Source organism: Canis lupus, chromosome 31 (genome assembly GCF_048164855.1).
Source record: "Canis lupus baileyi chromosome 31, mCanLup2.hap1, whole genome shotgun sequence".
In the NCBI taxonomy this organism is placed as follows: Eukaryota; Metazoa; Chordata; class Mammalia; order Carnivora; family Canidae; genus Canis; species Canis lupus.
In genome coordinates this window covers 42,074,130-42,144,793 of record NC_132868.1, presented here as the reverse complement: position 1 = coordinate 42,144,793, position 70,664 = coordinate 42,074,130, and the positions used below count along the sequence as shown (strand labels likewise).

At 48.0% G+C, this 70,664-nt stretch overlaps 2 long non-coding RNA genes and 1 pseudogene across 3 annotated transcripts; 1 reads left to right on the top strand and 2 right to left on the bottom strand.

Moving 5' to 3' along the window:
* Positions 1-17,766: 17,766 nt before the first annotated feature.
* Positions 17,767-18,028, top strand: LOC140622472 (dynein light chain 1, cytoplasmic-like; annotated as a pseudogene).
* Positions 18,029-22,418: 4,390 nt separating this feature from the next.
* LOC140622469 (uncharacterized) lies at positions 22,419-25,409 on the bottom strand. Of its 2 annotated transcripts, none has more exons than XR_012022234.1 (3): positions 25,345-25,409; positions 25,110-25,246; positions 22,419-22,843 (listed from the first exon to the last, which is right to left on the bottom strand). It is a non-coding gene; the product is annotated as an uncharacterized lncRNA (long non-coding RNA). The 2 variants fall into 2 exon arrangements; XR_012022235.1 differs by lacking the exon at positions 22,419-22,843 and adding an exon at positions 24,328-25,021.
* Positions 25,410-31,580: 6,171 nt separating this feature from the next.
* LOC140622468 (uncharacterized) lies at positions 31,581-36,924 on the bottom strand. The gene is made up of 2 exons (XR_012022233.1): positions 36,741-36,924; positions 31,581-33,304 (listed from the first exon to the last, which is right to left on the bottom strand). It is a non-coding gene; the product is annotated as an uncharacterized lncRNA (long non-coding RNA).
* Positions 36,925-70,664: the final 33,740 nt, after the last annotated feature.

Here is a 70,664-nt window from a genome sequence, read left to right as displayed (position 1 = left end):
ACGGTGACTATACCGTCGAGGATGCGGCCGGGCCGGGCCTCACGGACACGGAGGCCTTTGACGTGGGTGCGAGCAGGACGCGCGTGTCTGGCAGGGAGAACCGGGCGGCGGGGATGAAGCCGCGTGGGGCAGCGTGAGCACGGGCGCCCTGGTGCCGGGTAGCAACAAACGAGCCATTTTCGAGGCAAATGTCCCTCGATTTCTGAATATAATGAAGTGTGGGAAGTCCCGCAGACGGGTGGAAATGAGAGGCTGACGTGTTGGTGCAGACTTCATGCTAGCAGGCCCACGTGGAATCAGGGAGGGAAGGACTGAGATAGGCCGAGGAATTAGGCTCTTACTTTTTTTTTTCTCTTAACTGCAGGTGAGGAAGTAGATTTATAGCTCAAAAAAAAAAAAAAAATGGTGTTTTCCCCTCTGGGGTTGATGGAAGGAGGAGGATGTTGGCTGAAGTACACTCCGCCTTTGGAGGCCCCAAGCTGAATGCAGTGTTGGCTCCTCCCAGCACCTTCGGGCACGGACACCAGGACGGCTGTGGGGCCGCCAGCAAGGGTCCCTAAGTGGGAAGGACGGCGCTGGGTCTAGCTCGTAAGTGGAGAGGTGGAGGCGGGTGACTTTGCAGACCGTGGGTCCCCACTGAGCGGGCGGTTGTGGGGGGCTGCTGCGGGCCCCCGGGTCAGGACGGGAGCCCCTCGGGGCACAGAAGCCGGCGTGGGCACGGAGCTTAATTCGAGCATCTCTTCCCGAATTCAGAATGTGGTTCTGCCTCCTTTGTTCCTTCATTTAACTCCAAAACAGAGCGGGGACTTAATAAGCTGTCTCTCAAGGAGCAGCTGGGGCGCCCCGACAGCCCTGGGAGCCCCGGGAGGCAGTGGCCGACGCTTAGGCCGCCTCGTCTCCGGGGCTTGGTCCCTCGGAAACGCGAGATGGGAACGGGGACCCGGGGCCCGTCTCGGTCACGCAGGCTCGGCTCTATCGGTGCCAGCACGTCACTCTCATCCCTATGGTTATTTATTTATTTATTTATTTATTTATTTATTTATTTATTTATTATTTAAAAGAGAGAGAGAGAAGCGGCTTCCCAGTGAGCAGGGGGCCCGACATGGGCTCGACCCCACCACCCTGAGATCCTGACCCGAGCTGAAATCAAGAGCCACGTGCTTAACCCACGGAGCCCCGGGCGCCCCTCACCCTCCGATTTTAGGGTGTCGCCGGCTCCGGTCACCCACCCGTATTCCAGGCAGCAGGACGCAGGCTTGGAGGAAGACGAACCTCCTCCCTTTCGGGAACACCCCCGGAAGTCCTACCCAGTGTTTCTAGGGTGTAGTGGCCACAATTTGGTTACAGGGTCACCCTTAGCAGCAGGGAAGGCTGAGAAAAAGGAATCTTTTATTTTGGGTCGTAACGTGCCCACCTAAAACTTGGGTTGTTTGGGGAGGAAGAGCAGAACGGCCGTTGGGTTCACACCCGGGTCCTCTGGGGGCTTCCTCATGAGCCAAGTGCAAGACTGTAGTGCGCAGAGCTGGCTCTAGTTTCCTGTGTCCTCAGTGACTTTGGCTGACGGTGAGATGACTCGTGTGTGACTCTCACTGAATCCGGGAATGTAGTGTGGCTTCTCCTGGGATTTCTGCATGGCTGCGGTAGCTGGCAAGCCATACCTGGTAGGCAGCCTCTACACTTCCTATGAAAATATCACAAATAACCACAAAAAAAAAAAAAAAAAAAGATGGCACCAAGGCTGTAAACTGAGGCGAAAACAGAAATAGTTGAGTCCGGCTAGACGGTTATTCCTGCAACACGGTTGGGATTCAATTCGGAAAAGCGTTCTATGGCTTCCCGTCCTGCATCCACCCCCTGATCCAGAAGATCACAGGAGGAGAAAGCTCTGATGAAGGCCACTGATTGCCCTTGACTCTGAGCTCTGAGTCCTCCCAGTCAGTGAGTCTGGGAGTTGTTTCCACTTGCGTAGGAATCGTCTTCTGAACAAGAAACGTCTGTGCCCTGTGCCCCAAGCCCCTACACTTCCCCCCAGGACTCCTCTTTTCTGGTATCCGTCAACAGGTCCGTCTGCAGACGGCAGCTTCCAGAATTCTGGAATACAGCTGGCTGGAGGCCGCACAGGATGGGGCAGGGGGACTATATCCTCATTCAGAGAGCAGTAAACAAAATCCCCCTAAACCCAATCCGAGAGAGAGATTCAAGAGATCTTTACCAAACTGACATCAAGTATTTATTTTTTTAAAGGGCCCAGGCAAAGCGAAGGCTTCGGGAGTGTCTGAAGGCCGCCGAAGGGTCTGTCCACGCGGCTGCTGTCCCACGGGCTCGCCTTCAGGCTGCGTGAGGAGAACCGATGAGGTTCTGGAAGCCACTGGAAGACTTTCAATCACCAAACATCCAATTATGTTCCCTGTGTCCTATTTGCTGGAGCGGAGCGGCGGACATTAAGAAAAAAAACGGTTCGCCGTAGTAGGACTTGGCTTCGGTTGCACAGACACTGTCCTCTCCCGGTGCCTTGTTTGCTAGTGTGACTTCGCTGCCCGCGAGCAAGCGGCACCTCCAGGCCGTGTACCAGGGGAAAACATCGACCGTTTGCTTTGGGGTCACCTGGAAGCAGGTAACATAAAGTGAAAAAAAATCCTTCAACCACTCCGCTGTCTCACTCATGGCCTGCGACTCTTCCGTCCGCCCGTCACTCATCCACCCCCTCGTGGTCACTGTCCACTACCCTGAACGTGCCCAGGGGGGACCAGGTGCTGGAGCATTTCCTGCGGTATCGTTCACGTCTCGTGTGACTTTTGCACACCGTGTCAGGGGCCGCGCGTTGGCGACCCCCCCCTCAGCTTCTCACGTTGGTGCCCTCATCCCCAAGGTGACGGTACTTGGAGGGGGGCCTTTATGACGCAGTGAGGGTCAGAGTCGGTCAGGACGGTGGTGCCTCCTGATGGGGTTAGTGGCCTTATTAGAAGAGGGACAGAGGCAGATGTCTCTGTGTCTGCCAGGTGAGGGCACAGCCAGAAGGCGGCCACCTGAGAGCGGGGGAGACAGCGCTCACCCGACGCGGAATCGGCCAATGCCCAGCCCTTGGGTTCTCCAGTCTCCGGATCTGTGGGCAACCCCATTTCCGTGGTTAAACCACCCTGTTTAGAGTATGTCGTATGCAGCCTGACCTAATGCAGATTTCTATGTAGCAACGGGGATAAGGGAGGTGATGACGACGACAGGTAACATCTGGATTTGCCCCATTTGTTGGGCGTTGTCTTAGACGGTCTTCGTGCTTAAGGGCCTTTAATTCACTGCACACCCGGACTTACGTAGTATTAGTGGGTCCCATCTGGTAGATGAATGGAGTTCGAAGTTCGAAGCCTGCACCGAGGCCCGATAGTCAGGAAGTAGGGGACCCGGGACCTGAACCTGAACCTGAGACTGTGACTCCGAAGACTGTGTATAGAACCTCAGCTCTGAAAATGGTCCCTTGATCACCGTAGCTACCGAGCCCGTCCTGCTTTGTTGGGTGACGTGCGTATCTGTTTGCATCTGCTTCTCCCGACGCCCCCAGGAGTGCGTATTATCCACCTTGGCCCCACACAGGTGTCCTTGGGGCAACGTCTAGTGCTCTTTCCACCGTGCCTAATTTGCCGCTCCGCTTTTTTTATTTTAATTTCTAATTCCACATATGAGTGAAACCACGTGGTTTTTGACTTTCTCCGACTGACTTATCTCACGTAGCATAACACTCGCCCGCTCCGAGCATCATCGCAAACGGCAACATTTCATCCCTTTGACGGCTGAGTGATATTCCAGGGTAGAGATACAGCACCTCTCCTCTATCTGCTCATCAGTCAGAGGACATTTGGGTTCTCTCCATGGTTTGGCTATTGAGGGTAATGCTGTTACTTGCCTGTGTCCCTCTGAATCTGCCTTTTTGTGTCGTTTGTGTCTGGATCAAAGGGCAGCTCTATTTTCATCTTTCTGAGGGTCCCCCACGCGTCTCCACGGTGGCTGCCCCCGCCTGCATCCCCACCCACAGGCGAGAGGGCTCCCCTTCCCCACCCCCTCCCAGCACCCGTTGATCCTTGTGGTGTTGACTGTAGCCATTCTGACAGGGGCGCGGTGGGATCTCATCGTGGTTCTGGTTGGTATTTCCCTGATGGTGGGTGACGTTGAACCTCTTTTCATGTGTCTATTGGCCATCTGAATGTCTTCTTTGGAAAAGTGTTTATTCATGTCTTCTGCCCATTTTTAATTGACTCTTTTTTTTGCTTTATGAGCGTTGAGTTTGATAAGATCTTGGATACTAGCCCTTTGCCAGATACGTTATTTGCAAATGTCCTCTCCCATTCTGCAGGCTGTCCGTTAGTTTTGCTGATTGTTTCCTTGGCCGTGCAGGAGAGTTTTATCTTCATGAAGTCCCAATAGTTCACTTTTGCTTTTGTTTCTCTTGCTTCCAGTGATGTGTCTCGTAAGAAGTTGCCACGGCTGGGGGCAGAGAGGTTACTGCATGTGCTCTCCTCTAGGATTTTGATGGTTTCCCGTCTCACATTCAGGTCTTCCATCCATTTTGAATGTACTTTTGTGGATGGTGTAGGCAAGTGGTCCAGGTTCACTCTTCTGCACGTGGCTGTCCAGGTTTCCCAACACCATCTGTTGAAGAGACTTGCCTTTTTTCCATGGGATATTCTTTCCTGCTTTGTCAAAATTAGTGGATCATATACTTGTAGGTGCATTTCTGGGTTTTCTATTCCATTCCATTGATCTTTGTGTCTGCTTCTGTGCCAGAACCATACTGTCTTGATGTCTTGATGGTCGCAGCCTGTGATACAGCTTGAAGTCCAGAACTGTGAAACCTCCAGTTTTGTTTTTCTTTCTCCGAATTACTTTGGCTATTTGGGGTCTTTTGTGGTTCCACACACCTTTTAGGACTGTGTGTTCTAGCTCTGTGACAAATGCTGGTGCTATTTTAATAGAGATTACATTAGATGTATAGATTACTTTGGGAAGTGTAGACATTTTAACAATGTTCTTCCAGTCCATGAGGATGGAATGCGTTTCCATTTCTTTGTGTCCTCTTCAGTTTCTTTCATAAGTTTTCTACCATTTTCAGAGTACAGATCTTCTACCTCTTTAGTTAGGTTTATTCCTAGGTATCTTGTTTTTGGTGCAATTGCAAATGGGATCGATTCCTTGATTTCCTTTTCTGCTTTTCTTTTCATTATTGGTGTATGGAAATGCAACAGGATTCTGTAAGTTGATTTTATATCCTGCAGCTTTGTCGAGTTCATGTGTCAGTTCCAGCAATTTTTTTTTTGTGGCATCTTTCAGGTTTTCTACATAGAGTACCATGTTCTCTGCAAATAGTTAAAATTTGCTTTCTTCCTTACCAATTTGGATGCTTTTATTTTTTGTTGTTGTCTGATTGCTGAGACTAAGACTTCCCAGTGCTGTGTTGAATAGTAATGGTGAGAGTGGACATCCCTGTCTTGTTCCTGACCAGAGGGGAAAGGCTCTCAGCTTTTCCCCACGATGATGACGTTAGCTGTGGGTCCTTCCTACACAGCCTTTATGATGCTGAGGTAGGTTCCTTCTATCCCTACTTTGTTGAGGGTTTTTATCGAGAATGGATGCTGTATTTTGTCAAGTGCTTTTTCTGCACGTATTGATGGATCATATGGTCCTTATAATTTCTTTTATTGAGGTGGTGTACACTGTTGATTGATTTATGAATATTGAACCAACCCTGCAGCCCAGGAATAAATCCCACTTGATCCTGGTGAATAATTCTTTTAACGTACCATTGAACTCAACTTGCCACTATTTTGTTGAGAATTTTTGCATCCATGTTCATCAGGGATATTGGCCTGTAATTCTCCTTTGAGTGGGGTTTTTGTCTGGTTTTGGAATCAAGGTAATGCTGGCTTTGTAGGTTGAGTTTGGAAGTTTTCCTTCCATTTCCATGTTTTTTTTGTTTTTTGTTTTTGTTTTTTTTGGAACAGTTTGAGAAGAATAGGTATTAACTCTTCCCTAAATGTCTGGTAGAGTTGCCCTGGGAAGCATCTGGGCCAGGGCTTTTGTTTGTTGGGAGGTTTTTGTGTGCCGATTCAATTTCTTTGCTGGCTATGGGTCTGTTCAGATTTTCTATTCCTGTTTCAGTTTTGGTAGTTTGTAAGTTTCTAGAAATTTGTCTATTTCTTTCAGATTGTCCAGTTTTTTGCATATAATTTTTCATAGTATTCTTTGTAATTGTTTATATTTCTGTGTGTTGGTTGTGATCGCTCCTCTTTCATTTGTGATTTTTATCTATTTAGGTCCTTTCTCTTTTCTTTTTGATAATTCTGGCTAGAGGTTTATCGGTTTTATTAATTCTTTTGAAGAATTGGCCCTTAGTTTTATTGATCTGTTTTTCTAGGTTTTTATTTGTTTGTTTGTTTCTACATCATTTATTTCTGCTTTAATCTTTATTATTTCCCTTCTGCTGGCTTTAGGCTTTATTTGCTGTTCCTTTTCTAGCTCCTTTACATGTCAGGCTAGGTTGTGTATTTGAGACTTTTCTTGCTTATTGTATTGCAATATACTTTCCTTTTAGGATCATCTTTGCTGCATCCCAAAGATTTTGGACTGTTTCATTTTCATTTTCATCCATGTATTTTTTAAAATTTCTTAATTTCCTGGTTAACTCATTCATTCTTTAGTAGGATGTTCTTTAACCTCCATATATTTGAGGTCTTTACAGATTTTTTCTTGCAGTTTACTTCAACTTTCATAGTGTTGTGGTCTGAAAATATGCATGATATGATCTTGATCTTTTTATACTTGTTGAGGGCTGGTTTGTGACCCAGTATGTGATTTATTCTGGAGAATGTTCCATGTGCACTTGAGAAGAATGTATTTTCTGCTGCATTAGGATGGAATGTTCTGAATATATCTGTTAAGTCCATCTGGTTTGGGAGGTTTCAAAGCCATTGTTTCCTTATTGATTTTCTACTTAGATAATTTGTCCATTGCTGTAAGTAGGGTGTTAAAGTCCCCCACTATTTTTGTATTATTATCAATAAGTTTCTTTATGTTTAGTATTAACTGATTTTTATATTTGGGTGCTCCCAAATTGGGGACATAAATATTTACAACTGTTAGGTCATCTTAATAGCATGATAGATGTTTCTCCATAACTCACTTTCTTTTCTTTTCTTTTTTTATAAAGATTTTATTTACTTATTTGAGAGAGAGCATGAGTGAGGGGAGCGGCAGAAGAGAAGGAGAAGCAGACTCCCACCGAGTGTGGGGCTTGATGCAGGGCTCCATCCCGGGACCCTGAGATCATGACTTGAGCCAACGTCAGATGCTTAACGACTCTGCCACCTGGGAGTCCCTTCATCCCCCCACTGTCTATCTTTAGGCATATTTAGGTCTAGAATAAGTCTCTTGTAGGCAGCATATAGATGGATCTTGGTTTTTTATCCATTCTGATACCCTATGTCTTTTGATTGGAGCATTTATTCCATTTACACTCAGAGTGATTATTGAACGATATGAATTCAGTGCCATTGTGTTACCTGTAGAGTTGGTGTTTATGGTGATATTCTCTGGTCCTTTCTAGTCTTTGTTGCTCTGCATCTTTTTTTTCTCCACTCAAAAAGTCCCCCTTAAAATGTCTTGCAGGGCTGGTTTAGTTTTTGTTTCTCTGGGAAGCTCATTATCTCCCCTTCTACTTGGCTGCATATTTTTCCCATTCAGCACGTTGAATATATCCTGCCACTCTCTCCTGGCCTGTCATGTTTCTGTGGACAAATCTGCTGCGATTCTGATCTGTCTTCTCTTGTAGGTTTGAGGCCTTTTTTCCCCTTGCCACTTTCAGGATTCTTTCCTTGTCTGTGTGTTTTGTGAATTTGACTATGATAAGCCTTGATTATGGTCGGCTTTTGTGGAATTTAATGGGAGTTCTCTGTGCTTGGATTTTTGATACCTCTGTCCTTCCTCAGATTAGGGAAGTTTCCAGCTATAATTTGTTTGAATAAACCTCTGCCCCCTTTTCTCTCTCATCATCTTCTGGGACTCCTATAATATGATGAATGTTATTACATTTTAATAATTTGCTGAGTTCCCTAAGTCTACCTTCATGATCCATTACCTATCTACCCCTCTTCCTGTCTTAAATAGCTACATTATTTTCCATAATTATATCTTCTCTATCACTGATTTGTTCCTTTACTTTGTCCATCTTCATTTTTATTGTGTCCATTTGGGTTTGCATCTTGGTTATAGCATCTTAAATTTTGGCCTGACTAGATTTGAGTTCTTTTAGCTCTGTAGTAAGGGATTTGTTAGGGTCTTCTATGCTTCTTTCAGCTAGTATACTTATAATCAGTGTTTTAAATTCTAGTTTAGACATCTTATTTATATCTGTAATGATTATATCCCTAGCCATGAGTTCTACTTCCTGTTCTTTCTTTTGGGTGAATTTCTCTGTCTCATTATTTTGTCCATAAAAGAAAAGAAAGGTAACAACAACAAAACAAAACAAAACAAAACAAAACAAAAAACCAAAAATCCCTCTAGATCCTGGGTGTGTCTTGGTCTACTTGTTAAAAGAATCTTCCAGAAGGTGATCACTTCTAGACTTACCCTTCTTGTTCTCTCAGACCTCTGATTGATTTCTTGGGTGTTCAGAATGATTTGATAAGTATCTAGCTGTGTTTGAGGGATGAGACAAGCTTAGGGTCCCCCTACTCCTCTGTCATCTTAACTCCTCCCACAGAAAACTTTTTATTCTACCTTTTTTAATTATTTGGCTGGTCTAATAATCAAATTAACATTGGACAGATTAATAAGGGAAAAACAAATTTAATTCTCCACAAAGACAATGAGACTCCAAGGATAAACTGGGCAATTGAGGCTTATATGCCATCCCAACCTAAGGAATGAGACAGGGGCCTGGGGCTTCAATGGTGAGGTGGGTAATTCACAGGACCATAAGAAGAGCAGATGTTCAGTAATTAGATGTTTTTCTTGCCATACAGATAGGTTATTCGGGGGAAAAAAAAGTTATCTATTGGTAATAGATCTCTTCCTGGGTCAGGTCCCTTCTCTAAATTCTTTTAGGTAGTTTAAGGGAAAGGTAAAAGTTTTTCTTGAATCTGCTGAATCTTGATTGCCTCAAAATAGTCCACATGCCAAAGTAGCACATTCTGGGAAAACTCGTTCTGAACCCCTTCACCCATGTGATTCTATTATGTAATCAAGGTTAAAAATCAATGTACTATTGGAAATTGGCAAAGAAGCCCCTGGAGCATCACAAAATCTTTCCAGTGTCCTTCTAATACTCTCTTTTTCCCTCCCTCTCTCCCTTTCTCTCTCCCTCCCTCTGCCCCTCCCTCCTTCCTAGATGTCTCCAAATCTAATCTGAGTTAGTATTTATTCCTTACTACTAGAAGAATCACAATTATTATAGATTGAAGAGGAGAAGAATATACCATACGAAATATGCCTCTTTGGCATCAGGATTATTTTAAGCTGATTTAAAAATATATATTTTATTTATTTATTCATGAGAGACACAGAGGGAGAGAGAGAGAGAGAGAGAGGCAGAGACACAGGCAGAGGGAGAAGCAGGCTCCATGCAGGGATCCCGATGTGGGACTTAATCCCGGGACTCCAGGATCACACCCTGGGTCAAAGGCAGGTGCCCAACCACTGAGCCACCCAGGGACCCCCAAGGCTGATTATTTTTTAAGAAATGACACAGTAAAAGTTACCCTTTTGTAAGACACATTTACATGTATAAGGGAAATCTCCATTTCTAAGGTGTCTCCTTCTATACCTGGAAGAGGAAGTAGGCCAAGTCTCTAGAAACACTTAGCAATGGAGAAGGCACTGAGGAATGTGTGTAACAGCCATATCCTTGTTTACTCTGATCTCCGGGTATCCTCCCATAAGTGGTTCCCTAACCCCCAATATTTTCTTTTGTTTTCACCTGGAGACTTTTTATAAGATGCTGGCCTGGGTCATTTCAGAGAGTTATTCAGTTTTCCTGGTTATCTCTTGCATGTATATAGGAGACACACTTGTTATTATACTTGTTGTTAAGCTTGTTTGGTTTTCTTCTGTTAAGCTGTCTTCTTATAACAGTGGTGTCTCAGCCAAGAATCTAGAAGGGTAGAGGAAAAATTATTTTTCCTCCACAACAAGATGATATCTATGTCAAGATTATCATCTTTGGAATTTTTTTGTTCATAGAAATATATGAGTTAGCCACATAACCTCCCATTTTGCTATTATGGATCTAGTTTTTTTTTTTAAAGATTTATTTGTAAGAGAGAGAGCACGCACGTGTATGAGTAAGTGGAAGGAGGAGTAGACGGAGAGAATCTTCAAGCAGACTCCTCACTGAGCACAGAATCCAATGATGGGCTCGAACCCTGATCCATGAGATCATGACCAGGTGCTTCATGGATCTTGGCTTTTAAAAAATTGCTATTTTGTGTTTTCCAGTATTTCCTAGCACTCCCTGCAGATTCCCCTTAGGACATAGATTTTTTTTAAGGTTTCCAAGCACTAATTCTATTGCCTTATTTTAGCTTCCTATTTTTATGTCTGCATAATTCTTAATTTGCATTGGATGAATTGGAATTTAAATATCTTCTCTTCACTCCCAGTAGCCCCAGTGTGTGTATGTGTTTGTGCATCTATGTGTGCCCACGTGTGCGTGTGTATTTTAGTATAAGTGCAATGCCACTCCTCACACCTTAGTGTATTTTAAAATATCTCATTTACCTTTCTTTTTCTGGCTGTTCTTCATTTTATTTGCTCCACATGATTCCAAAAAGATGAGAAACTTAATATGAGCATTTGTGTTGCTTACTGTCAGTCTGAAAAATAATTGCCAATGGACTCTATCAATTTGTATCATCAAACATACATAGATTCACACACACACACACACAAACACACACACACACAATCAAATTTTAGTGTAACCAAATTGCCAGCTATGTCTTTGGCATGGCTGCCTTGTCAGTGACCAGCTGAGACTTCTGATACAGGACGCAGTATGTATATGCTCCCCAGCTGGACTGACCAGCTGGCAGATGGCGCCGTGCTGGCACGGCGGCACTGTTAGCCCCACCAGCATGCCATTCCACCCAGAAATAGAACGAGAGGGTTGATTTCTCCCTCTGCACTGTCAGCAGAAATGTCCTTTCAAAATCACTTAGGATAGTTTTGAAAGTATGAGGGAAATCCATTTATTAGCTAAACTTATCTATTAGCCTTCTCGCCTTATTTAAGGTGGGGAGTACCCAGATTTTTAATTGAAAATATTGGTTGTGAACAGCTATGAGACTTAATAATGTTATTTCTGTCTCGAAATTCCATTACCCAGGACTGAGCCAAAGTGCTTTTGTGAGTCACTTGGATTCATCTCCTGGCCAGCTGCACATTTGATTTTGAATTACTGTGCTGCCTTGGATCCAAGGAAATGCCCATTGTTCTTCTCTCCTCTACACGTGACATCCTTTCTAGTTTCTGTTTTAAAGTGAGGGATGATAAACTGGGCTGGGAATCAAGAGATAATCAAAAGATAAATACAATCAAGAGATAAATATTTGGATTACATTTCTACCACAAGGGGTTGCTTGACATCTGATTTAAGTAGGTTGAGATTTGATGGTAATTCACTGAAAAATTGCTGTACCATTCATCACCGAGACACCCAAAGATATCCAGCCTTCAGGAGTTATCATTCCTTTAACACAAACAAATCAAATATGCCCACAGCCCATCTGACATGTACTTGGGAATCCTCGTATCTCTGTGGAGTAGGGGCAGGGGGTCTAAACTTCCTAGCAGGTCTTCCTTTGGTTTCCTGCTAGGCTAGATTCCTATTTGTTGCCCTGCATCTGATTTCTGGGCCTGTGTCTTCCCTTCTGTTTTTCTCATCAATTATAGAAGACAATTTTGCCTTTAATTTGCTACCAATTTTCTCTTATCCAAGATGGTCTATCTAATCAACTTCTGAAAATTTGGAGGTAAAGAGTGTGTGAGGGGGTGTGTATTATGGGCTGAACTGTTCTCCTCTTCCCATTCATATATTGAGGTTTTAACCTCCATTACCTTAGAAAGTGACTGTATTGGAAGGTAGGGTTTTTGAAGAGTAATTAAATTTTAATGACCTCACTGGTGTGGGCCCTAATCCAATATGACTAATATTCTCATAAGAAGAGATTAGGATACAGGCCTGAATGGGACAAATGACCACATGAAGACACAGAGAGGAAGATGGCCATCTACCAGCCAGGAAGGAGGCCTCAGGGGAAATCAACCCTGTTGACACCCTCATTTCACACTTCTAGCTTCAAAAACTATGAGAAAGTAAACTTCTGTTGTTTAAGCCACCAGTCCTAGGTAGTTTCTTACGGCAGCCCTGGAACACCGACACAGGTGTTCAGAACAGAGCGCGGCGTCAGAAACCAGTCGCAACGGAACAGCAGGTGTCTTTACTTTAAAGAGGTCTTGGCTTCCCTCACCACTGCAGATTTCTTTTTTTTGTTTTTAATTTTTATTTATTTATGATAGTCACACACACACACACAGAGAGAGAGAGAGAGAGAGAGAGAGTCAGAGACACAGGCAGAGGGAGAAACAGGCTCCATGCACCGGGAGCCCGACGTGGGATTCGATCCCGGGTCTCCAGGATCGCGCCCTGGGCCAAAGGCAGGCGCCAAACCGCTGCGCCACCCAGGGATCCCAACCACTGCAGATTTCTCATGGCCAACGTTTCTTCTTACCGTCTTATCTTTTTCTTCATATTGCCAGTGCCTCCCTTTCTCTTTAGACCTCTTTATCTCTCCCCGGTTCCACCTGAGAGGAGGAGGAATTCTCATTCTCCTCATTGTCCTCATTCTCCTCGATGACAGTGTGAATTGTTAGGGAAGCACAAGGCTGTGTGGGTCCTTGGGGCCTGGACACCAGGCTGCTCCAGCACGTCCCAGCTGTGGGCTTGGCTTACTGAGAAGCCTCCATTCAACAGGGTCCTTATCTGTAAATTGGGGACGGTGATGGTACTTCTCTTCCCAGAGTTGTTGTGGTGATCCAATGAAAGAGTGCGTGTAGAGCACTTGGCAGGGTCCCGAGCTCAGCAAACACAGGCCATCATGATGTCGCCGTCCCACCCAGTGGTACATTCGTAGGTGGAGAAAAAGGGTTGATAAGTTGATGCAGGTGCCCAAGCAGCCTGTGTGCAAACACTAAGCAAGCTCACGTTTCCTTTGGTATCCGCGCCTGCCACGCCGAACCTTGTCTTGCATTCGTACATCTCTTGTTTTATGAGCTCGGCGTCCTTAGTCCTCAGGGCTCCTGTTCAGGTTCTTTGAAGGGCTGATAGCGCTAAGGTGGCTGGTGCACAGGAGCCGCTGAACAGGTGTCTTGCTCGTGTGTGGTGTAGACCTCAAGGTGTCCTTCCAGCTCCTGAAGGTCCAGGAGGAGAGCAGGGAGGAGTTTGGGGCAGGAATCGTGGTTAGGGAATGATGTATGCGTGCCTAGTGTGCATGGCTCTCGGGGACGTGGTGGGTCGCTGAATAGCAGGACCCAGGACCCAGAGACCTGACCCTTGCCCCTTTCCTAGGACCAGTAGGGTGGGTGGTGGTGTTACTGAGGCACGGGTAGAAACAGCCCGTGCAAACGCAGTGCCGGCATCGGCTCCCAGGACGGGCCAGCCCAGCTCAGTGCTGCTCCCCGGGCCGGAGAGCCCAGCAGCCACAGGGCCCCACGGAGGGGACGCTCGGCACCCAGTGTGCAAGGTGTCCGGGGCACCGGGCTGTGGCCGCAGGGGTCCCCGCCCGGAGGTGCCCACCGGGCATCCAAACTGGGCCTGCTCTCCCTTGAGCGCCTTCCCTCTCGGCATCATTGTGAGGCTCCGAGGACCTGCCCCGGGCGCCCTTGGCCTGGCATCGGATCCTCGCAGCCGGTCCGCGAGCCCCGGGAGGATCACTGGGGTGCGGCGGGCGGGGGGGGGGGGGGCGCGCATCCCGGCCCGGCCTGGGCCTCCGTGGGCCCCGAGGTCAGCCGCCCGCTGTGGGGCTCCTCCAGCCTGCTGGGCTGCGCGTTCTGGGGCCTCTGCCTTCCTGGGCCTCCGCCCTCCGAGGCCTCCGCTTTCAGGGCCTCCGGGTTCCAGGGCCTCCGCGTTCTGGGGCCTCCGCACTCCGGGGCCTCCCCGCTGCGCAGCCTCTGCATTCTGGGGCCTCCGCAATCCAGGGCCTCTAGGTTCCGGGGCCTCCGGGCTCTGAGGCCTCCCCACTTGGCGGCCTCCACATTTCAGGGCCTCTGCATTCTGGGGCCTTCCTGCTCCAGGGCCTCCGGGTTCCGGGGCCTTCGCACTTCGCGGCCTCCATGCTCTGGGACCTCTGCATTTCAGGGCCTCCCGTTCTGGGGCCTCCACGCTCCAAGGCCTCCACGCTTCACGGCCTCCACGCTCTGCGGCCTCCGCACTCCGGGGCCTCCTATTTCAGGGCCTCCAGGTTCTGGGGCCTCCACGCTCCGCGGCCTCCGCATTTCAGGGCCTCTGCGTTCAGGGGCCTCCATGCTCCAGGGCCTCCATGCTTCGCGGCCTCCATGCTCTGCGGCCTCCACGCTCTGGGGCCTCCACGCTCTGGGGCCTCCGCGTTCTGAGGCCTCCGCGTTCTGGGGCCTCCACGCTCCGGGGCCTCCAGGTTCCAGGGCCTCCACGTTCTGGGAGTCCCCGCTCTGCGGCCTCCGCGCTCTGGCCGCCGTCCCCCTCGGCCGGCCCCGCCGGGTCCCGAGGTGAGCTCAGTTTGGGGCGCTCTCCTCCGGCTGAAGACGCCCTCCGCCTGAGGTCGGGGAGCTGCCCGCTCTGCGTGCAGGGGATGCGGTCCCGAGCTCCGAGCCCGCCCGGTGTAGACGCGGAGGCGCAGCCGGCACTGGGGAGGGCGGCCTCCGGGCTTCGGAGGCCAAGCACCGCACTCGCTGCCGTTACAGGGACTTGTGATTTTTTTTGTTTTTAGATTTGGTTTATTAACCAGACAGAGAGAGAGAGAGAGAGAGAGAGGCAGAGACCCAGGCAGGGGGAGGAGCAGGCTCCCTGCGGGGGGCCCGATGCGGGACTGGAACCCAGGACCCGGGGTCATGCCCTGGGCCCAATGCAGAGGCTCCACCGCTCAGCCGCCCAGGGGCCCTGGGCTTGTGTTCTGATCCGATTTCCTACCTGGTTTTTGCTCTCGGAGCAGGGTCCGCTGAGGCCGAGGGTGGGTTGTGGCCCCTCCTGGTGAGGTCATTGTGCGGGTGACTGAGTCACTCTGCTGCCCTGGGTCGGCCACAGCATCCTGGCCCCTGGCGCCCTCGTTGGCAGCACCATGACCGGCTCTGCTCCTACTTCCTCGGACACAGGAACCAGCTCCTGACCCACGTTTGCTTATTTCCACTTGGGCATTTAGTCCCATCTTCTGAATCAGCCCCGTTCTCCCAGGTGGGGCTCGGACCTACCCTTCGGGTGGCCTCACTCCTCCTGCCCAGGTCGCTCCCCTGCTCGCCCGCTACCGTTTCTTGCCCTGTCCTCTAACATTTACTTCTACGCCCTTTTTCTCCCGCTGAGGGTTCTGGAAGGCAAGAACTTGCGTCTCCCTGTGGCAGTCTTGTCAGGTCTACACCACGAAGAGTCTGCATAGGAAGAGGTCAGCACCTCCTTGAATCGTGAATAAAAACATCTGCAAGTTGTTTTGTGTATTCAGCGGGTGATGGCAGTGGAGATGGGTTAAAACAGACAGAATGAAGAAGTTGGGAAAACCCTTTGAACTCATCCAGTCCATCTTTCATTTAGCAGGGAGGGAAACTGAGGCCCAGAGAAGCCACAGGCACCTGTGCTCAGTTTTAACCGAACTGTGTCCCTGTTGCCTGGACTGTGAGCATACAGCAGTTTTATGTCATAATAAACCTAAACATGCAGCACGTCTGTGGAAGCATGTTGGATCCTTCGTGCGTGGACTGCCAGAAAATGTCCCCTTCAAAAAAATATTGCAAGGATTTTTCTTCTTTTTTAAACCAGGAACAATTCCGCACACTGACGTGTACGTTCCCAGACCAGGCTCCCATACACCCGTGTGCTCGTTAGAGGGGCAACTCTCAGCTGCCTGCGCCGCCTCTCTTCTCCGTTCTAATAATCCTGGATTTTTGTGCAAGCCCACCTTCCCCCTTCCTGCGGCCCGTGAGATTCAGAAGCAGCTGACTCTGTTTGGCTCCAGGGAAGGATCATGATGGATCTAAGACTTTAAACCCATCACATTAATCTTGGAGCCAGTCAGTTTGAGAATGGATATGTTTTCGTATTTCAGCCAATGAGCCAAGAGAAATGGTTTTTCGGGGTTTATGGGAAAATCCTTCTCCACCTCCTGGGATCCTTCTGGGAACATTCTCTCTCTCCCACTGAATGTGAATAACATGGGATGCGGCCCAGGTTCCTGGCAGCATCGTAGGGCCATAAAGGGAACGAGCCTTGAAACAGGGTGGGCGGCAGGCGCCAGCAGGAGAAGAGCCCGGGCGCGTCACGATGTCGTCCAGCTGTGAGTCAGCAACAGCCCTCCTGGTGGACCCCACGAGACCCGAGACGATAGGGTTCCTTAATGTCGAAGTCTGATTTCACGAGTGTCCTGTTGCTTGGCTAACACTCCCACACAAGTGCTCGTGGGTGGACATTTTCCTGTAAGTACGAAATGGTTCCCTGGCAGGTAACGAAATCCTGTATCAGCTGTAATACGAATTAAAACACTTAGGAAACGCTCCAGAGGGTTCTGAACTATTTAAGTGGTTCAGAGCATGGTCAGAGGTTTCCAGAAGAGTGACTTCTTAAATATCACGTGGAAACTCCTAGCAGCCCTAAGGGTCTGTGACTCTGAACGCTAAAGCTAAATGGACACCAGCGTGGACCCAGCTCTTGGTGGAAGTGGAGAATTTTGTAGGGTCTGGTATGGATCGGGGTTGATAACAAGGATGATGGAGAAAGAAGAGCTCTCGACGTGCACAATGCAGATCAGACTCCTTAACGCCTTTATTAAATTTCTGAAAACTCTCTCGTTTGAGTGAAATGATTTAGTGATTATGCCATCATCTTGATGATCATACACTTTGTAAGTGCTGCATACACATTTGCCCCTTTAATGGTTCTAACTACCGTGTTGGTGTCATCCCTATTTAATAGATTGGCAAACTGAGGCTCACAGATTCAGAAATATGACAAAAATCCAACAGAGAGAAGGTAGAAAGGGAACCACAGTGTCAACTTATGAGCGTTTGTCTTTAAAACCTCGGCTATTAGCGAGCATGCTGCACTGCCTTAAAACAACATTATCATTTTGCTCATTTATTCGTCGTAAGCAATGAGTACTCGTCAAGTACCGGGCACTGTTCTAGGCCCCGTAGATTATGAGCGAATAAAATAGTGCGGGCTCTGGTGGAGATCACATTCTAGGAGGGAGGGATGGACCAGAAAATCAAGGGCACAAACACACGTACCTCTGTGGATGTGATGTGTGCACCGTGTAGAATGGGATGCCGGGAGCCAGAGCTCTTTGTGCGGTCCCTTTACAGAAGTGTCAACGCCCGGGGAGTCAAGGCGTCCACCTAACAAGCCAACACCCGGTGCGTCTCCGAGATGGGCCGTGGCTTTGGGAGGCACAGCTACTCCTGCCGGTCTGAGCGTGGCCAGCCCCTCCCCCAGGAGACCCTCGCTGTGCCCCCAACACCACCCCCACACCCGGCCCCAAGTTGACCATGTGCCACCGAAAAGCTGTGGTCAAAAATGCTCATATGCCTGAGAAAATGCAATGGGACTCGGTGGAGCGTACGACCCAGGTGTTGGAGAAAAATATAATAGAGAGAAGGCCGTTAGGGCCCGCATTAAGGCGGTTTTCTTATAAGAAATACATCCCGTCTGTCCCTGCTTTGCACGGAGGAACTTCCTGTGACATATGAACCCCAGCGCTTCATCTACTTTTACCGGGACCAGGTGGCTCTTCTGTTCAAACCCGGTTAAAGGCAAGGACTGTGCCACACACCCAGGGATCTGTTCAGAAAAACCAAAGGTCTAACCCTAAATTTCCGTGATCAGAGACTGATGGCTTCGGCCTGGTCTAAGGAAACACCTGGATCTGCGAACCTTTGTTGTGGTGGCTTGTACAGGGCATGCTCCGTGCACCTCGTGTCTGTAAAGACCTGAGCAAAGCAGCTGGCATCGATACTTATTTTCTATTTCTATTCCGTAGCTCTCCGCCTCCTGTTCTTTTCTTCCCCCAATCCACTGCTTTCAAAGAAGTAAAATCTTTTGGAAAAGCACAAGGAAAACACAAGAGCAGACACGGCTGCCCGTGGGCTCTGGGGGACGACGCTCGGAGGCTGGACCGGAGAGACAAGCCAGCGGCTCCGGGGCACGCGTTGCAGTCTCTGGCGCTTGCAGTAGGTGGCATTCACGCCTTGTGAACGTGAGCCTGACCGCGCACAGGTTACAGCCAGACTTCAGCTCTTTGATTTTATAATGCGGCGCTTCCCAGGCTCCCTAATTATCTCTCTCCAACGGGTTGAGTATATGAAAGACTTAATCAGTACAATTTGAAGCCCAGGTAATGTGGCTGTGTCACTCTCAGTGACAATTTACACAACTTTTATTTTAAGGCGGTCCTGCAAGGGTAGCACATTTTGGGGGAGCCTATGGATTATATTCATATTCATGATGAACAATCGACTGCATGATGAAAACAGGCTTATGGAAGTGCAGCATTCTGTTAAATTATATGGTCAGGATGCACTTAGAGCCGAGATTCTAATAAAGGTTTTCACAGAGGAAAGTGCGATTGAAAAATAAAACCCGTGCCTAGAAATTGATATGCCTTTTCATCAAGCTTGAAAGTTGTCCTGGTCATTTGCACGGAATCTTTGCTTCCTTACAGGGAGGAAACGTTACACTATGCTGTGTTTAGAAAGAAAAGATGTGCACATTTTGGGTTGTGTTTTAAGACCTATTCCTATCCCTACGATGATCCTTGTCTTTCTTTTTTTTTTTTTTTAAGATTTTATTTATTTATTCATGAGAGACACAAAGAGAGAGAGGCAGGGACACAGGCAGAGGGAAAAGCAGGCTCCATGCAGGGAGCCTGATGTGGGACTCAATCCCAGGACTCCAGGGTCATGCCCTGGGTTGAAGGCAGATGCTCAACCCTCGGAGCCACCAGGCATCCCAAACTTTGTCATTTTTTAATTCAACTTACATGGAGGGCTTAAACTGTGTTGGTGCAGGGGCAGCAGAGAGACCCAGTGCTAGATGGAAGGTGCCCCATAGCTGGGGCCATCACAATGCCAGATTTCAGGTTGTCCTACAAAGCTGTGACCATCAAGACAGTGTGGTCCTGGCACAAAAACAGACACATAGATCAGTGGAACAGAATAGAGAACCCAGAAGTGGACCCTGAACTTTATGGTCAACTAATATTTGATAAAGGAGGAAAGACTATTCACTAGAAGAAAGAATTAATAATAACTCAATAAATGGTGCTGGGAAAATTGGACATCCACATGCAGAAGAATGAAACTAGACCACTCTCTTGCACCAGACACAAAGATAAACTCAAAATGGACGAAAGATCTAAATGTGAGACAAGATTCCATCAAAATCCTAGAGAAGAACACAGGCAACACCCTTTTGAATTCAGCCACAGCAACTTCTTGCAAGATACATCCATGAAGCAAAAGAAACAAAAGCAAAAATGAACTATTGGGACTTCATCAAGATAAGAAGCTTTTGCACAGCAAAGGATACAGTCAACAAAACTCAAAGACAACCTACAGAATGGGAGAAGATATTTGCAAATGACGTATCAGATAAAGGGCTAGTTTCCAAGATCTATAAAGAACTTATTAAACTCAACACCAAAGAAACAAACAATCCAATCATGAAATGGGCAAAAGACATGAACAGAAATCTCACAGAGGAAGACATAGACATGGCCAACATGCACATGAGGAAATGCTCTGCATCACTTGCCATCAGGGAAATACAAATGAAAACCACAATGAGATCCCACCTCACACCAGTGAGAATGGGGAAAATTAACAAGGCAGGAAACAACAAATGTGGGAGAGGATGCAGAGAAAGGGGAACCCTCTTACACTGTTGGTGGGAATGTGAACTGGTGCAGCCACTCTGGAAAACTGTGTGGAGGTTCCTCAAAGAGTTAAAAATAGACCTGCCCTACGACCCAGCAATTGCACTTGGGGATTTACCCCAAAGATACAGATGCAGGGAAATGCCGGGCCCCCTGCACCCCGATGTTTATAGCAGCAAGGTCCACAATAGACTAACTGTGGAAGGAGCCTCGGTGTCCATCGAAAGACGAATGGATAAAGAAGATGTGGTCTATGTACACAGTGGAATATTCCTCAGCCATTAGAAACGGCAAATACCCACCATTTGCTTCAACGTGGATGGACCTGGAGGGTATTATGCTGAGTGAAGTAAGTCAATCGGAGAAGGACAAACAGTGTATGTTCTCATTCATTTGGGGAATATAAATAATAGTGAAAGGGAATATAAGGGAAGGGAGAAGAAATGAGTGGGAAATATCAGAAAGGGAGACAGAACATGAAGACTCCTAACTCTGGGAAATGAACTAGGGATGGTGGAAGGGGAGGGGGAGGGTGGGGGTGACTGGGTGACGGGCACTGAGGGGGGCACTTGATGGGATGAGCACTGGGTGTTATTCTGTATGTTGGCAAATAGAACACCAATAAAAAATTAATTTATAAAAAAAAAAGAAAAAAAGGAAGGTGGGCGGATCCTGGAGGACTGCCCCGCCCCAACCTGCCTCCACCCCGCCCCTCCCCACTCAGTCCCGCCCCACCCCTGTCGTGCCCCGCCCTCACCCCTCCCCAGCCTCTCCGGCCCCAACCAGACCCTGGCCCCGTCCCTCAACCCCCCACCCACGCCCCCGCATCGCCCTTGCCCAGCCCCGCCCCATCTCGGCCCCGCCCCTCGCCCAGGCCCCGCCCCCACCCGCCTGGCCCCGCCCCCGCCTGGCCCCGCCCCGCCCCCCGCCACAGGCCCCGCCCCTCGCCCAGGCCCCGCCCCTACCCCGCCTTGCCCCGCCCCCGCCCCCGCCTGGCCCCGCCCCGCCCCCCGCCCCAGGCCCCGCCCCTCGCCCAGGCTCCGCCCTGCCCTCTGCCCCAGGCCCCGCCCCTCGCCCAGGCCCCGCCCCCACCCCGCCTTGCCCCGCCCCGCCCCCGCCCCCGCCCCCGCCTGGCCCCGCCCCGCCCCCACCCCAGGCCCCGCCCCTCGCCCAGGCTCCGCCCCGCCCTCTGCCCCAGGCCCCGCCCCCTGGCCCAGGCCCCGCCCCTCGCCCAGGCCCCGCCCCCACCCCGCCTTGACCCCGCCTGGCCCCGCCCCGCCCCCCGCCCCAGGCCCCGCCCCTCGCCCAGGCTCCGCCCCGCCCTCTGCCCCAGGCCCCGCCCCTCGCCCAGGCCCCGCCCCTCGCCCAGGCCCCGCCCCGCCGCTGCACCTGCTGCCTGCGCGGTTCCCGACACGTTCGGCTCCGCCAGGGCCGCCGAGCGGGGCCGCATCTCCTGGGGCCGCCGGGCCTTGGCGCGTCGTTGGAAGCCGCGGGTGGGTCCGGCCTCGCAGACAGCGCGTCCCGGCGGCGCGGCGGCTCCTTCCGCGGAGCCCGGGGCACAGGGCGCCTGGGGGAGTGCGACGGCCGTGGCGGGGCCGCGGAGCCGGGCGCGACCTGCGGGGCAGAGTTAAACCCAATTCAAAAATGCAGAAACTGGGGCACCTGGGGGCTCGGTCGGTGACGTCGGCCTCCGGCTCCAGGTGACCTCAGGGTGCCGGGGCCCCTCTCCGCAGCCCCCTCCCCGGCTGTGCTCTCTCTCTCTCTCTCTCAAATAAATAAATAAATAAATAAGTAAAACCTTTTTAAAAATGCAGAAACCAATGACCTAGTAATAACAACCTGTCTTTGGGTGGGATAAAATGGGAGAGGAGCTCAGTTTTCTGCAGAAAACCAAAAATCTTTCCTTGATTCAGGTTTAGCAACTGTATTGAAGATTTGGCCCAAGTGGTGGGTAGATAAGAGGCCCCCCTGGGGCACCTGAGGACACGGTCCCTAACCCCTGGGACCCACAGGTGCCAGGGACAGGGACAGGACAGGTAAAGAGTGGGGTGGGGTGGGGGGGGAGGGGGGGGAGGGGTAGAGCAGAATCCGCGACATGAAAGGTGCTCCTCTTGCAACCTGCGGTTCCCATAGGGTCACCGCTGAAGAGTCCAGTTCCTACTCCCCGCCTTCACTCTCCCCTGGAATTGGTAAGGTGCAGAAAAAAAAAAAATCAACATTGTTTATAGCTTGAAAGCAAAGCTTTTACCAAACCAGAGGAAAGTGGGAACTCAGCGCAGCTTTCTGACGGTCTGAGAGAAGACAGCATGGCTCACTGCTTCCAAATTAGATCACAAATTTTCTGGCTGATGGCAGCATCTTAGTGCTCACCCTAAAGGCAAAGATCTGAACAAATTACATTTTAATATCTTAGGTTCATTTATCCCTGCTGAGATCACACAGAAGCAAGGAGAGACCTACGTGGAAATGCAGGAGGCCCAGGGGACTTGGCAGCAGGCCTTACAGGGGACGGGGGAGCTGCTGCAGGGACAGTGAACTTCTCTGCTTCTGCAGCAGACGACGCGGCCTGCTTGACCCATGTCACCGCTGACACAGCCCCCCTTGGGCAAAGGGCATGGCGCGTTGAAGAGCCCAACTTCGTTTATTGAGATGTTCAGGCAGTGAGGTGCTGCACCCTCACTTCGGTTTTTCCCCTGCATATATGGAAAAATGCTAGTGTTGGCATGAAGCTCAAATGAGGTGTTTTTGTGGGGATGTAGCACCTTTGGGGGTAAAAGTAGAAGAAGGCAAGATAAGCTATGACCAGACCAGGGCGGATTTTGCATGGCGGCCTCAGGAGTTCCATCTTTATTCAGCAGATGTGGGGAATCTCAGGAGGTTTTGGGAAGCGGAAATGATCAGTGTGGAGGAGGCACATGTTATACGTGTCGGGGCAGAAAGGAGGCAGGTCACCGAGGACACGCTGTGGGAGTGCTCGAGGCAAGGGACTGGGAGCCCCAGGAAGGGCACTGAGAGTAGGAACGGGGGTAGGGACACTGACGGAAGGGTGGTCACACATGTGCCAGCTTGGCAAGCACGTGGGCGCAGCTGGTGGAAAGAGGAAGGAATTCGGATACTTTGAAGTTTGAGACTGGGCCAGACTGGTGCTGCTGCTGATAGAGGATCCCGAGGAAGGGAGGGGATGAGGATTCAGGTTTTTTGGATCTTTTTTTAAAAAAAGATTTTACTTGTTTATTCATGAGAGACACAGAGAGATTGAGGCAGAGACTCAGGCAGAGGGAGAAGCAGGCCCCATGCAGGGAGCCCGACGTGGGACTCGATCTCAGGTCTCCAGGATCACGCCCTGGGCTGAAGGCAGGCGCCCAACCGCTGAGCCACCCGGGTGTCTCTAAATGGAAAAATCTTAAGTGTATGAATTGATATTTATGTTTGTTTTAATATGAGAATATGCTTTAATATTAGTTATGGTAAAACAAAATAAATTCTCCCGGATATTACTGTGTGTGCCCTGCGAGGGACCTGAGAGCCTGGGAGAATGAGCACTGGATTCCAACGGAAGGAATGGGGAGTGGGAGAACGGACACGGGAGGATAAGGAGCCTTGGGGACACAGTGGGGATGAAGGGGACTTTGAGGGGAGGAGGAAAGAAGCCTAAGAGGTTGACGGGGAAGTTCAGAGAATCGGTGGTGCTGGTACCACGGGGAGACCTGGATGATGGGCTCCACCCAGTGTTCCGGAGGAGGCTTCAGGAAGGGAGAAGGAGCCTTTGGATCAGGGTCGGGGGTGGTGGGGGGAGGAGAAGAGCAAGTGGGGCAGAGGCGTGGGATCAGGTGCTCGTGGTTGACCAGTGAGTGGATCACGAAGGAGCAGAGGAAAGTGAGAATGAGAAGACTTGTGGGTTTGCAGGCAGATGAGGACCAGGCAGTTTCAAGAGAAGGATAAAAATCCCAGTGAGACGAGGCGCCCGGGGGGCTCAGTGGTTGGGCGTCTGCCTTTAGCCCAGGGTGTGACCCCAGGGTCCCGGGATCGAGTCCCGCATGGGGCTCCCTGCAGGGAGCCTGCTTCTCCCCCTGCCTGTGTCTCTGCCTCTCTGTGTTTCTCGTGAATAAATACATATAATCTTCAAAAAAAAAAAAAAATCCAAGTGAGAGAGGATTACTCCATTCTAGGGGGAGCAGGAAGGGGTGGAAGGAAAATCCTAAGCCCTGATGAAGTCACGGAGACTAGGTCCTGTTTCTCTCCTTTGTGTCTAGCAGAGCTACAAGGAATTCGGTGGTAAAAAAAAAAATTCTCTGGTTTGTAAAGCTTTGGGGAATCGGAGTTCTATAAAAGGCAGCGGGAAAGGAGTGAGAGGGAAGTAGGGGCCCTGGTGCGTGCGGATGGCCCCCGTGACCTGGAGGGTTGCTCTGGGAGGTGGTCTCCAACAATCTTGAGCTCAGAGAGCTGTAATGGAAAGCATGGGTTAGTTGGCGTTTGATGTTTACACTCCGTTCGTCGAGAACACTGGAAGCCACTTGTCTCTACACGCTACACGCCCCCGTGTGCCAGGCCCTTACAGCCACTAGAGGCCCGGGCGTCTGTCTCTTCTGCCAAAACGACCAAAGCAGCCAACGTGCGGCTTCTTCAAGTGGAAGATAACGAGAGGCTCTCGGCAGGCCCCTAGAGGGGCACCTCAGCCGTCACCGCCTGCTCTTACTTGTACCTCTCATCAGACATCAGTGTTAATTATGACTGATTAGGACGAGCTGGATTTGTTGACAGAGTGTCTAATGTAACTAATCAACTCCAATTTTTTTTTCAAAGTTAATTTTGTAAATATATTCCGACGGAAGCACCATGGGGTAAGCACTTTTCTTGTTACAGCTCTTGATCTGTCAAAAATAGAAATGGGGGGTAAACTATCGTATTGCAGTTTCCTTAAGTTGCTGAGGCTTATAGACCCGCCCCCAGAAGTTGTACCTGAGGCCTTGGTGTGTCTGGATCAATGAACCAATTGATGATCTCAGACGACATCTATCTTGGGATCGATTGCTCAAGAATTTCTCTTTTTGAAGCAATGAATTTCATCTAAGGTCACTTTCCTCAAAGTTTCATGTCTAAAAAAAAAAAATGTGAACTCAAATTCATTTGGCTTGGGGGGATTAGATGAGATGTTGGGATGTCGCAATATCCGTGTTGAAACTTTTGAACTAACCTGGACGTTTCCATATCCACGAAAGCAGAACTACAAGCTCTAACAATAAGTAGCTTTCCCCGGCAAATGTAAACATTCTGAGAATATTCCGATCTGACAAATAGAACATTAGCTTATGTGTAATCTCGGTCTCTTTCTTAGATTCTCCCCAAAGTCACCTTAACAGTTTTCTTGGAGATAGGGTTTCCATTATCACAATTCCGCATCCCTGCCCAAAGGTGCTAGTTGAGTGTGCTTTCCCCTTGGCCGTTCCGAGATTTGGGTGGGTTTTGGTGTGTGTGTGTATGTGTGTGCTCCCCTGAATTGCTGTGATCCCAGTTTTCTATGGCAGGAGATGTAATTTATATTAAAAATGTATATTAAAATATTAATATACTTTATATTATAATATTTATAATTTTTAATATTATATCATAGTATTTTTTAAAATGTATATCAAAGAACATTCAAGGCCTTATTTGCATAGTAGTTCATGTCTCCAAATTCTTACACTTAAAAGGATTTCTCCTGTGTATATATACATTTTTAGGTGAGGGGTCTCCTATACAGAAACCTGACCTCGTGACCCCAAAGGTTATCATGAAAATGCTTATTTTGCATATATTCACAGGACATATAGAAAGGATATGGGATTTCCATATATAAGGGATGGAATATATATAATACATATATAATATAATATATAATCCATCAATAAGGGATTTCCATATATGGGATATTCCACATATAAGGATTTCCATAGTTACATGTTAGAGGTTTGACGAAAGTTGGTAAGAAGCTATGAAATACATGAATTTAACCTTTGCCCATCACCATGTAAATCATTTGGTTTCAGAATGTTTGCCCTGGAATGAGTGAAGGTTTGTATTTTCTTCTTGTCAAAATGCCTGCGAACTGGGAGTGAAACAATGATGTTTGCAAATGTCACTTTAATGCCTGTCTGCGGGATCCCAGGCCGCTGCTTTTATATCCTTAAAACCTTGAAGCCTCTGGATGTAAGGCAGGTAGGAGCAGTACATAAAGGGGCTTTAAAAAGATCCGATGACAGTGTATAGTGATCAGAGAAGGAAAAATGTGAGAATCCATGCCGTTCCTGCCTTGCCACCGGGAAGCAGGTGAATGAGGGAATTATGCCTTTTATTTTGCTATAAAACCATTTCAAGGGCAGCCTGGGTGGCTCAGCGGTTTAGCACCACCTTCAGGCCAGGGCAGGATCCTGGGGTCCGGGGATCGAGTCCTGCGTCGGGCTCCCTGCATGGAGCCTGCTTCCGTCTCTGCCTCTCTCTCTCTCTCTCTCTCTCATAAATAAAATCTTAAAAAAAAAAAAAATTCAAAACAAGTGTCATCGCTGAAGCATTCTTTCCCGACATCGTCTTATGCCTTTTTCCCACTTGCATGTCTACAGCGCGACCGGCTGAGGCTTGAGAAGCGGTTTCTCCCAGGAAGCTGGGAAGCTTTGGGCCCGTGGTGGACCCACCGGGAACACATTCTACCCAATAACTGCTGTTGGTTTCCCATGGTAAATAGGATTGTTGCTCTCAGAACTGCAGGTGACGGAGGAAGGGTTCCCAGCAGGGCAACAACGCCCAGGCAGGGAGTGGACTCAGGAGAGAGCCCCCAGTGTCTCAGTGATGTACAAAAACCAACTAAAAACAAAATAGATTCACTGGCCCAGCTGCTCCTGTTTAGGAAGACTTTGTCTCTCTGAGAGGGGATTAGTGGTCACACCTAAAATGAGGCCTATTTAAAGGATTCCACTTGTTAAAACGATCAGTTAATCATTTAGAAATGACGCACAACAAACGTTCTTAAAGGTCGCTGTGAGTTCTCACGTGATTACAAACCACAGCCAGCCCTTTTCAATCCTATCAGATTTACCCAAAATCTGACCAATGGCTCTTTGGCGATTGGACCAGTGGGTAGACTAGGGAAGACTGTTGTCCCTGATCCCCTACTTTCCTTGAAGAAAGGAAAGTAGGCCCCGAAAAGACACTAAAATAGAGCCAGAAATTTGCATTATTTCCTAGTATTGAATGTAGAGAGCAGGGGAGTCGCTGTTTCGACGGGATCCTATTCCATTTGCACGAGTGGGGGCAGGGAGGTTTGCTGGAGGTGTGTTTGTTGAACGTAGCTGTTGGAGTCTTTGGCTTACACACTTCATTTCGTAGCTGTCACGTTGTCTCGTGGGAATGTTGTCTTTCCAGTACTTTGCAAGAATATGTGTGTTCATCATTTTGCTGGATCTCCTTGGAGGGATGAAAGGAGCACGCATGATCAGCGTGTTGCACGGAGGCTCTTAACCCCGTAGGACCGGAGCACTAAACAACCTGTTCAGACATGGTCTGCGGCCCAGTAGTTTACGTTACAGACTGCTTTAAAACTCCGGGCAGACGTACCTCTGTATCTACCTCCGTCTCCAGATGATCCACATTGTCCGCAGGTATTTTATATCATTATTTTTTCCTTTTTTTTAAAAAAAGATTTTTAAAATTTATTTATTTATTCATGAGAGACACAGAGAGAGAGGCAGAGACACAGGCAGAGGGAGGAGCAGGCTCCATGCAGGGAGCCCGATGTGGGACTCGATCCCGGGACCCTGGGATCACGCCCTGGGCCAAAGGCAGATGCTCAACCGCTGAGCCCTCCAGGTGGCCCTACATCATTATTTTTTAAAAGATATAAATGCTAAAGAATTAAAAGGCAGAACAAACGCAGCTCCGCGTCTTTTGTTTACAGATAAGCTTTTGCAGAAGTTCTGTATTTTCTCCCCTTCCTTGTATTTACAGTCTGTGCTCTACTTAATTACCCCAAATATTCATGAGTTAGAACACTAGGTGCCTGTCCTACAGTTACTGGTGAAGTGCATTGGTTATGCAAATTGCTATAGGGAACCATCACTCATAAGCTATTTATATTCGTTTTAATAGGGGATGAGGCACCCTGTCTCGTCTCCTATAAATTCCTCTTTACAATCTATCAAATACAGGGATCCCTGGGTGGCGCAGCGGTTTGGCGCCTGCCTTTGGCCCAGGGCGCAATCCTGGAGACCCGGGATCGTTTTATGTCTTAAAATATTTGTGTTTTATGGAGGAATCTTTTAGAGGTAGATGTAAGTACTGGAGCTTCAGTGGATAAGCCCGTAACTGGAAACGCACCCTTTAGGTCAGGGCTTCTCACTGGCTGGGGGCTCGCTGGGTTGTGAGGCGGGACCTATAAAGCAATAGAGTGTGTGACGTTTGCTTTATATGTGAGCAAATTTATGACCACACGGACTGTATTTCTGACAAAATGAAACTATGTGAACACTAGACCGTTGGTGGGATAGTTAATATTTTTCGTTCAAGCAGTAATGTTGACTGTTTTCAGGGCGGCCGCCTTCCTTCCAAACGCATGAAGACGTCAGCTTTGTAGGGGAGACGGGGAGCCAGAGAGGGGGTAGCGAGGAGGCCGTGTTCACAGGTTCAAGTTTATTTTCTCTAATGGCAACATGTATGGAACTGTTTTTCTTTAAGTAGCACTAAAAAAGGAAAAAGAGGTTTTCAAGTCAAACATACCTTGGATTAAATCCAAACTCTGTCATTCCTGGCTGGGTGATCCCGGTGAAATAACCGTGTCTTGTGTTTTACTTACCTGTAATTTAGGAGTAAAAATGCACTTCCTGTAAGATGGCTTGAGTTTCACATTAAATCGTGTATGTCCAGTGCTTCGCCCAGTTGTGCTACAGGCAGGGGGAGTAGACGTTGGGAAGGTGAGCAGGAGCAGCCCTAACTGAGCTAGACGTTGCGTGAGCGATAGGCTGTTTTTGTGGACGATACGTTGCTATTTGCCGAGCACCCTTTAGGTGTATCGGCCTCTCGGCTGAGCACCGGGGCCACGGGAATGTCGACCCCCTGCCGCTGCCCTCAAGGAAGTCAGTCCACCGAGAGGTCAAGCCCCTACACCAGTGTTGCAGGGTCACATGACAGGCTGACGTGGTGGGACACAGCAGGTGTCATGAGAGTGTGAGGAGGCCCCGCCAGGAGAGCTTCCCGGGGGCAGGGACCCTTGAGCTGACTATGGGAAAACAAGCATCAATCACTTGAATTTATTCAATAGGGGGTGAGAAAGGGAGGAGCTGGGTACATGCCAGTGGGATCCAAGCTCCTATCCGGTCTCTTTATTCGGTAGTTACACGGATTGAAGTGTTTCCCTTTTTTATGGAGTTTCTGCATTTTCCTTCACCTCTCCCTACCGGCCCAGGAACATCTAAAGGGTGGGGGGCGATCGACCGTGAGGTGTTGCACCGTTAGGGCCTCGCGGGGGAGACAGTGGCGAACGGGGGAGGCTGGCTGCTGTTCTTCTCGTAGCAGGTGCAAGGAGGAGGGCAGGGCAGCCTGGCCACGGTGACACCACTGCCGTACGTAGGCGCGTGGTACCTGGCATTGATCGTGGTGTGCCTCGTGCTCCTGTGGGTCAGCGGGAGGGCAGCTGGGACAGCAAGACGGCCACCAGAACAGCATTACGAAGGCCCCCTCGGGCCCAGTTCCGGATCCCGGTGGTCCCCACCTCTTTCCAAACCACCCTCTTCCAACACCTCTTGGCAATTCTATTTTTCTGGGAAACCCACTTGCATCAAAGATAACTGTTGTTTCTGTTACCGGGATGCAAATCATTCCTGGGCATTCCTGGGTCGGTGGGATCTGTGCGGCTTGCAGTTACCAGAATTATGCAAACAGCCTCTTTTTAAGATTTCCTTAGAGTATGTGCTGCAGAGGGAGACGAAAACGCTTCGTGGAAATTGGACATTAAAATTGTCTTGAAAATACATTTATAATTGCACATAAAACAATGTGCATGTGAGCTGTGTGGCTTTATTTTTAATTATCTGTTTTTTAGTAAACATTCCGCTAAGACTTCGAGAAATAAAATCCCAGGGCCTCGTAAATGAATAAATAAAATATGAAGCATAATAAAATCAGATGATATAATGCACATGAAAAATGGGACAAGAGGAATATAAATAGAAAATATATATAGTCTTGTAAGACTAACATTGTGCTCCTTTATGAAATAAATATCTCTAGAATATCATAAGCCAACAAGTTTTAAAATTTAGAAATGCAGTCTATTATGTTATCTTAGGTTTTACGTCTAAAGATTAATGTATTTATATTTGTTTTTGTTTTTATTAATCCTCGGAAACAGCCTTCAGCTGATTCCCACAACCTGACTGTAGCCCACGGATGCTACCTTTTTACAAGGGAAAACATATAAATTTACATTTCATGACGTGGCTTTATTATTGTCAATGAGGAGAGTTTTATTGTATCAGATTTTTTCCATTCCTTTGTAACAAAACGGTCTCAAAAATCGATAAGACAGCAGCCCAGATAATAAATAATATGTGGAAAAGTAGGCCACTCTGCATGAATTCGTGGAGAAAACGGGTGTGCCCAGACACAGGTCGGCGAGGGGGTGTCAGGCGCTGCGCTAGGGCTGGAAGAGCTCGCGGCCCTGCCGTGCTCCCTCCTGTCCTCCCGCAGCTCCCGGAGGTCAGCGTCCCCCCAGCAGGGCCCAGCGCAGCCTCAGCAGTCCCTGGTGGGCCCAGGGCCGGGCCGGGGCCATGTGATCCGCCTGGGAGGGCCCCAGTGGTCATTCCTCAGGGATGGAGGACCCTAAGGTACCCGTGACTCTGTCCCTAAGGGAGGGCACACATCAGGCGTGTGCAGGGCGGGGGTGCAGATCCTAGCGAGAACAGAAGCTAGGAAAGAAGCAAGGTCGAAGAAAAAAAAACCCACAAAACTTTTTTTTTTCTCTTTTGGGGTCCTTTCAGTTTCCGTCTGCCAGTGACGGGCTTCTTCTCTTCAGTCTCCCCTTCAACCTTTTCCTTGCAGTCAGCTGGGGAGATGGGGCTTCGGAATGGACGGGGGCGGGGGGGTGGGGAGACGGCCTTGCACGTCACCTCGTAAGTGGACTTCCAAAAGCCCTTTCAAAAAAGGCGAGACGTGAGGGGGCTGCTGCTCACATGCATTTGCAAGGATGTCAAACATGTGTCTGAAAAGAGGTCAGACGTGTGTGTGACAGTGAAGGAGGCACATTACGAGTCCTGGAGAACAAAAAGGCCACGACATTGAGATTCTATAATGGGGTCGTGGTTGCACAAGGCGCTAAAGTCTTAAGGGTACTTTAGGTTGGTTGACTTTTTAATGGGACGAGAAGTTTCTAGATTGGGGAGGGGCTGATTTTCTCTCCTATCCTATCTCGGTCATCTTTTTTTTTTTTTTTTTTTTAAAGGTTGTATTTATTTATTCGAGAGAGGGAGTGAGCAAGCGTGAGCGAGAGAGCCCGAGCTGGGAGAGGAGATGGGGGAGCAGAGGGGAGCAGAGGACCTGCCGACCGGGAGCCTCACGCCGGGCTCCATCCGGGACTCGGCATCATGAGCTGAGCCCAAGGCAGATGCTTCATCGACTGGGCCCCCCAGGCGCCCCCCACCTTGACCGTCCTGTCCTGTCGCTCCTTCCGGACAGGCTGACCCCGAGAGGGCGCTCAAAGGACACCCTCGGGTAAGTGAGCTTTCCCTTATGGCTACAAAGAGGTTAGACTTTGGCTTTTGAGTGTTGAGAGCACTTAACAGTTGGTTAACCCACTGGGGGGACGGGCTGGCTGGTGTCCCCGGACAGCGTGGGCAGGGGCCCGGCACCCGGAGGCCGTGGGGGACACGTCCCGCTGCCACCCGGGCCTGCAGCGGCTGCCTGTGGTCCTGCTGCACTGGGGACCGGGGACCGGGTGGGGTTGAACCGCTGGGGAAGGCTCTGTCCCAGCCCGATGCGGCGGGAGTGAGGGTTGCAGGCCCCCGCACGACAGGACAGGCCTCGGCGGCTGGAGGCCCCAGGGCGCGGAGAGGAGGTCGGTGGGCCGCACCTCCTGGTAGGACTGGTTGGGAGCAGCGGGGCCAGGGCCTCCCCGAGCTGCGGGCAGGGAGCCTGGGCCACGGGGCGGGCGGCCCAGCAGGAGGCCTGCTCTGCGAGTGCTCGCAGGTGTCCCCGGTGCGAGCCGAGCCGAGGGGCCCTCGTCCCCACAGAGGACCTCGCTCTGGCTTTCCCCGGGATCCACCCACCCCATCCTCCATCCCGACTCCCTTGTCTACCTGCCTCCAGGAAACCCCAGACCCTTTCCTTTTCTTTTGAGATATTTCTCCTTAAATCTCCCCCTGGCACCCGCCTGCGTAAAGTCATCTCCTTACCCGGCAGGTGCGGAGCGTCTTTCCCGGCCTCCAGGCTGCGTCCTGGGTGGGAGCGGAACCCCTGCCCTTGCAAACCGGTCCCCTCCCCGCCAGGTACCTTGGCCCCTCGGGGTGGGGGGCCCTTTGCACTCCATTCCTGGCTGGAAAGGAGGGACTCAGGGCGGGTCAGACTCTGGAGGCCGAGTGACGTCTTTTGCATGTGAAACCGTCTTCGAGATTTTCAAAGGGCCTGAATGTGTCCTTCGACGTGGTGAGAAGAGAGATGCTAGAAATGACTGGGTTTGCTTGGTTGGTGCTGTTGACCGACTGCACAAGGAGAGGGGCCAAATCAGAGGAGACACTGAGCTTCCTCTGGGGTCGCACCGTCTGCTGCACGTTAGTGTCACCAATGCTTCAGGGATCGGTGCCGTTGGAGAAGCTCCCAGGGAATTGTCATCGCCCCTGGGGTCTGCGATGTTCTTACCAGGGTCCTGGGGTGCTGTGCTCGATAACACACCACACCACCTCGTGCTGTCGAGTCTAATTTAAATTATTCTCTAACGTTAGCTTGCTTGCGACTTAGGCCGTGGGCGATGAGGGCCTGCAGTCCTCTGATGACACAGTATTTCTTCCTCCCGGGACCACTTCGACTACAAGCACCCGGACGCACACACAAACTCCCAATACATGTCAGATGGCAGCGACCTATCAGGTGGTGTGCGAGGCCCTGACGAGCAAGTGGGTGGACAGGTTGGTGGTCTGTTGGTGAAGAGAGACGAGAGACCAGTCATCAAATAGTAAATGAGAGTCAGAGACGACGACGATGGTTATGGAGAAAATGCAGGCTGATGTGATGAGGAGCAGGAGGAAAGGCCAAGGTAATCATGGAAGGCTTCCTGGGGAGGTGGCGCAGGTTGAGGCTGGAGGGTTATTGTCGAGGCAGCCACGAGACAACTGGGAGAAGGGCCTTTCCGCCTGGCGCTGGCCTCCACGGGGCCTACGTGCTGGGTTAAGCAATGCTTCTGTTTGCTCAGTAAAATCTTTTTTTAAAAGATGTTATTTAAAAAATAAAATAAAATAAAAGATATTATTTATTTATGCACATGTGGAGGGGAGGGGCAGAAAGAAGGAAGAGCAGGCTCCCGGTGGAGCAGGGAGCCCGATGTGGGGCTCGAACCCAGGACCCCGGGGTCACGACCTGAGCCAAAGGCGGACGCTCAACCCCTGAGCCACCCAGGTGCCCCCCCCCCCCATAAAAATTTTTCGCCTGACGTGGCAAGTAGGCTCCTTTCAAGAAAGCATTTGCTTTCTCACCAGTTTCGTCTACTGATCAAGAGCCAGTTGTATTTTTTTCCCCCCAAATTTGTTTATACTGGTTGTGTGATCTCAATTATGCAAACTGATGAAATGCGATTTTGAAAAGAGAATCACTTTTATGGAAATGAACGTCAGTGGTAAGGGAGAGATGCTTCAAAAGGCAACTTGCTGAATTTTTGCTCTCGCGTTAGGTGGAGGCAAGACAGCCATCAAAGTCGGAGAAAAATTATAGAAATATGGAAATATTTTGGACTTAGATTGCTTCACAAGAGTCTTTATGTTTTGTCACCAATTAAAGAAATTGAAACTGAAAATACTTGACAGTGTGGTACATAAAGACAGATGACGCAGAGCTATAAAAAGTGGACCCGCGACCAAAATAAATTAATCTTGGCTCTTTATCAAATGACGGGTGGAGGCGTGTACATTTATGTTTTGGGTTAAAACAAAATGTTTATTACCGGTGTTTTACCACTTTGACTTATTTTTTTTTTTTCTTTTAACTGACCAACCCGCTGACCTGATTGGGTAAAATAAAAAAAGCACGGTATTATTTTTCTCCTAAGAATGAGATCCCGCTGTCATATTGCTCTGTGACCTTTTATTCCTATTTGGTACACCATCACGGACACGTAGTTTTAGGTGCTCTAATATTTCACTAGGCGAATAGAGCATCATTTTATTTTATTATTTTATTTTTTTAGCTACTTACCCTGGTCAGATGTTTAAGGGATTTGAACTTATTACCACAATGATTGGCCTTACGCACACATATTTACTGATTTTCTCAAGAAGGAATTCCCAGCAGGTGAATCTTGGGCTTAAAGCCCGGCACGTGTCTGGGAACTTGGATGTCACGTGTCCTTCTGGAGCGACCTGGTTGGGAGGTTCCCTGAGGATTTCTGAGGCGTCTGGTAGCCGGGGGGTAGGGTGCACCGCTCAAGGGCGTGTGGGCACCGAGGGCCCCCGAGTCCAGGCGGCGCGAAGGACGCCGTGAGTAGAACCTTGCAGCGAAACCTAGGACGCGGAGCCACAGCACGGCAGCAGCGCACCCCGCAGGGTCACCATCGTCTGGCGGGACGCTGGCTTCTTGTCACTTGAAGCCTTTATTTTGAGTCACCAATAAAATGCAGCAGCAGGTGAACTATTTGGGCGGCAGAGGCCCTTGTTGGCTCCCTGCCTCCGCGCACTAGAGGCTGCCCCTCGGGGTGCCCGGCCGCGGGCCGCACGCCTGCTCCCTGCTGCACGATGTCCCCACAAGGCCGCCTGCATCCTCCGCTCGCCGCTCCGGGTCCCAGGAAGTGCCCTTCTTCAAAACGACCCTCAGAGACAGCCCTCGAGAGACACAGGGGCGTCGGCTGCAAACCCCTAGAGGCCGCCCCGTGGCCGCGAGTCCGATGTCACACCGTTTCCGCACATGGCTGTCCCTGGATGTCTTGGGGCTGATGATGAGGCTTCCCGGGGTTTCCTGCTCACCGTGGCCCTGGGACTGTCAAAACCCCCCTTTGAGAGCGAGACTGCTTGAAGGTGGAAATTAAATTCCAACCAGGATGCAGAGCCAGGAATTCCCGCCACATCCTCTGGAGATAACAGCACCTCTGGCCACCCTGTGGCCCGAAATGATTTCGTAAGGGCCCCTTTCTCTTCCAAAGTCAAGTAACGACTTGTGGACTTGAAGTGCTCTCCGTGGGTTCTAGCCAATGTCTTCACTCCCGCCGTGGCCTTGGAGGGACGTGCGGGCCCACCTGTGGAGCAGATCCCCGAAGCCCCCGAGGAGGAGGCCGGGCCCTGTCCAGAAAGCTCCCCTCTTCCCAGGGGGGCAAGCTCACCCCAGACGGAGCCTTGGGAAGAGGTGATGCGGGCGAGCCGGGGGTGGCCACCAGGTTCCGAGGAAATGGAAAGAAGGGAGCTGATGCCTGGTCGGGTAATCAGAGGCAGGCTCGGGGGATGCGGGGGATGGTGGTCAGCAGGTGTGGGGGGCGGTGGTTCCCGGGGTCCCTCAGGATGAGGGACTTTAGAAAGAAGTGACCATCCCTAGGAGAGGGGAGCAGAAGGGCCCGGTGCTCATGCCAGGGCCTGGGGCTTAGGGTCAGTCTCTGAGCCCCCAGGCCGTTGGTCTGCGGGGGTGGACAAGTGGCTGGTGCTGGGGTCTGGGTTTCTGGGACGGGCTGTGGCCTGGCGCGTGGTGGGTACCCGGTGCCGACAGGTGGCTGTTGCAGGGCTGGGCCCCCTGGTAGCCCGACAGTGGCCTTCCCTCCTCCCGGGAGGTGCGGGAGCCTTGGGATTTTGGTCTCTTGCTGCCCCCCACCCAAACCCCCCAAAGCAACGATCCTTCCTACCCATGGCTGCGCCTCCTTGGCTGAACCTACGAACCAGGGATCATAGGTTTAATGAGTTCCTATTCCAGGTGAGGAGTTAGACTTTTTAAGAATTGGTGGATATGGACATTTTGTGTTGCTTGCGGCCCAGTGTCGGACTCGTCAGCTTTCACGTAGGCCTCGGCGCAGTGGGTCACCTCACGTCCCCGTTGTCCTCCCTCTAGCCGACCGTGATACGCTGTCATCGTGTCCCCGTGCACAAGCTTTACGCGAAGAGTCTCCCGGTCTCCCGGGAGGGGTATTTTGGAAAGCAGCTCTACCGTTAAGAGGGAACGCGGAGTCCTCGGATGGCGTGGAGACGAGGCCTCCCAGAAAGCGTGTCTGTGTTCTCCTTTGTTGTGTCCCCATCCCCACCCCCTCTCTTTAGGCTTCCACTTGACAATTTTAACAGCTTTAACTAACAGGTACAGTTAACACAGAGTGTGGCCGAGTCTGTTCGGGCCGCTGCAATAAATATATCACGGACCAGGGGCTTCTAAACAACAACAATCCATTCTCACCGTTGTCGGGGCTGAGAGTCCAGGGACCAGGGACGGCCACCTTCTTGCTGTGTCCTCACGGGGCACAAGGCGGCCGGGGCCTCTCGTGTGTCTCCTCTTGAAGGTGCTAATGTCGTTGGTGAGGGCTCCACCCTCCCGGCCGCGTCCTCTCCCCAGTGCCCACCTCAAATACCCCTGGGGCTGAAGGGTCACAGGGTGAACTTATAGGGAGAAACAAACATTCCGACTACCGCGCGGCACGTTGCATGCGTCTATGACACGACCGGACCCGTGCACGGCCCCCTGAGGCCCTCGCCACCCTGGGGGTAGTGAAGTGTTCACCACGCTTAGGAGATGCCTCATGTCCCTGTTCCCTCACGTCCGGGCAACCAGCCACCTGCTTTCTATCACTATCACATGTTCTATTTTATAAACTCAGACTGACACAGTCCAATGCGCCAGGGAAAGCCCGTTGCTTACCCAAGCATCCATTGCCACCTCCTCCTCTTGAGTGCGTCCTGACTTCCATCACGGAGAGCAATGCAATCTCTAGAAGATTCTTTCCCAGCCTCCTCTGCAGAGAGGACCTTGCCAGGGATGCGTAAGCAGAAGCGTTCCAGGAAACTTCTGCGAAGACTGTGCACCGGGGGCAGGCTCGGCTGGGGAGGAGCCCTCTGTGTGTCTCCATCCCGCCCCCCCCCTCGCCCGCCGTGGGGAGAGCTCTGGTCCTCACTGGAGCTCCACCTGCACCTTGGCCTGCGGGGGGGACCTTGACGCTTGAAGCCATTTACCCATTCTGGTGGGACGGAGAAGCACCTGCACTTCTGACGTCACTATGGTGCTTCGATTCTACACCTGCACTGTCTACATCTGGGCTTTTACGTGAGAGGGTCACAAACATCTAGTTTTCTCAAGCAACTCTTATTTTGCTGTTTTTTCTTGGGAGCAGGGTGGTGGATGCCCTTGACCCTATCCTGACAGGAACATTCACGCTTCTAGTTTTGCTTCCTTAGAGAAGTCCTAACAATGCCACCTGCTTTCTTTTTTTTTTATAAATTTATTTTTATTGGTGTTCAATTTGCCAACATCCAGAATAACCCCCAGTGCTCATCCCATCAAGCGCCCCCCTCAGTGCCCGTCACCCAGTCACCCTCACCCCCTGCCCACCTCCCCTTCCATCACCCCTAGTTCGTTTCCCAGAGTCAGGAGTCTCTCATGTTCTGTCTCCCTTTCTGATATTTCCCACTCATTTTTTCTCCTTTCCCCTTTATTCCCTTTCACTATGTTTTATATTCCCCAAATGAATGAGACCATACACTGTTTGTCCTTCTCCGATTGACACTTCACTCAGCATCATCCCCTCCAGTTCCATCCACGTCGAAGCACATGGTGGGTATTCGTCGTTCCTAATGGCTGAGGAATATCCCGCTGTATACAGAGACCACAGCTTCCTTATCCATCATCTGTCGATGGACACCGAGGCTCCTTCCACAGTTTGTCTATTGTGGATGTTGCTGCTAGAAACATCGGGTGCAGGTGTCCCGGGGCTTCCCTGCATCTGTATCTTTGGGGTGAATCCCCAGCAGTGCAACTGCTGGGTCCTAGGAATGCCACCTGCTTTTATTCCTACTCGGATTACACACCGGGTATAAATCCTCTTGAACATTCGTGGTTCCTTTAGCTTTGACAGGGGATCGGTCACCAGGCTGGGGTCGAGCCAATTTGCTCAAAACCACCAGCAAGCAGCCCACCAACTGGTGGGAACCCCCAATCTAGTAGGGATTCAGCTTAATTAAAGTGTTTGGTTTGCAATCAGTTGATGTAGTCACAGCCGCCTGATCCCTGAGGCCCCCCCCACATCACATCCCCACAGAATAAAGGGTTATACGTGAAGTACCTTTTGTACCGTGAGGGATTTTCATGGTGCACGTGGCCGGGGGCCGGGGGCCGGGGGCCGGGGGGCTTCTGACACCCTTTCTGGGTGTAGAAGAAGAAAGAAGGTGGAGACTGCAGTCCTCGCCGGGGGCGGGTGTCACGAGGACACACCATTCCCCTCTTGGGGACGTAGTAGGTCCCATCACCGCCCATCACCGTAGTGGACACGCCGGTCATCTCGTCCGCGTGAGAAGCAGCGTCTTGAGCGCCGCACCTGCCGCAGGTGAGGGAGCCCCGGGCGCCCTCGCCGGCCTCTACCCAGCTCCCCGGCAAGGCATCGGCCTCCCTGCTGTAAAACAGAAACTTAATTAAGGCCTGTTAGGGGCCGCATTCCTAGTGAAAAAGGGAAAATGGATGAACTATAATAAAGAAGGATTGGCCTAGGCTAACATTTGTGCCATTTTTCACTGGCATTTCTGGAAATTAAGCCATTAAATCAGGAGCGCGGGTCACACTGGCTTGATATTTATTTTTCATCCCTTGACGGCAAAATAAAAGGCTTAACTTATAATGACATAAAATCAACACCTACTGTGTTCCCTGCGTTCAAGCCGCCGTTCCCTCAGAAAACACCCCCCAGGCTTGTCCGATAGGATCTTAATTTTTTTTTTTTTGCCTCCATAAAAGCCTGAAGCGTATTGGCCGTGGAGCCATTATATTCTAGATGCTTTATTTTTTTTTTAATTTTTTTTTTTTTTTTTTATATTCTAGATGCTTTAAAAAGCTTCCTGTGATCCCTCTCATCCCCCGCCTCGGCCTCTAGTGAGAAAGCAGGGCCGGGTACTAGAAAGTTCTGTGGCTTCCAAACACGTGTTGGCATTTTCTTCATAGGTTGGGGGCCCTTTGTGGGTGCAGCGTTCCCAGACCGTGGTCGGCTGTGTCCCGGGGGCAGAGCCTCGGATCCTCCACAACGTGCTTAGCTCAGACCTCATTTACTTTAGCTTGAACGTCACAGGGGCTTCTAAAAAAATACTGTTTCCTGACGTCTTCATCATTTTCCAACGGGGCACATTTTTTCTTTGCCGTTGAAAAATGTGTGTATACGGGATTCACCTTGTCCTCACGACATCCCTACCCTCGAAGGTGAAGATATGTCGACTTGCTTTCCTTAATTTTTTTTTTTTAGAGGTTGGAGGGGTTGAGAGAGAGAGAGAGACTCCAAGCAGCCGGGGGGGGGGGGGGACATGGGGCGCCTGGCGCAGGGGCAGCAGGTGGTGGGACACGTGGGGAAGCGGATTCGGATCCGCCCGCGGCCTGCCGGCGGCTGTGACCGGTTGGCTTGCTCTGGGCCCAGATCCGCTTCCACCGCAGGCCGCCTCCCACGGTGTCGGGAGCCCCGGGCGGTGCGCGGGAACCTCGGGGCACAGGGCCTGTTTGCACCCTCCTGCGCGGGGACCGGGCCGCTGACTGCGTCCTCCCCCTGCCCTCGGCTTCTCGGCCTGTGATTAGGGACCCCCAGTGACAGAGCAATTTTGTGCTTCCTCCAAAGTTGCTGGGATCTCTTAGAAGAGGCTCTTTTAGGGGCGCCCGGGGGCTCAGTGGTTGAGCGTCTGTCTGTCTTTGGCTCAGGGTGTGACCCTCGGGTCCCGGGATCGAGTCCCGCGTTGGGGTCCCTGCATGGAGCCTGCTCCTCCCTCTGCCTGTGTCTCTGCTTCGCTCTCTCCGTGTCTCATGAATAAGTAAATAAAATCTTAGAAAAGACAAGACTCTTAGGGTTTTACAGCCGGTGAGTCTGTGGTCAGGAAGCTGGGCGGTTTGGGAGGGCAGGCCACGGGGGTAGGGAGGGGGCCTTGCCTGGGGCCAGGACACTGCTTTTTCCCTCCTCGAGGGTCCCCTCGGTGTCCACAGGGGCAGCCAGGCCCGGGGCTCAGGCAGGAGGGGCCGAGCCCCTTCCCAGCAGCCTCCTGATCAGGGGCTTGATGGAAAGCCAGCCTCAGCCTCCCTGGATTCCAGGGCCTCCCCGGGTCACCGTGTCGGGGTCCCGCTGTTCTGTCCTCCCTCTCCAGCGGGATCACCATGTCAGGGCCTCCCTCTCCAGGGCCTCCCCCAGGTCACCGTGTCAGGGTCCTGCTGTTCCGTCCTCCCTCTCCAGTGGGATCACCATGTCAGGGCCTCCCTCTCTAGGGCCTCCGCGGGGGTCACCGTGTCGGGGCCTCGCTGTTCCGTCCTCCCTCTCCAGGGCCTCCGCGGGGTCATTGTGTCCCGGGCCTCACTGTTGTGTCCTCCCTCTCCAGCGGGATCACCATGTCAGGGCCTCCCTCTCCAGGGCCTCCGCGGGGGTCACCGTGTTGGGGCCTCGCTGTTCCGTCCTCCCGTTTTGTCCACTCAGCTACGTCCTTTTCCATTTGTCCATCGGCTTTTGAACTCTGGATTTTCTCACCGCGCCCACTTCCCCTTCCCCGTGCCCTCGGGGCTCCTGCCTGTTACTTGGAGGCTCCTGCCCTCCTCGGGCGAGTTGCCATCGTGCCCCTGAACCTGCCCCCTGGGGGCCCTGATGCTGGGCGGCCCGCTGCGGGCTTGGCGGCCATGGTTCCGGGCCCTGCTGCATCCAGGGCTCTTGGCGTCGCTTGGCCAGCAGCTGGGCCGCAAGGGGACCTCACCTGTCCCGGAGCCGACACGGGGTGGAGGCCGTGGCCGGACTTGGTGAGGGCTGCGGGCTCCTTGGGGGCTCCTCGCGGGAGGCCCGGGCAGCCTGACCCCGAGCCCTGCCGGGCCGGGCCTGGGCCAGGGCCTTTCCGTGGCCAGCGAGCCCCACGCCCCGGTGCCGCCCCCCAGGCCTGTCCCAGGAGGCCGCCCACCGGGAGGACAGTGACCCTTGGGCGGAGGCCCTCCTGCCGCTGGCCACGAGCCTCCCACGTGCTCGGTTCCATCTTCTCTCCCGCAGCATCTTCACACCCTCTGGTCGGCCGGCGGGACCCACATCCTCCCAGCGGCCTCCACGCAGCGGGCGCCACAACCGCGGGCCCCTCTCCAGGCCCTGGCATCTCCGCTCATCGATCTGGATCTTCTAACAAAACGCCACGACTGTGGCTTCACTTTGTGCCACCGAAAAATGCCTTTTTGCTGGGAAAACTCTTCAGAGCGAGCCTACTCCAGACATCTGGGAGCTGACAGCCTGGAGGCCCGCAGATCAAAGGGAGAATTAGACACTCGAAAACCTCCGCTTTCTTAATTAATAATAAACTCCTCAAATTAAGAGAAGATTTGGATATGATAGAAGTATTACTTTTTCACAAAAGTTTTTTCTTTTTCTTTGTTTCTTTTTACCAGGACTGTCCCAGACTTTCTCTGAAAGGAATATTTCCTCCCCCTGCCAGTTTTCTTTTTTTCCTTTCCTTTCCTTTCTTTTCTTTTCTTTTCTTTTCTTTTCTTTTCTTTTCTTTTCTTTTCTTTTCTTTTCTTTTCTTTCTTTTCTTTTTTCTCTTTTCTTTTCTTTTTTTCCTTTCTTTTCTTTTTTCTTTTCTTTTCTTTTCTTTTTTTCCTTTCCTTTCTTTTCTTTTCTTTCTTTTCTTTTCTTTTCTTTTCTTTTCTTTTCTTTTCTTTTCTTTCTTTTCTCTTTTCTTTTTTCTTTTCTTTTCTTCCTTTCTTTTCTTTTCTCTTTTCTCTTTTCTCTTTTCTCTTTTCTCTTTTCTTTTCTTTTCTTTTCTTTTTTTCTTTTCTTTTCTTTTCTTTTCTTTTTTCTCTTTTCTTTTCTTTTCTTTTCTTTTTTCCTTTCTTTTCTTTTCTTTTTTCTTTTCTTTTCTTTTCTTTTCTTTTCTTTTCTTTTCTTTTTTTCCTTTCCTTTCTTTTCTTTTCTTTTCTTTTCTCTTTTCTTTTTTCTTTTCTTTTCTTTTCTTTTTTTCCTTTCTTTTCTTTTCTTTTCTTTTCTCTTTTCTCTTTTCTTTTCTTTTCTTTTCTTTTTTTTCTTCTTTTCTTTTCTTTTCTTTTCTTTTCTCTTTTCTCTCTTCTCTTCTCTTCTCTTCTCTTCTCTTTCTTTTCTTTTCTTTTCTTTTCTTTTCTTTTTTTTTTCTTTTTTCTACTCTGTAAACATGTAATTATATAGCAGGGAGAAGGAAAGACATGTGCAGCTTGGGCACCGGACGTGAGGCATTAGGACCCGAGTAGACGCAGGCGGTGGAAAGCTCTGGTAGGGTCTCCCAGGAGACAGCCACCCTCCCTGGCTTGCCTTGCCTTCTCCAGCGCCGGCTGTGCTCTGCTGCTGCCCTGCCCCCCAGCGTGAGGCCAGCCCCCCTGCCCCTCTGGAACCCCCAGAGCACTCCCTGCTGCAGGGCCCGTCTTCTCAGCCCCGGACGCAGCCCCCAAAGGACAAGGGTTAGGCTTTCCTGAACACAGCTGTTCCCCAGAACGGTATGTAGCACCTCAGAGGCATCCAGAACCTTTTTCTTCTTAAATGGAAGGATGAAGAACTCGCTCTACAGACGGGGGGAACGTGGTAAGGTGCTCGCAAAGGTGGCTGTAGCAACACCTCACATCCTTTTGCACCGTGACCAGGCTGCTCTTTGCATCAAGAGCCAGAGTCTATCTGCTCCACACCGCAAATCCGGGCTCCTTTCGGCTTACTGTGCCCCACAGCTCGTGGCACAAGTGGGGTTGTAGGACTTCTGAGGTCCCGCGGCTTCGGTTGTCACCATCTTGGAGCAGACCCTCCATCGAGAAGGCCGACTTAGCCTCATGGCTCACTGAAGAAGAAATGAGGGGCTAAGCCAAAAGTTCCCCTCTCCTCCATCTGCCCCATGTGGGAGCGAGGCCTTCTAGAATGATCCACCCCGGCCAAGCAGCCACAAACGCATGAGCAAGCCCAGCCAACGCAGGTGGAGAAGAGGTGAGCTGTCTCAACTGACACCTGCCCAAACTGTTGACCCAGAAATGTGAGCAAATAAATGGTGTTTTTTCCCCCCAAAGATTTATTTATTTGAGAGAGTGCGCGTGTGCAGGTGGGGGAGGAGCGGAAGGAGAGAATCTCAGGCGGACTCCCCGGCCAATAGGGAGCCCAACCCAGGGCTCGATCTCAAGATCCAGAGATCATGACCTGAGCTGAAGCCAAGAGCTGGACACTTGACCGACGGACCCACCCAGGCAGGCGCCCCTAAATGGTCGTTGTTGTCGTCATTAAATGCTGCAGGTGATTTGTTGTGTAGCCTTGACTGATATGGGATTTTTCAGATTTTCCTCAACATAGGAGTTCTCCTCCTATGTTCTCAAACAAGAGAATCTGTAAAGCCTGCCTCCTCCCTTCATCCCCGTGGCTTCACTGCGTCCTCAAAGGTAAAAGCCATTCCTGGGCAAGCAAAAGCAGCTAGACTTTACAGTGAGCAAATCCGATGAAATTCCTGAACAAATCTGTGATAAAAAGTGACAAAATGCAGTTGATGAAGAATCTGCTTTTAAAGAAAATCATTCTTTTTATGAATCCACCCTGATGATAGAGAAATGTTTCGTACCAATCATAGAAAAGTTGGAAAAGTCGATAATTGTAGAGAAATGATAGAAGTAAAATTCCAAGTGTGGAAGCTGCTGCTACGGCTGACCCATGGCTACCACTCCTGCTCCGTGTCGGCGTGTTCTGGGTGTCCCAGGCTTTTCATTCAGGAACACGGGGCCGTCTCTTCATTCCTTTCAATCTTCTTTTGGGTGTCTCCTTGCAGGAGGGCAGACCATGGCACCCCCAACGGGCCCCTTGGGATGCTAATTATTTTGAACTAATGTTTCTTATTTATTTATTTGTTTGTTTGTTTATTTATTTATTTATTTATTTATTTATTTGAGAGAGAGAGAGAGAAGCAGGGAAACAGGCAGAGGGAGAAGCAGGCTCCATGCAGGGAGCCCGACGTGGGATTTGATCCCGGGACCCCAGGGTCACACCCTGAGCTGAAGGCGGCGCTAAACCGCTGAGCCACCCGGGCTGCCCTGAACTAATGTTTCTCATAAACAGCCAGAGCAAGGACACTCTGAGCCTCCTTTTCCCTCTGAAAGCAAGAAATCAGTCCCTCATGTAAAGGGAGGGGAGGAGGCATCCTTATTAGCACAGATAAGGAATCTCAGGCTGCCAAGGCTGCGTAAACAAACCCTGTTACTTTTTTTTTCCTTCAATTTTTAAAAATTCAATTCAAAAACAAACAAACAAACAAAACAAAAAAAATCTAATTCAATTAATCAAGAGATAGTGCGTTATTTGCTGCGGTGATTCATCCGTCTTATAGAACACCCAGTGCTCGCTACACGTGTGTCCTCCTCGATGTCCGTCCCCCAGGGGCCCCGTCCCCCACCCAAACCCTGTTACCGCGTCACTAACTTGCTGCCGCAAGCCCACCCCCCTTTGTCTTGCCGATTCTTCACAAGTGTGTTTTTTCTTTGTCTAAAGGGCATGAAAGCTGCCTGCTTCAGTCACTTTTCTGAGTCTCCTGTCTTTATGGGCTCCTATACATGCAGAATTAAATTGGCTTTTCTCTCGTTAATCTGCCTTATGTCAGTTTAATTATTCGCCCAGGCGAAGGACCTGGAAGGGAAGAAGGAGCAGTTTTCCTTCCCTGCAGGTGTCTACATGTTAGATTGGCATATGCCATTTTAGGTTGCTTTTAAAGAGATTTTTGGAGTTACTATGAACAGACTTTTTTTTTTTCTTTTTTAATGAACAGACCTTTATAAAAGTTACATAACAGTTGCTGTATCATTTATCTATTGCGATGACAATGCTGCTTAACAGACAACCACAAACTCTAGGGGTGCAAAATTGTAAGCTCTTACCTTCCTTGGGAGTTGGCGGCCCAGCCTGGGTGTTTGTGTGGTCTTGGCTGAGCTTACTCATGAGTCTACGCTTAGCTGTGGGTTGGTGAGGTGGCCAGGTAAGGAGGCTCTCGTAGGTGCAGGGGGCAGCTGCTGAGACCTGCCCCGGGGAGGTCTCTGCTCGTATGACTAGTGCCCGACTCTGCTCCATCCATTTCATCTTTCACCAGCGTAGCCCAGGCACGTACTTTCTGCAAACGGCAGAGACCTGCCAATTCGTTGCAAGGAAGAGGGGGCATAAGAAGTAGGAATATGCAAGCACCTTTCCAAGGTTCCGACTGAGTGAAGTTTGCTGGTGACAAATTGGCCAAGGCAGGTCACAGAGCCAAAACCAGTGTCAATGTGGGGAGACACTGGCAAATGGCACAGGGACAAGGACTTTATTTATTTTTTTCATTTTTTAATCATTTTTTAATTTAATTTTTATTTTATTTTATTTTATTTTATTTTATTTTATTTTATTTTATTTTATTTTATTTTATTTTTATGATAGTCACAGAGAGAGAGAGAGAGGCAGAGACACAGGCAGAGGGAGGAGCAGGCTCCATGCACCGGGAGCCCGACGTGGGATTCTATCCCGGGTCTCCAGGATTGCACCCTGGGCCAAAGGCAGGCACTAAACTGCTGTACCACCCAGGGATCCCAGGGACAAGGACTTTAAAGGAAAGCAATTGATATATTATATATTTGTCTTTTAAATGACCATTTTTTAGTTACTTCCGAAGGACAGTTTACTAAATTGTCGTGTTATCCTCTTTTGATACCTATAATTTTAACCTCTATTTAACGTGTGAATGCATTGACAACAACTTCCAGTTAGAGAGTTGGGCACTTTGTGCTGTTCTGACCCCGATACAACGGGAAGTGAAAGGACAGCAGCGGCAGTGCCAGCCTCCAGGTCAAGACATGTCCATGATGAGAGCTTGTTGATACAGCTGCTAAGATCCAGCAGAAGGCCAGAGAAAGTACTAGTATCCCATGGCCCGGGTGTAGGAGTGGCTAGAGGATACGGGGCTGGGGGTTGATGGCATTTCTATGACTGGGCAGGAGGCAGAGACAATGGGCAACATGACCCCACATGCTGCCTGCGGGGAGTGTGCATGATGCTTGGGGATGGCAAGGTGCTCACACCCTTATAAGGTGAGTTATTCTAGCCTTATAGATAGAGGGAGAGATCGAGACCCAATGAGGGGATCTCCCTGGGCATGTGGGACTTTGGACATCTGTAACCCCGTGTTTGAAGGCCGCTGTTGGGCTACATTTATTGTAGGAACAAAAGCCAAATACTCTAGTTTGCCCCCAGCACCTGGTACAGGATGCTAAGATCCATGCTGGGCCCAGTCGTAGGACAAGACATTTAGGATGTTGGGCAATCCACGGCTGATCTGGGGGAAACCGGCAAATCCTGGGAATGGGTATGGGTTGAGGAAAGACTAGAGATAGAAGGAGCTGGAAAAGCCAATTGGCTGTAAAGGGTCTGGTGAAAGTAACCTGTGAGCAGATGCGGTTTGACCTTGTTCCTGCCAGGACCCCACTTGAACAGATAGACTGGCCGTCCAACACCGCGTCGGTCCTATTCAGGGTGGGTGCCTCCTGTGCCCCAGGGTAGGATGTGGGCCAAGGTTGTCTCCAGGTACTGGTCACTCAGAGGCAGTGGGAGGTGATTGGAGGCCTTCGTGCTGAGCTCAGTCTTCATTGGTCCCCCTGCAATAAACAAAAGGTGACAACTCTAAATGACACTGAGCTGAACACACTCTAACACGCGGTGACCCTCAGAAGCTTTCTGCTCCCTCACTGCCATCCAATGTGCTTATGGAGGACAAAGGGTCATGGTCAGGAGAGTCTCTTTGAAACTGCAGACGGCGTGAGAATGTGAGGCTTTTATCTCTCCAATAGCAGAGAACACACTGGGCACTGATATTTTCCTTTTTTTTTTTAAAGAAGATTTTTATTGATTTATTTGAGACAGGGGGATGGGCAGAGGAAGAGGGAGAGAGTCTCAAATACACTCCCTGCTAAGGGCAGAGCCCAACTCGGGGCTTGATCTCATGTCCCCAAGACCGTGACTGAGCTGAAATCGAGAGTCGGCTGCTCAACTCGCGGAGCCGCAGCTGTGCCCTGAAGAGCACTGATATTTCATTTCATTTCATTTTAGTTTTTAAAGATTTATTTATTTGAGATGGAGGACGGGTAGAGGGAGAGAGAGAGAATCTCAAGCAGACGCCCTGCTGAGTGCAGACCTGACAAGGGGCTCGATCCCACCACCCTGAGATCACGACCTGAACTGAAATCCAGAGCCAGTCACTCAAGCACCTGAGCCAGCCAGGCACCCCATTTTTAAAAAGATTTATTTATTTATTTGAGAGCGAGAGAGTGGTGGGGGGAGGAGCACTGGTATTTTAAAAGGTCAAGCTCTGCACACCTCTTTTGGTAAATTCTGTCCCTGGGTTAAGGTGATCAAGCCAGTGCGGAGGAGAAATGTCAACCGAGCTCCCGTAAGCCTACTGTCCCCCTAAAGAGAGGTAACTGCCGGATATAAGTTGCCTGGGGGGTAGGACGTGAGGAAATAGGAGAACCCGCCCCCATCAAGGGCTGGGTTGAGAGCGTGCTCCGTCAGCTCAGCCCGCCGTGGCTCTAACTCCCACTTTGACCAGATGGTACCCAGCCTCCTTGTAGCACAGCGGCACCCTGTCCAGCAGCCCTCTGCCTCCAGACACAGGCGCCACCGGGCCCGGGAGGGTATGTGGAGCCCCAAATGTCCTGCCCCTAAACGCATGTGGGTGCCAGTGGCCTACGGAGACAGGAGGGGAAACTTCTGCTGAGGCCCGGTGTCTACAGCCACGGATCCAACCAGGGCAGCCTGTCCGCAGGGACTGCAGCTTCTAGTCAGTCCACCACGGACCCCATCTGGGTGGAAACAGCAATGAACCGCAGCAGCCAGCAGGCTGGACCCAGAGAGGAGTGGCTGGTGCCACTGGCGAGCTTGACAGGTAACCCTTTGCACCGACAGTTGGCCTGTTCTAAAGAGATTAACTCTACGGTGGGGACAACGGGAAGCCCGGGGACAGATGATAGTGACTGAGCTCTTATGGGATCAGAATATGTAGAAAGACATTGAAGTTCGCCTGCGAGAGCCTGAGGCGACCCTCACTGTTCAGGAACTGCAGCAGGTGGGGGTTGTGGGCTGTGCCCATTTGCTTTCACGGGGGTCCCAGTCTTGCCTATGGGGCAGTAGGCCCTGGGCTCATTGTTCAAAGGTGTTAAAGCCTCAGGACAGTACTTCAGTCACGCGTGGCCTCGGTGGTTTTACAGACATGCCTGCCCAGACACCCAACGCTGCAAAGATATGGAAACTGTGGGAAACAGACTCTCACTGTGAATCGATGCGATGTGGCTGCTGAGAACACCAGGCCCCATCATGCCTAGGAAAGGTGGCGTCTACTGGAATTGGCAATTGAACGTTGTATAGTGCGTTACTTTGCACCCCGAGGGAGGGGGATCTACTCAGTTTCCACTGGGATCCTGTTGTCCCGCCATAAGCTAAACCTGCACTGTACCTGGAATGGAACACACACCACTGAAAGAGAGGAGAAGGTGAGGGTCTCGATCTGACATGTCCTGCCCCGGGTCCATCTCCTCATCCCTGACGGTGCTGCCTCCCTGGCCAGCATGTATGGTATGCGTGACCAGCTCAAATCCTTAAAGCTTCAGCCACATTAACATTTGAAGTGTAATTTTTATAGGAGAAGATCTCCCCATACAAGGTCCTACTAAATATCTGTCTTTTTGACGTTAGACTTCTGCTGCCTCTGTGGTGTCTGGTCATGGGATGGACACCTGCTGGAAAGACCTGTGTGCGGTGGGCCCACTCACATGCCCAACAAAGAAATCAACCCAACCGTTGGCTATGTGGGCGACTTCCCCTCAAGACAGCTCATCAGGATGACTAGAGTTGATATTACCACTTCAGGGTGGGGATTGGAAGGCCCTAAATCAGCACATTGAGGAAGAAAAATATCTAAAAATATCCTTAAACTACCACCATTGGAGCCATGGGTGGTCACGCTCAGATTCAGGATGAGTTTATGTGACTCACCTCAGTTATGGACCTTTGGCCCTCGGGCATCCCTTTGTTGAGAACAGAAAATTTACCCTAAACAGAACCGACCCAGTTGTACCAGGAACGTGGGGTATCACTGGAACTGTGTGGCCATCCTGTCACGTTCCAGGATAGTGACTGGTGGCACGGACTGGTTGGGCCGCCCGGGTGTTCACTAGGTCGCCCCGAAGGGAACCCAGTGGTGTGAGGTACAGGTCTTTGGCCGTGGCTCCGCACTTGGGTGGCTGGGCCCCTGAGCCCTGGGTTTTCCCTGCACGCAGGGCCACCAGTTGCCCACCGCCCTCTCCTCAAGGCCAGCTGAGCACGTTCTGCTCTCCGCTGGGATGATGCGGCGCTAACTTTGTTCCTCCACCGGCCTGGAGGATGCTACAGCACCTGCCAAACTCACAGTCTACGTGTAGGTTTTGCACGGTCCGCTACACGCGCCCTGAGGTTAGCCCGTACCGCGTTCACCGGCCAAGCTTTCGCTGGCAAAACCCGTCATCACCGAACATTGCAACGTCTCTAATGAACAAAGCTGTCCTCCCAGGCAGGGCGGCCTTGGCCATCATTGCTGTCTCACAGGGACACACGCACGCACTTCCCCAGACAGAGCGTTCTGTGTTCGTCCCCATAAGTTGGCTAATGTGTCACCTTTAATGACACAGAAATGCCCTCTTGGTAAAAAAACAAAACCAAAACCAAAAAAGTCACTTATTTATGGAGATCATCATGAGGCTCAGTGTTTCCTCTTGCATTTGTCTATGCTGTTCCCACCGCATCTGTCTCCGGTACAGCTGGGCAGCTGCCCCCAGGGCCACCTCTTCACCAGGGACACCCCCTGCCAGCTGCTCAGGTAAACTGTGAGGTGGCGAGAGCCGGTCACAGGGGGAGGACGTGACCTCGGCTGGCCCCCGAGCTACATCGGGGCTCAGAGGCTCGGCACCCCGCGGGGGCCCTGGTGTGTTGGCAGCTTGCCTTCACTATAAATGAAATATAAATCAGATGTATATGTACCACGGTGCAGCCCTGAGGGGCCTGGGGGAGCTGGGGCCACCGGCGTACAAATGACCGCACCCAGGTAAGGGCCTTCCGTAGACCTCCGGGCCTCGGGCAGGTGCGTGTGCACACCTGCGGCGCGGGGAGCCCCACAGCAGCCTCGTGGGCAGGTCCCCGCTGACCGGCCCTCCACCCGCCAGCCTGGGGCTCAGTCCTCCCAGGACAGGGCCAGTTCGCGAAGCCACAGATCCGTGGTTGGAGCTTCTCGTGGGATCTGTTAACACACGACGCTCATGAGCCTCACGAGGTAATGCCCGGCTCGCTCTTGTGAGAGAATCAGCTCATGTCACCAAGTGCATGTTTGCTGTTGAACACGAGGCTGGCACTGTATTTAGAAATTTTGCATTTATATTTGTAACTCCTTAATAGGGTGGGTATATTTTTTCGTGGACAGTTTGTAAAATCTGGATTATTTTATAAAGAGCGTTGTATAGCTATAATAGTTTTCTAAGTCTTTGGGAGGGCTTAATAATGTGGAAATGATCACTCCTAAATATTAAAAAAAAATCAATAGTAAACCTATAGACACTTGAGTCTCTTTTTGGGGTATTATGTTGATAAAAATTTCAGTTTATTTCATGATAATTTATGTAGTCAAGGCTTCCTTGATTCTATTTGGATAGTTTTCTAAAAATTCATTCATTGAGTTTGAGTTCTCTTGCAAAATTATAAAAACTAAGTCTTAAATATTTTTCTCTCTCTGTGCTCATTCATATTAATACAATGAATGGTTTTTTTCCTCCCATAATATCGAATTTTTAAGAGGAAAAACTTTACCTAAATTGTTTTCTAAAGAACTGATTTTTTTTATTTATTCAATTTTGATTTTCAAAAAAAGTTTATTCACATTGTCTTACTTTGGTTTATCCTACTCGTGCTCTCTCTCTCAAATAAATAAATAAATAAATAAATAAATAAATAAATAACTTAAAAAAAAAAAAGAAGATAGCCTTGGCAGGAGCTTGCTAACTTTTATGTACTGAGCTTTCATTTTCAGTTTGTTACATAGCTTTAAAATTCCAGTGTTGGTATACACCCTGACCAAATAGTTCAGTGAGATGTTTTAAAATTTCTAACTATGTGGACTATTTTATTATTAAGCATTTTATTATTTTATATTATTTTTATTAAGCATTTTATTATCAAGCATTTATTTTATTATTTTATTATTAAGCATTTTTTTATTTTTAAGCATTATTATTATTATTTTATTTTTATTATTTTATTATTTTATTATTAAGCATTATTACTGTATTATATTACTAATTGCTTATAGGCAGAGAAAGTGAGTTACAATTTTTATTTGTTCTACTTTTTCTTTGTTTATTTTCTTTGTGAATTAGCTTAGGATTAATTTTGCACATGATACATTGATTCTTGAGAAGATAAATTCTAAGGTACACAATTTAATAGCCAGGTACTAATTTCTTTACGTCTTTCAACTGAAACTCGGATTCTTTGAATTGTCTAGGTATTTCTTTTCTACTTTATTAATCAAAATCTCACAGAAATGTTAGTCCCTACTATAACTTGGGGAAACTGAAAGCCACAGTTCCAGTAAGTGTGTATTCTGAATCAGACAGTTTGGGCCCAAATCCTAACTCTGCAAATTCCTACATCAGTGGTTGTCCGAGCCTGTTTCCTTGTCTAAAAAAAAAAATGGATAATAATACATGGCTTCGTTTGGTTGCTATGAGTAGGAAATGAGATATTCTGTGTGACTCCTTGGCATCATATGATGTACAGTGAGAACCCAATTAATAACTGTTGGCTGTTGCATTTGGTAGCTCTATTTTGATACTCATCTTGACTGCCTTTCAGTTTTAGTTTCCTCTAGTCTGTCTTTTTCAGAAGTATGCGTTTCTTCTGATCAGATTGGTGTTCCATTGATCTCTAGAATATTTTCCCTATAGTTCTTATGAATTTTTTGCATCCTTATGTGTGAATCGAAACAAATAGGCCCAGGCCCAGTATTTGCCAACAAAGAAGGTATATCAGCCTTGGCTCCCCTCTTAGTCAAATGAATCTTGTTAAATACTGTTCTCGAACCCAGGTCTGCAAAGTAGATTATTATGCAGATTCTTAGTCCTATACGTATTTTTAATTAGATACTTGACTTACACAGAGTCTGGTTGAGGTAGGGTCTCTTACTCTCAGTACCTGACTTCTGACAATTGGAAGCAAGGAAGGACTTGAAAAGCTGCAAAATGCTGCTAGCTACCGCTGACAATTCCTAGATCTTCTCCTCTTTCTGTGCTGGTGCTTCTCCTTCCAGGACACAACGTGGCATCATCTATCTATACAATAGTACATGTTGATTTCTGAATTGTATTCTCTATATGGATGTAGGAAGGGAGGTATTAACTGAGGGAGAAGCTAGCATAGTGGCCACCTCAAAAAAAGTACCCTTGGATTGCCCCCAACTGATTTGGACCCTACAACCTTGAACCATGGGGCAGGCAGAGAGTGTGAGAGGGAAACAGTGTGTCCCTGTCTTTGTCAAAAACGACATGCTTAGAGCTGGTATCCAATCTTGCGTTTTCCCATGACTTGATTCTGCATTTTGTTCTATAGGTCTTATAGTTCATCTTATAGTTCATGCAAATTCTTTTTACATTAGCAACAAATTGACATTCTTAGATTTTCTATAGTAGGTATTTTATTTTATTTTTTTATTTTTTTATTTTTTTGGTATTTTATTTTTTTCTTTAATTTCACTTGTATTTTTAGTAAGATGTTAGGAGAAGTTGCACTGGGGTCTGCAATTCAGATGTGATATAAAAATTGAAGTCCACAGACTGTCAGCTTTAATAATTATACTATACTGATGTGGAACAGATAATTTGGAGTTTACACAACCTGAGGCAAAGAAGGGGTTTAGTGAAGGATACAGCCACGTAACAAGGAAAGCTGAAAAGGATCTGGAAAGAACCAAGGGAGAGATGTTTTCTTTAGTCACTTCTGGCAAAGTGTTTCATTCATTTCTTAGTAGAAATTGGAAGTTATTGTGTAAATACGCCAACTGAGATCAATTGACAGTGAATGTGTATCTTAAAGAAAAATGTGAGATCATGTCTAGGCTCAGCTACAAATTGAGATACAGAACAGTTAAGAAGGGCTGCTACGGTGCAGGATGTGCTGTGAATATACAGCAGTAGTACTCTATCAGTAGAGTAATCACTGCAGTATATTCTCATTGTGTCAGGTCAGGTCCTTTGAGAAGCTGAGGTCAACATGGGATTATATATGATTGAGATTCTGGGGACAAATGCCAGCGAAAGGTGAAAGAGGAGGGAATAGGAGTCAGTAGATAGAGTCTTTAGGCAGTGATGCAGGTTTAGGACTTGTGAAAGGAAAGAGAAAAGAAAGGACTGGGTAGCAGGAGTCACAGACTACGGTGTATTTCTGAGAAAGTTTTGACCAGGTTGTTGGGAAGTCCTTGAGCAAAGACTGCCCGTTGGAAGAATCCGGCCTTGGACAATAATGGGCCAGGTTTAGCAGCCACTGGGTGGGAACCCTGAGGGAAAGTGTGGCCTTGCTGTGAATACCACAGTAGATCCCAAGAGTGGCAACTAGAGCTATCAGTCTCCTTTAACATCTGCTATTTACAGAGCGCATACTATGGCCCATACAATTTTAGTATTTCATTTACAAAAACAGAGTTGTTGAGGTGCCTGGTGGCTCAGTCAGTTAGACGTCTGACTCTTGGTTTTGGCTAAGTCATGATCTTAGGGTCACAAGATTGAGCCCCACGTTGGGCTCTGTGCTCTGTGGGGAGTCAGTGGAGATTCTCTCCCTCCCCCTCTGCCCCTCCCCTCTGCATTCTTTCTCTCTCTCAAATAAATAAGTTGATCTTTTAAAAAAAACCCTGAATATGTAAGGTGCATGATATTATCCAGATTTTATGAATAAAGAAGCATCAACTTGGAGAGAATAAATAATTTAAAGTCACACAATCAGGAAATGGCAGTGCCAGAGTTTGAAGTTAGATCTGTAGAGACATGCTAGGATTCTTTTGGCCAAAAGCAATAGAAAATGCTTTTTTTTTAAGAGAAGAAATCATTTTTAAGATGTAAGCCCTGTAGTTGTACAGAACCCGATGGCAGATACACAGCCAGAATGGCCTAGAAGCTGGGACTGGCTTGCTGTCAGGACGCTGTCTCCATTTCTCACCTGTGCTCCTCTAGTGTATCTGATTACTTCTTTTCTTTCGCCACAGAACTGGTTTTCATGTGTATAGCAGAAAAGTGGCTGCTGAGAACTATTGAGTTCAAGAGAACATCAAAGATAAAAGCTGGAATTACTTTCTCAGGGAAGGGGTTTGGCCTCAGCTAGAATCAGGTGTTCACTTTTAGATTGCTAGATTCATTTGGCTGGGGCTGGAATCTAGTGAGGGGAGTCTGTTGGAGTGGAGTGGGGGCCGGGCTCTGCTCCTGAAGTTATCATGTACATGATGGGAAAGGGGAAAGAAGTTGCCAGAAATGGAGGCATTAAATATAAAGCTCAATGGGTGCCCACTGCAAATAAATTCTTCAATGAAGTTGAACCCTAAATGTCGTTGTAGTGACGTTTCTGCGTATGGTAACAACATTGTGTATACAACCATTTAGCAGGTTATAGTCCTGACTGAATATGCACTTGTTTTGCATAAAGATAATGAAACTGATTTCACCCCATAAAATGTCCTCAAAATTTATTATTTTTGACATGAGCGAGCAATGTATCACATAGTGAATATTGCGTAGAGAAGCAGGAGAGTGGGTTTACATTGCACTGGATCCCTCCTCAGGGAAGCAGCTGGCCCAGATCTACTTCTCTCCTGGTTACTAGAAAGATGCTCCTGGGGGAAGGAACAGGCAGGTGAACTGGCCCAATGTCTTGTAAGCATGCTGATAGCTGAAACTTCTGGTAAATAAATTAATGAGGTTTGCAAGGAAGACAATCCTTATGTTCCTGGTTTAAGATGACTTATGGTAACCAAATTTAGGGTATATGGGCTTAAGGGGCATGACTTGCTGGAAAAGGTCCTCGAAGCTTGGTATAATATGGAGGATTTTTTTTTATGTCATAAGTATTTCTTGTGTGAGGCCCCCATGTACCTCAATGGAGACCTCACTGTTACTCTGGGCAGGGTAGCACATTTCCAATATTAGATGGAAGGACCTGGAGAATCCCATGGAATGTTCCATACCTTTTCTGCTTCATCTGAGCCTTTGGATTGCATATATCCTTTGAAATTATTAGTAAACCTTGATGCTGGAGAGATCTTTGATTTAGGTGAGCCTGATTGGACAATCTAATCCTTTATTTTATTTTATTTTTTTTTAATTTATTTTATTTTATTTATTTATGATAGTCACAGAGAGAGAGAGAGAGGCAGAGACACAGGCAGAGGGAGAAGCAGGCTCCATGCACCGGGAGCCTGATGTGGGACTCGATCCCGGGTCTCCAGGATCGTGCCCTGGGCCAAAGGCAGGCGCCAAACCACTGCGCCACCCAGGGATCCCAATCTAATCCTTTATATTAGCTTAATCCTTTAGCAAACAACTGAGATCCTTATAAAGCATTTCTCCTCTCCAGATTTGTCTCCCCACTTGCACTGCAGGAGGATGATATTATGGGCTGAGTTGTGTTCCCTCAAAATTCATATGTTCATGTCTTAACCACCAATACTGCAGAATGTAACCATATTTGAAGACAGGTCTTTAAAAAGGTAATTAATTTAAAACATGATCATTAGGGTGAGCCCTAAATCAATATGATTGGTGTCCTTAGGAGAGGAAGTTTGGACTGAAAGTGGTACAGAAGGCAGACCATAGGTGGACACAGTGAGAAGAAAGCCATCTAATAGCTTAGGAGAGAGGCCTGAGAAGAAACCAACCCTTCGGATACCTTGATCTTGGACTTCTGGTCTCTGGAAAGTGAGGAGACAAATTTCGGTTGCTGAGACCACCAGCCTGTGGAAACGCTAGGAAGCTAATACAGATAGGAAGGGGGATTATCCTCCCCCTTTTTCCTTTGTTCACTCATGGAATCCAGCCTTATTGTTTTGTGTGTTTTCTTTCCATGGTTTTCCTTGGTACCAGAATTCCTTACCCCTGGGTAGTATGTAGAACGTTATGCCTAGAACTTTCCCTTCCATATTAATAGTAATGGATTATTATCAAGGAATAAATCATTTGAAATGGAGGAATTTCTCTGGCATCATTTTTCTTTCTGTTGGAGTATTTTGTTTATGCTCATAGGAACTATTGGTCAAACTTTGTACCTGTGATGAATGGAGTAAATTAGCATGATGATATTTTGGGAATATGATAAAATATGAAAATCTATATAATATGGACCTGGATACGTCAGAGTATGTATTTGGCTATGTGGTTATTACTAGAGACTCTGAATCTGAATGTGCCCCTCCTTTTTTTTTTTTTTTTTTTGTCCTCAGAGCTGGGCAAATTGCAGACTTTACAATATTCTTGAGTTCTACCCTGATTATTACACAGGTACGTGGAATTTTGACTATCATTTTATTTTATTTATTTATTTATTTTTATTTATTTATTTATGATAGTCACAGAGAGAGAAAGGGAGAGAGGCAGAGACATAGGCAGAGGGAGAGGCAGGCTCCACGCCGGAAGCCTGATGTGGGATTCGATCCCGGGACTCCAGGATCGCGCCCTGGGCCAAAGGCAGGCGCCAAACCGCTGCGCCACCCAGGGATCCCTTGACTATCATTTTAAATGGAGAAGTTCCTTAGGGTGAATACTAGGAATTTCAACTGTGTCACTTAATGTTTTGGTTTGGAAAATGTCTATGACTTCCTCCTCAATAGAGCAGAGGGGAGTCACTCAGTGACATAAAGGACATGAGGGAATCTAAATATTGAATTTTTATTTCCCTCTTACCCTACTTGCTAGTTTGTCCATGTTTGAGCTCTTTGAAAGCATTCAGAAATGGGCCTTTGACATAGCAGCCTGACTTTTCAAGCACCTTGGCAGTGGAAGGGGGCCAGTCAGCATCTCTCCATTTTCTGGGCTCACGTGAGTGTGTACAATCAAGGTAAAGAGCTTCAGTGCAAAAAAAAAAAAAAAAAAAGAGCTTCAGTGCTCATGCCAAATCTGTTCATAAATAAAATATCTTCCCACTCCCTACCTCCTGCTTATGTTTTTAAAGGAATAAGATGCAGTAGGTGGTGTTTTTTAAAACGGACTCTGAGAAGTCTAGGGCAGATAGGAAGAGTGATTAAGAAGGGTTTTATAGATTTGTGAGTGTGTGTGACGGGTATTGCCAAGGGAGATAAAGGGATCTTTGAGCAGACGAGAAGTAGGTCAGGCCCCAAGCTCGGAACAGAAGAGGGCCCAGGGTGAAGGAGAGGGGCCACACGACTGGCTTCCCTGAGGGCAGTATTCCTAGGAGCCTCTCGGCAATGAGTTACAGGAGTTTAAGGGCTGTTTCCTAAGGGAAGCTATAAAGATCTTTATTTCTTATAATAATCCACAAGGTGTGTGTTATGGCAGAAATGAGTGTCTAAGCCTGCAGGATGTTCGTTTTCCTGTCTGAAGCCCAATTATGGGAGCTATCCACTCCCTCTTCCTGTCTCAAGTCACCTCAGTAGGCATTTACTTGTTCCCTGAGCTGCCAGGCCCGGTGCCAGGGAGTCTGGTGTTAGGGGACTGCGTCAGGATGAATAAGGACTTTTCTTCACTTAAAAAGTTTACACTCTGGGAAGCCCGGGTGGCTCAGAGGTTTAGTGCCGCCTTCAGCCCAGGGCCTGATCCAGGAGACCCGGGATCCAGTCCCATGTCGGGCTCCCCACAGGGAGCCTGCTTCTCCCTCTGCCTGTGTCTCTGCCTCTCTCTCTGTGTCTCTCATGAATAAATAAATAAAAATCTTAAAAAAAAAAAGTTTACACTCTGTAATTATAAAGGAGAAACCATGGAGATATAAGCCTTTCTAAACTCCAGTTGGCTAATGATGATGTGTGCTTGCCAGTCTGAATGGAAGAACTAAATCAGAGAATAAAGGGAGAAGGAAATGTTGATGAAAAAGAGAAAGAGATAAATACTACTAGCAAGTGGAAGATTTAGACACTCAGAGGGTACCCTTTAGATTGTTATACTATGTATATGGGATCTTCCCAGTAAAGGGGAATTTGGATCTTTGGAAGAAATGGTACCATCTCATGCTCCACAGAACGATCATTGAAAGTGCTAGGTCTTGCCTATGTTGGTAAGCCTGTTTACAAGGCCAAGGAGGAAGACATGCACAGGGGTGGTTGTGTCTTCTCATTCGGGCTATGGTGTCAGTTGTATGGTGGTAGTTTTATGTCAACCTGACATGGGAAATTGGACAGTGCTGTTTTCCTGGGTCAGGTAGATGAAATGTGACACAGAGTTCTCACTAATATATCCAGTCCTGCCATCCGTTATCGCATTCTGTTGATTCACATGATGTTGATTGTGTCTCTCAGAAAAGACTTGTGGTAAGTAACAATGTCATAGAAGTCCCACAAGAAATGCAAGAACTTGGTTATACAACAGGTGTCCCTGTTACTACTTGTCTGGGAATGGAGCCTGGATGAGTGTTAAAATAACCTGTTTATTTGTTTAACATGTTCATTAGAGGGTGCAGGCATTGTGTGTCTTCCCACTATTATAACTTGAGTTGTTACCACAACACGTTGTACAAAATGTTTTCTTGATAGAAGTTGGTTGAATAAATATATGAAAGGGGAAAATATTGATGTTGAGTGGATGGCACTGGTGTTGCTGAAGTAGAATTTGCATTTTTGATCCATAACTTAAGACCCTGGCATGGTTCGTTTTTGGCGAGATGAGGCTAGATCTCAAAATTCTATGGTTGGGATTTAATGTAAATATGAAGAAGAAGACAAATAATCAAATACCCTGGTAGACTGTACTTTTGGAAAGTGAAGGTAGTAATAAGGAAAGTGGGAGAGTGATTTGCATGGAAAATCAGCAATGGTACTAAAAGTCAAAATTATAGCCCCTAACACATTCTTCTGAAGAACATAGGAAAGGGGCAAGGCAAAGAGAGATTTAATTAATTAACCCATTAATTAACTTACTATTTTAGATATTTGTTTATTTATTTTAGAGAGAGAGAGGGCGTGCATGCATGTGCATAGGAGGAGGGGGCAGAGGGAGAGATTGATGAGTGCCGAGCCTGAAGGGGGACTTGATCCTATGACCCATGACTTGATCCCAAACCAAGAGTTGGACACTTAACCGACTGCGCCACCCAAGTGCCCCTAGACACAGGGAGATTTTAATACATGGCAAGAGGTTTGTATGCTTTCATAATTATCATTGAGATTCATTGAGATACGATTTAAAGTTGAAAAATGGTGATAGTATCCCTTTGAAAGGAATAAACATTTTGTGATAAGAAGTTAGAAGTATAGTTAAGTATCAAGGAGACAGTCTACACCATTATGAGTTTCTACACTGATCTATCACTGAGGAAATTGAAAAGGGAATCAGAAATTATATTGTTGGAGGAGTGTTTTCAAGCTTCCTGACGAGATGGAAGGAAGAGATAATATGCTTTTGACAGAGGCCCAAAAGATGACCTGTGTCAAAGCATAGTCATGATTGAGGGATTTGAGTTAAAAATCTGCTAGAATTCTCAACCTGCTAAGAAGCTCAGTGCTTGCAAGCTCATGAGGTCTTTCCAGAAATTGGTAACAATTTCCTAAAACATAGGCCATTAGAACAACAGTTCCTCTGGGTCTGCCTCTGTTATATAGGAGAAATTTATTGACAGTTGAAAGGAGCGGAGCTGTGAGGGAAGTCCTCTGACTTCTTAGAGTTCATGATAACCACTGATGGGAAACCCGTCCGTGTCAGCCATGTGCTACACATACTTCAAGTGGGTAGATGTCAAAAAAAAAAAAAAAAAATCAAGAAAAAGATAGGAATGATTTATGGCATGCTGTATCAAGGAGAAGATGACAACATATTTGGAAATACAGTTTTAACTCTGCATATTATAGGCCATCCATCTGATAATAATTAGGGGGAATTCCAAAAAGAGATTAAAATCATTACATAGAGAGATCTCCGATGAACTCAGATTTTTGCAAGATACGTGTAAGTGATAGAAAAAAAGTGTACAAATAAATTAAAAAGTATATAGGGATGAGACATATGTATAAGGATAATGTCCAAAAGGCTCAAGTATACTCATATTTGCAGAAAGTACCACTGACAATAAAAATAAAATGGAATTTCTTCAATTCAGAGCAAGTAACACATCAAGCAGAGGCCATGTACCGACACTGGGGAAGGAGACGCTGTATTATATATTACCCAGCAGAGTTCCTTGTATCAGTTTGATCTTCATACTAAAAAGAGTGGGGCAAACATTGGAATAGGAAATACAAACTCAATACAAATGAAGTGATGAGAGAGCGTTAGCAGTTCAAATGAATCCAAATTATATGAAGCAGACGAATGACACCTTAGGGTACTCAGAAAATTCAAACAAATTAACTGAATCACTATTTGTTATTACAGAGAAATTGTGGAAACTGGGTAAGATGTAGGAGACAGAAGTTGAGGAATTATTCTAATAATTATTTAAATGAAAGGTGATCTCTGTGATCATAATACTCATTTCTGTCAGCGTTTAGCCATATCTCTTGTTAATCAATTACAACTCCACCAGCCTTTTTTTTTTTTTTTTTTTTTTTACTGACAATTTTAACACAATCCCAGATATCATGGTATTTTATCTCTAAACAGATCAGTATTCATTTAGAAAATAAAAAGGTTATTTTTATACATAACCCCAGTATCAGCAGAGGTGGCTTATTTAATGAAGATTTATGATTTACCAGAAGTGGAAAATGATCATTGGGACATAGAATGGGTTGATACAAGGTCTTACTAGATTGGCTTCATCCTTCTTTGGGACTTGTTAACTTCTTACCTTGTAGCCGAAATGATACTATATATTTGAACTTCGTAAAGAAATTTGACAAAGTCCTCTAAGTTGCGGACAAGATGTAGACTACAGACTGGATCCCAATATTCAGTGGAAATAATGGATTTCTATTCAATGGGAGGGAAGTTTCTATTTTCAACCTTGTCATTTTTATATTTTTGCCAATGACTTTGAAGACGAAATAGGTCCTTTTATCCAAATGGTGGGTCATAGAGTCATCAGCCAAACAACTTTACTATCTGAAAGATAGAGTGACTCCAAAATGCCAGATTTTAATAGGTCTGAGTATATGGCCCTTTATTAGTTTCCAAAAACTCTACTGTAAAGGATAGGAAGTGTCATGCGGCAGTGAGTACACTGTTGGCTAATGGTGTGATGAGGCTTTCAAAGAAAAGGGGGTGTGATTCAAGGTTGTAGGAATGAAAGTAGCCGGTGCGGGTAAGTCATGTCATTTAAACGGTGTGTTCATAGAAATAATACATATTCCGGAAAGTAGATAACCTGGGTGATGTGGTAGCCACCCTCCGATAGTTGAAGGGCTGTCATGTGAATGTATAATTACATTTTCTGTGAAGACTTGGAAGAATTTTCAAATGGTCAGAGTCCTCTGAAGTGGAATGTGTGTGATTTATTTTCAAGTCATGGGAGGTGTTCCAGAATAGAGGCATCATTTCATGGGATGTTACAGCAGGCACCCAAACTTTGGATGATTAAGTAACACTTAAAGTCTTTTTTCATGCTTGAATTTTTAGCATTCTATGAAGCTGTTTTCAGCTTGCTTAACTTCAAAGAGCCCAATTTTCTAGTAATTCAATCCAAGATAATTATGTTTTAACCTCAAAGGGATGGTACAACTTAATAGGGTTCTTGCCTAGCTTCCCTTTTCCCTAACTTTTTGCCTGATTTGCATTCGAGTGGCATCTGACTGCCATCTTGTCTTTCTGAAAATTCCTTCCTCCTTTACGCTCAAGCCCCTTTTCTGGTCCCGATATCCAGATCACCTGTAGCTTTCCAATTTCCAGCTCCAGCCAGATGGAAAAGCTCCTTAGCGTTCGATTGGCAGGAGTTTGCTGACAAATCCTCAACAAGACCCAGTGAATATTCTAGTTCTTTTCCTAGGTTCTTACATTTGACCAGCTATAGAACTTTCCATGAAAACTCAGTCTTCTTTTTTTTTAAGCTTTATTTATTTATTTTAGAGAGAGAGAGAGAGATGGGGGGGGGCACGGGAGCGGGGAGGGGCAGAGGGAGAAGGAGAAACTTCTTGCATTCAGTGCAGAGTCTGAGGCAGGGCTGGATCTCACAACTCTGAGATTATGACCTGCGCTGACACCAAGAATCAGACTCTTAACTGGCTGTACCCGCTTGGTGCCCCACGCAAACTCACAGTCTTTATACACCTGCAGATTTAAATAATTTAATGTTAGGCATTATAACCCCCACAATTACATTAAAGTCCTCCTCTCGCAAATGAATTTATTTTGAAACCCATTTGGCTTGGGGGAGAGTTTGAGGTAACTGTGGCCAGTACAGGTAGAGGTGAGCAGGGCTACGAGGAGACAAAATTAGAGACAAAGATTTGGGGGAGTTTTTATAACGGATAGGTTGCTTCCTTGTAGAGAGAGAACAATGGGAATTTCTGCTTGGGGTAGGTGTCCTCTCCTGAATTATACTCCAAGTGGGTTCTGAGAGTTAGAGAGGAGACTGACTCGACACACAGACCAAATGTTAGCACCAAGAAAAGAGCAAAAGGAAATAGTGTTTATATTCTTTGGTGCCATGGCCTGTGCTAGGTACTTTATCTATGTTATCTTCTTCAGTCTCATAATAACCCTTGGAGGTAGGTGGTAAGTGATGCCGGTGAGGAAACAATTCAGGAGGTTAACTACTGGTCCAAGTGTCCACACTGCTAGTGAGCTCTAGAACAGTGGTTTACGTTGACACACGTTTACCTTTCCTACCACACTGGCCTGCACAGCAGGGATGGAGGTGGGGGTCTCCAGATGGAACATTTAGTGCTGGAGCAATGAGGCCATGTGGATATTTTCATTATTGTAAGCAACAAATGGTTATTTGCTTTTAATGGAGAATTCGCAAGATTAAAATATCCACTTCCTGGAAACTCGTCAAGTTCAAAGCAGCCAGTTGGCTTAAAGAAGCCATAAGGCACACGTCAAGTTGCCAGATCTGTCAAGCAGGTAGCTCGGAGCCTTTGGTAAACCTGAAAAAGCAGAGGTCATTTTTTAATAATTCTCTTGCTGCCCTGGTTGCCCCTGCTCAGCCAATGTGGCGAATTTGCTCGACCTTGAGTGTTTCAAGGTTAAATCAATGTGGGAAAAGGTTTCTTGGCCTCCGAACACCTTGAGTTGGATGATGAGTTGGATGATGAGTTGGTTGATGAGTTGGATGATGGGTTGGATGATGAGTTGGCTGATGAGTTGGTTGATGAGTTGGATGATGAGTTGGATGATGGGTTGGATGATGAGTTGGATGATGGGTTGGATGATGAGTTGGATGAGATGTGCTGGAGAGGACAGCAGCTCCGGGTTGGGCCGGCGGGGGCCTGGGACCCCGCTCCTGCATCAGTTCCCTTGTCTCCTCATTACACTGTGTTCTAGAAGCTCTCCCTAGAGCAAATCTCTTCAATTGATTCTACGGCCAGGGGTCAGCTGGAGTCCACCGGGAAAGGAGGAGCAGTGCTGCCCTGGTCAGGTGCCTCAGCAGTGGCCCTATGTGGTGGGTGATGGGCTTTCTCAGCTCCCAGCTGATTCATTTCACGGAGCAGGGAAAAAATGGGCCCACTGGGCCAACGGCTGGTCTCCACGGGCCAGTCACTGGGGAGTCTGGGGGTGTGAGCCTCTCGGCGACCTGAGTAAAAGCCCCAATTTTCACTGTTGCTGCCAGTCCCTGTGTTCGCCATGGGGCACGGGGTCAGGGCACTCTGCATTGCTCAGGGCCTGCCTCTGCTGCCCTCCCAGGTCCCTGAGCAGGTGCAGGAGGTGCTGGGACGAGGAGAGCATGGTCTGGGCCCCTTGGCTCCAGTTGGTGTGAGTGTGCGAGGAGTGCAAAGCATGGCTGCCTCACAGAGGGCTGTGGCCGAAGGCCCGGAGGGTGGGCAGGCTGTGCGCTGGCCCGGGCCCATCAGAGGCCACGCCGGCCTCGCTCTTGTCCTAGTCCTGTCACCCTCCCTGAAGCTCCTGGAAGCAAGCTCCCTCTCCTCCATCACCCCCCACACCCCGCCTTGAAATCTCTTAGCAACTGCTGTTCTCCTAATGCCACTTCTGTTTGCAAAGCTTTTGAAGGGATGGCAAGATTTCTAGTGAATAGTCTTGTCGGAGGCAGGTCGGGAGAGGCTTGGCCATAGTCTCCCCCTGGGTCATTCTCATCTCTCGATGTTTTTAAAAAAATAGATGAGTGTTAACATTCACAGAAGAATCCCTTCCAGTGTATGGGAGCAACAGGGCAACAGTCAGATTTTACCCCCTGACCTGTTGCTGATCGCCTCGGCCTCGGACCGTCTCTGCCCTGCGTGTGGGCACCCCCTTGCCCATAGCACCTCAGCTTCCCCGCCTTCCCCCCAGCTGCCAGCTGAGTAGCACCCAGAGGGTGGACTTGGCGCCTACGGGCTGCAGACAAGCTGGGCCTACCAAGCCCACAGGCGTGCGTGAGGGGCATCTGCTTCATTTCGGTGTGGAGGACTTCGTCAAAGAAGGTTTTCCAAAGCTGCGACCTGAAGGATGGATGGGTAAGCCTTACCCAGGTAGAGAAAACAGGCAGGGACAGAGACCCCAAAATGAGAGCATGTAAGGTGAAGAGGGGGAAGGTGGGAGCAGGCGAGGTTGAAGGAGGCAGAGCCAGATTCTGAAGGATCTTTTCCAGGTTCAGTTTGCTTTGCTAAGGAGTTTATATTCATCCTGACGGAAGGAAGGGTGTGATTTCCTGGTCCTCCAGGAAATTTGTAGTTCCTGATACCGGTGATTTACTTCCACATCTCAAACAGGTATTGCTCTGTGCCAAACAAGGAGGCATCTCCTGTGATGCAGAGAAGGGCAGATAAAAATCCTTCCCACTGGTTTTCATTAACAAGCGTGAATCCTGAGCACATTTAGCTTCAAACCTCCATCTTATGCTCACTCTTAAATGTCATTTTTGAAAATCCTATTCCTTATGTTTGTAGAGCCTCCTCCACTAAACCACTCAACTGGGTCATAAATGCAAAATCTGATCATGTCCGCCTCCCCACCCGAAAGCATTTAATAGCCTCTCATTCCCATGATTTCTGGGTCCTTCGTGGCCTGTTCTTATCACATCTGCAATGTCATCTGCTTGTTCTTTCCCTCAGAGTTCAAGCCTTACTGACTTTTTTTCAGACCCTCGTCTCTCCCTCCATAGAGAATTGCCACCCGATAATCCCTCTTTTTATAAGATTTTGTTTCCTTTCCCCTAGCTAAGGTTGATCTCCCCATCGTATCTCCATCCTCACCTCCCCAGGCATGTCTTTCCCAGCCATTCTCTCTGACCAGGCTGGATTCCCTCTGTCGTACGTATTGTCTTAATCATTCCTGATGGTCCTGCTTCCCAAGACTCAGTACAGGCCGTGTGTTGTGCCAGATGGATCCAGAACTCCATTTCGCCCTTTGGTATGCGTATCTGGAAATTTCTTGGTAGAACAATCAACCAGAAAAGTTTTCCTCACTGCTTCCTAGAACAGGTCTTCACTGCTCTTTTGTGTTTTGATAGGCTCCGCCTCTCCCATTTCAAGCAGTGACTTTAGGTCCATTCCAGCCTCTTCAACCACTTCTCAGTATTCTTTGTAGGCTCCTCTTCCTTCCTTCCCTGTCCCTTCTTCAGGCTTCTGTCCTTATTCCTATTTTCTTCCTGTATAAACTTCTCGTAGGTTATCACATCTACTCTCGTGACCTCTGCTGTTGCTGAGGCCCCAGTGAGCCTCAGACCTTGTGTTACCTCTGTCTAGCATCCACCTTTACTTGAGCTCAGTTGCATTTTTCTTAAAAACAACAGAATATTTCACTTTGAGATGTCGAAGGCCCTTATAGTCTACATTTAACGTCCGTCTGTACATTTCTTCTACCATTAGCACCGCTCTTCCTCTTCTGTTCTCCAAGCTAGATATGTTGGAACTAGTTCTGACTCTTCCCTCTTCCTAATTCTTTCTATCTTCACCTCCACACGCATCTGATCACCAAGTACTGCGAGGCCCACCTCTTAAATGTCTCTGGGATCTGGGTTCTCTATCCTTACCTTTCCCCAAAGAGGGTAACTCCCTAATCTCCCTCATTTAAACTTATTCCAGTTTACCCATCTGTAGTTGATCCGCAGTCCTGTCCTCAGAGTTAGCATTCCCAAACAAATACAAATTTGAACATTTAACAACTTTGGCTAAAAATCTTTGTTCATCATGCATTTTCTCCAGGATTGATTGATTGATTGATTGATTGATTGATTTTTAAGATCCTGGCAGGACGTTCAGTGTCCAGATCATCTCTTGTTATTTTCCTCACTCTGATCGTGTTGGTCTTGGCATTCTCTACCACTTGCTTCCCTCTGGGGTTTCGCTCATGTTGCTTCCTCTACCATCAGTTCCTTCTCTGTCTGGGTAACTTCTTCAATCTCCATATGTCACCTTCCTTGTGAAATTTCCCTGGGACACCCTAGTAAGGATTTGTAACTGTCTCTTCCTTGGTATCGCCACAGTATTTAGTACATGCCTTTGTACCACTTATAATAAACAATTAAATAATATACAAGTGTGCATAGCTGTAGTTTGTCATTTTGACTTACAGGAATACTCCCCTCACTAAATAGAAACATGTGAAGACTAGGACAGCATCTTAGGGGGGTCTTCATCTCTACATCTCCAGAGCTTCGTACAGTGTTTGGATCTAGACTGTGTGGTAGGAATTTGAAACTGTTTAGTCAAATTGAACGTAGCAAATGGTACTGTGCATTGAAAGAACACTCTTCTGTTTAGAAAATGGGAACAACTTGTTCAAAAAAAGGGTGGACGATGTTTCTAGCAGCAATGGCCACGATAGCCAAACTGTGGAAGGAGCCTCGGTGTCCAACGAAAGATGAATGGATAAAGAAGATGTGGTTTATGTATACAATGGAATATTACTCAGCTATTAGAAATGACAAATACCCACCATTTGCTTCAACGTGGATGGAACTGGAGGGTATTATGCTGAGTGAAGTAAGTCAGTCAGAGAAGGACAAACATTATATGTTCTCATTCATTTGGGGAATATAAATAATAGTGAAAGGGAAAATAAGGGAAGGGAGAAGAAATGTGTGGGAAATATCAGAAAGGGAGACAGAACGTAAAGACTGCTAACTCTGGGAAACGAACTAGGGGTGGTAGAAGGGGAGGAGGGCGGGGGGTGGGAGTGAATGGGTGACGGGCACTGGGTGTTATTCTGTATGTTAGTAAATTGAACACCAATAAAAAAATAAATTAAAAAAAAAGGGTGGATATCAAGAAACATATGATGGGTACTTTTTTTTAGTTCAGTGTTCAGTGAATTATTTGCTAAAATAACAAACGGTGAAAACATAGTTGACATGTATTTGACCTACTGTTTACTTCAAGCATCAACAATCCCCTTTTTAGAGAAGAATGAATAGAGCCTCGGAATAGTTAGATATCCTGAAACCAAGCCCTTCATTTTCATTTTTTTCTGCCAGATTGTCCAGAGGTAAGAGAGATGGGGCCGACCTAGGAACGCTGTGCTGTTAGGCCGAGGCAGAGGACAAGTGCCATGTCAGTTAAGACAGGTACATCGGGAGACACAGTGATTTTAGGGAAGTCAAATTAACCCACAATAAAGTCAGTAAAGGAGTCATTTTAGAGGTTATCCTGCAGTTGGAAAAAAATGCATTTACTTATCATTTTAATTCATGGTATTTTCTGCTGAATGGTGAAATTAGCATTCAGTGATAAATACATTTTTGGAGAGTAAACTCGGCCTGTGCTTGGCTCATTGGTAGTCTGATGAGAAACTTTACTGCACTCCATGTCAAGGGTTAGGCATAAAAGCATTTCATTCTGAAGTTAAAATCCATTTCAGTCGAGTAGATTGGAAATAATTATATTGCAGGACCAACTCACAATTTTCTAGTTTTAGAAAAGGGAAGGTTGTAAATGAAATTTAGGTTAGAATAAGAATTTAAAATAACGATATACACGGAATGTTACGGTTGAAAAAGACTTAACATGCATCTAATTTACCCAGAGAAAACTGGGGTTCTGAAAAGTTAAGTGATTTGTCTAAAGTCAAGTGAGTCAGTGGCCAAGCTTTGGCTGAGCCTGAGTGGACGGACTTCTCATCCCATACTCTTTCCATCACTGAGGCCCTGATTTCCCATAAAAATGAAAGCACGTTTCTAAAATCTTCCTATCTTGGCTAATGGCTTTAATATGTTGCTGCTCTGAAAGTGTTTTTATAGCTTGTAGTCACTTAACATTCTTGGATTGAAGAGTGTTTACGTACATCGAGAGTTACATCCTTGGTATTCAGCACCTTTATAAAATAGTAAGTCACCTTGGGAAGGTGTATTTATTTTCCAAAAAATTTATAGGAATATACCCCATCAGCTTAAGAAACACTTCATAACAACTTCTTGAGTTTTTTTTTTTTTAATGTTTTATCTATTTATTCATGAGAGACAACAGAGTGAGAGAGAGAGAGAGGCAGAGACGCAGGCAGAGGGAGAAGCAGGCTCCATGCAGGGAGCCCGACACGGGACTCGATCCCGGGTCTCCAGGATCACGCCCTGGACCGAAGGCAGGTGCTAAACCACTGAGCCACCCAGGGATCCCCTTCTTGAGTTTTTTGAAAGTGCCTGGTGCAAGATGGTCTTTGCAACCTGCTCAAATAAAGTAGTGTCTTGGTTAAGCAGTTGAATTTAGTCGGTTTGTATTTGGTGCTCACCAGGCTCTTGTTTGATGTGGTCGAGTCAGGTCTACGACCCCTGTGGTAGCTTCTAGAAGCGCTACTTTCTTGAATATTAGCCCAAGAACTTCAAACCTTCAATTTTCAGTGGAAAAAGATAGAAAATAATGAAGGGGGGTACAGGAGGCAGGGGTGGTGGCCAGGAATCATCCCTCCAAACTTCCTCCGGCTCCTCTTGCCTAACACTTGCAGAGTGCCGAATGGACGACAAAGATTTTCATGTATTTCAGCCGTTTTATTTGCATAGGCGCCCTCAGTGCTATCATCGTGGACATGATTGCATAATGAAAGCTGAAGCCCAGAGATGCCCGGTAGCATTTCCCACGCAACGGACCCGGCACATTGCAGAGCTGGGGTTTGGCCAGGGTCGGGAGACTGTAGCCTACGTTCTTCTTTCCCGGCTGCCCTATTTCCAGTGTGGAGACCCCCCACGGGTAACAGTCTTTCAGTCTCTCGTGGGTTCCTCTGCAGCATTTCAGCCAACACTTTGGCCCTGGAACTGAAAGCTTAGTAACTTAGTCTTTTTTCAAAGATCTCATAGAACCTTTTTGTTTGGTTTATTCCAGGGTTCTAATAATCTTCCGATAGGAGAGTTTTAAAGATGCTTGTGGAAGTGAAAAATCACAGCTTTTACAAAAGCCATGTCTCACATCTTTCGAAGAAGAATCCAAGTTTCTCAAGGGTATGGATTAGGCTGTTCCGTGTCTTTGAGTTTATCTCATTCCCGTCCCCACAATAGTTACTGGCATGATATTCCACATAGAGAGCGTGGGCTTTTGGATATTAATTCCTGAGCGGTACTAATACCCAACTTTCATTTAGCTCCAAGCCTTTATAACTCCATGGGCCTATAAGATGGCAAAGAAATTTACAATATTATACACACTGTCATTCTGTTTAGAAACTCACTTTTATATTTATGTGTAAGAATACTATAGCTGCGATCGCCCTTCCAAAATTCTCACATTTTTTTTTATACTAACCCCAATCTTCCTGTTATATTACATATAAATGACAGGTACGTGTGTGTGTGTGTGAATATATTTTGTGTGCGTACATGTGTCCCAGTTCTACACATCACTTCCTCACTGTCGCACATCAGGCCTTGTCCATATTGGTGATGCTGGGCTG